This window comes from Primulina eburnea, chromosome 3, assembly GCF_022965805.1.
Source record: "Primulina eburnea isolate SZY01 chromosome 3, ASM2296580v1, whole genome shotgun sequence".
Classification (NCBI taxonomy): Eukaryota; Viridiplantae; Streptophyta; class Magnoliopsida; order Lamiales; family Gesneriaceae; genus Primulina; species Primulina eburnea.
Genome location: NC_133103.1, coordinates 23,649,812 through 23,721,900, shown reverse-complemented (window position 1 = coordinate 23,721,900; position 72,089 = coordinate 23,649,812). Strand labels below are relative to the sequence as shown.

At 38.0% G+C, this 72,089-nt stretch overlaps 2 protein-coding genes, 1 long non-coding RNA gene and 1 other non-coding gene across 6 annotated transcripts; 1 reads left to right on the top strand and 3 right to left on the bottom strand.

The window, feature by feature from the left end:
* Window positions 1-3,172: 3,172 nt before the first annotated feature.
* Window positions 3,173-3,276, bottom strand: LOC140828759 (small nucleolar RNA R71). The gene has a single exon (XR_012117325.1). It is a non-coding gene; the product is annotated as a small nucleolar RNA R71 (small nucleolar RNA).
* A 25,907-nt stretch (window positions 3,277-29,183) lies between these two features.
* LOC140827398 (uncharacterized) lies at window positions 29,184-45,699 on the bottom strand. Of its 3 annotated transcripts, none has more exons than XM_073190059.1 (6): window positions 45,391-45,699; window positions 41,568-41,762; window positions 41,262-41,378; window positions 40,980-41,129; window positions 29,948-30,006; window positions 29,184-29,442 (listed from the first exon to the last, which is right to left on the bottom strand). In XM_073190059.1, the coding sequence occupies exons 1-6, from the start codon at window positions 45,535-45,537 to the stop codon at window positions 29,307-29,309; spliced, it is 804 nt and encodes a 267-aa protein (XP_073046160.1). In that variant the 5' UTR covers window positions 45,538-45,699; the 3' UTR covers window positions 29,184-29,306. The 3 variants fall into 3 exon arrangements, with proteins under 3 accessions (XP_073046160.1, XP_073046162.1, XP_073046161.1); XM_073190061.1 differs by having other exon boundaries at window positions 41,568-41,767; window positions 45,391-45,530; XM_073190060.1 differs by having other exon boundaries at window positions 41,568-41,790; window positions 45,391-45,516.
* LOC140827400 (uncharacterized) lies at window positions 41,784-45,359 on the top strand. The gene is made up of 2 exons (XR_012116970.1): window positions 41,784-43,331; window positions 43,362-45,359. It is a non-coding gene; the product is annotated as an uncharacterized lncRNA (long non-coding RNA).
* Window positions 45,700-50,213: 4,514 nt separating the features above from the next.
* On the bottom strand, window positions 50,214-55,886 carry LOC140827393 (uncharacterized). The gene is made up of 2 exons (XM_073190055.1): window positions 54,850-55,886; window positions 50,214-50,352 (listed from the first exon to the last, which is right to left on the bottom strand). Exon 1 carries the CDS (start codon window positions 55,808-55,810, stop codon window positions 54,965-54,967), a length of 846 nt encoding a protein of 281 aa, XP_073046156.1. The 5' UTR covers window positions 55,811-55,886; the 3' UTR covers window positions 50,214-50,352; window positions 54,850-54,964.
* Between the last annotated feature and the right edge of the window lie 16,203 nt (window positions 55,887-72,089).

Genomic DNA, 72,089 nt, shown 5'->3' with positions numbered 1-72,089 from the left:
TTCTTGTACCATAACTGATTTGACAAAGTGAATATATTTCCCTTTGCACATTTTCAATTATGGCTTTGTATCACTGATAGAAGGTTCATCTTGGTTGCTAAAGCCTGAACCAGTTTTATCGGTAACTGATTTTTGCATATCATGCATTTCAGCTTGTGCAACTGATGATTTATTCCATGCCTGAATAAGCTCAGTTTGCTTTGAATTCTCAAGCGTTAAATGCTGAATTGTAGATTGATTCTTGATTCTTTTAGCATTCAGCTCAAAAATCTCCCGTTTAAGACTCAACAGTTCAACTGATTCATCAGTTACAGTTTTGTTGTCTTTGGGCTCAGTTTGGTTTTCTTTGGCCTTTTCAAATGAGAGAGCAAGCTTGTGATACTCATTAACCAAGACATGTAATGTAGAAATAAGTTCTTCACGTGTAAAGTCAGTTGAATTGAAATTGAATACATGTTCACTGGTTGATTTCAGTTCCGTGTCATTAGCCATCAGACATTTCACTTCTTCGTCATTGCTGGAGCGAGCTCTCAATTTCTGATTCATCGCTGTCAGTTTCTGCCCATTTGGATTTGTTTTCCTCGGCTAGAAGAACTTTGTGTTTCTTTCTGAATGATTTCTTATCATCCTTAGCTCTTCCTGTGCTCAAATGATTTCTTTCCCTTTTCAGCTGAGCATTGACTATCCTTCTTTGGCTTAGGACAATCAGCAATAAATTGTCCAGTTTTGCCAAAGTTGTAGCAAGCATTAGGTTCTTCCTTAGTGTTATTCCTATGATATTGTCTTTGGAAAGGACCTTGATTTCTTCTCATTAATCTTCCAAATTTTTTGACAAATAATGATATTGCGTCATTACTTAACTGATCAACAGTTTTCTCAACTGAACCAGTTGGTTCAAGTTTGACAGCACTAAGAGCAGTTGTAGCTGCTGGTGTGGAAGGTTCTCCTTCTCTTGTTTGTAACTCAAACTCATAGGCCTTTAGATCGGCAAATAAATCATGTAGTTCGACCTTATTCAGGTACTTTGATTCTCTCATGGTCATGGTTTTAACATCCCACTCCTTGGGAAGACCTCAGATCACCTTCAGCAAGACTTCTTTGTTTGAATACACTTTTTGATATATGTGGATTTTACGTGTTTTTCTTATTAAGTGATAGCTCATTGTGTTGCATTTATCGTTTAGATTGCATGAATTTTGTGTTATTTTGGCACAATTTATGTTTTCTTGTTGCTCATAAGACCATTGGTTGAAAATGCAGGTGAGTTGTGAATAAACTGAAAATAAAAGGAAATATTCGAGAGTCATCCGCCCGGGCGCACATTTATATCCGCCTGGGCGCCTGCAAGGTGTGAGAAAAAAAGATTTGTGCGAGAGTCATCCGCCCGGACGGAAACTTATGTCCGCCCGGGTACGTCAAAGAAAAATTGAAATACCAGATTTGCGCAAGCCATCCGCCCGGGCAGAAACTTATGTCCTCCCGGGCGCGTTTGATTTTTGGAAAGATTTTCTGCTGATATTTTTTTCAAAATTGAAAAAGGAGGCTGATAGGGGATCTTCGGGAGATTGAGGGATCATTCAGCAGCCAAGGAGCCAAGTTGGAGAGAAATGCTTGGAGAAAGTGCTTGGATTGAATATTTGAATTTGCGGGCACTGTTCTTCGAGTTTTTCGTCAAATCTAGTATTTCTAATTTAGTTTTTAACCTTTAAACATTGTTGTGTTTATTTTTACTATGAATTCGAGTAGCTAAACTAAAATATTTGTTCGGATTTAAGGGGATCCTACCCCGAAACTGATTCAGTTAATTCGTATTTCAATTGTTGGTTTGTTCTTGATTATGCTCTTGTTTTCATTATAATTATTAAAGCATAGCTAACTTTAATAATAATCTTATATTGCGAGTGAGTTCGAGAGAATAGCTTGTGATAGGATCGAGTAGTATATTCCGTGGATCAACAATTTACGTAGACATATGAAATTGGATATGCGCCGATAGTCATAGTCCGGTAGGGCGAAAACTAGAGGATTTCATAGATCGAAATGCGATTCACTCGTAATAAATAATTAAATACATTTAATTACTTCAATGAGTATAATTAGTTTGGAATAGCTCGAGAGGGCTTATTCAATTGAATAAGAAATCCTGTCGGAAGCATACAATCACTATCGAATGAACTAATAAATTAAAAAGGGGTAGGTGAACTGAAATTTGTAACAAATTCATTTCTCATTGAATTTTAATCAACCAGTCTAGATATTATATCTCATTATTTAATTCTTGAATCTTTTTATTTGCATGGTTATTTGAGCATAGTACTAAAAAGCAATCAATCAAATTTCGTTGCTAAAGATTTAACAACTGAAAAAATAATTGTTAAATATAGTCTTCAGTGGAACGATACTCGTACTGTCGTACATTAGACTATTACTTGACATCGTGCACTTGCAATTAATTTTCGAGCATACTAAACCATATTTTTATTGAGGATTCCTCAGTGCAACTTTTGCTCGATCAAGTTTTTGGCACCGTTATCGGTGACTGTTAATTCACAATTTTATTTTTAGTTATTTTCTTTAGCATTGTTTCATTTTTTATTGAGTTAACACTCCATATTCTATTACAGATATCCTTTCCAGTGCATGCCAAAGTCACTTGACGTGAAGCTTGAGCAATTTGACCCTGAAATTCAAAGAACTTTCCGCAGGAGAAGACATTAGCAGAGACTGAAGGAATTGATGGAGAGGCACGAGCACGAGCATGAGGAGGAACACCATGAAGATGGGCATGTTGAGATGCCACGTCGCATACCGATGCTAGAGTATGCCCGGCCTTCTTTGGATGGAGCACGCCCTAGAATTGTGAGGCCTATTTTGCGGGAAAACCACTTTGAAATCAAGCCAGCTATAATTCAGACGATTCAGAATACAGTCCAGTTTGGAGGATCTGCAGTAGATGACCCAAACACGCACATCGCAGATTTTCTTGAAATTTGTGATACTTTTAAATTTAATGGAGTTTCTGATGATGCTGTTAGGTTGCGTTTATTTCCTTTCTCCTTATGTGACAAAGCTAAAGCATGGTTAAATTGTTTGCTTGTAGGTTCGATCACCACATGAGAGGACATGGCGAAGGCATTTCTCATTAAATACTTTCCTCCATCCAAGACTATAAAGTTGCGGCAGACATCACCACATTTGCTCAATCGAGCAGGAGTCTTTATATGAGGCATGTGAATGCTTCAAAGATCTATTACGAAGATGCCCTCATCACGAACTGCCATTTGGGTTAGTCGTTCAAACCTTTTATTATGGCTTGCTTACTCCTTATCGTACTATGATAGATGTTGCTGCTTGTGGGAACCTGTTGAGAAAAAATGCTGAGGAAGGATATGAGTTGTTGGAGGAGATGGCTGCTAGCAGCTATCATCCTCAATCTGAAAGGAACAACCAGCGGAGAAGTGAAGGAGTCCACCAGGTAATTGACCTTTCTGCTATTACTGTAAACCTTGATGTTTTGAACAATAAATTGGACGGCTTGAATATGGTTGGCACAACTATGCGTCTTCAAGAGATATTCTGTGATAAGTGTGGAGGTGAACACTTTGTGAAGGACTGTCAAGATGACAATCCATTCTATGTGCAAAACAAGGCACTGGTAAATCAAGTGGGAGTCCAAAACCGTCCAAAGAATGATCCGTATTCGAACAAATATAATCCTGGATGGAGGCAACATCCCAGCTTCTCATGGGGTGGTCAAAACAGTCAGAATATACCACAGGGAGGACAACCATATGGGAAGCAACCAATGTACAGATCTAACCCTCCTAGAGAAGAGAAGTCCAATTTGGAGCATATGATGTCTAAGTTCATCTCATCTACCGAAACTAGACTCCAAAACCAAGATGCATCGATAAAGGGTCTAGAAAATCAAATTGGACAGTTAGCAAAGATGATAGCAAGTAAGAGCCGGGCACCTTGCCAAGTAACACAGAGACCAATCCAAAAGAGCAAGTAAAGGCCATCGAGTTGAAGAGTGGAAAATTTTAGAGTCTAGAGGGAAGGAAAAAAGTCAGATATCGGATGAACAGACTGAGACATCCAAAGGTAAATATTTTAACTCTACACCAGCACCCACTGCACAATCAAAAATTGTCATACCTCATCCTTTTCCCCTGCAGCATTGAAAAAATCAAAACTTGATGCGCAATTCAGTAAGTTCCTTGAGGTGTTTAAAAAATTGCATATCAATATTCCTTTTGCCGTTGCTTTGATGCAAATGCCTGGTTATACTAAATTTTTGAAGGATATCTTAGCAAAAAAGAGAAAATTAGAGGATCAAATGACGGTAAATCTAACTGAAAATTGCTCCGCTTTGGTGCAAAGCAAAATCCCACCGAAGCTTAAAGACCCCGGGAGTTTTTGTATTCCTTGCATGATTGGTGATATTGTTTTTCATAAAGTTTTGTGTGATATTGATGCGAGTATTAATCTTATGCATTTGTCTGTATTTAGGGAACTTAGGTTGGGAGAACCTAAGCCAACGAGGATGTCTTTTCAGCTAGTAGACAGATCTATCAAGTATCCACGGGGAGTTATTGACGATGCGCTGGTGAAAGTGGACAAATTTATTTTTCCTGCAGATTTCATCGTGCTCAACATGGAGAAGGATATGGAAATGCCTTTGATTTTGGGGAGACCGTTCCTTGCAACTGGCAAGGCCCTAATTGATGTGCAAGAAGGGAAGTTGAGATTGAGAGTAGGAGAAAATGTGATTACTTTTGATGTTTTTAATGCACTTAAGCACACACTGCATTCTGATAGTTGTTATAGAATTGATGCTTTTGATGCTCTTGTATCTAACTATGTGCATGATGCTCTTAGAGACTTTTTGGAAGCAACTCTCACTACTGAATTGAGAGAAGATGAATTGGATGCAGAGAAAGCCGAACTAGTGACATACCTCAATGCCAACCAGCCATGGAAGAGGCCAATAAGGATGAGATTAGAGGACTTGGGGGATCAAAGAGACTTGATCCCTCAGAAGTCAAGCCTAGAGGAGCCACCAACTCTGGAGCTCAAGCCATTACCTCCATATCTGAACTACATCTATTTGGGTGAGAATAATAAACTTCCTGTTATTATTTCTTCTTATTTGATAGATGTGATGGGGGAAAAACTGCTGAAAGTCTTGAAAGCGCACAAGAGTGCATTTGCATGGAAGGTGGCAGATATCAAAGGGATCAATCCATCAGTCTGCATGCACAAGATATTGAAGGAAGACAAGTACTCACCTCTTGTGCAACCTCAGAGAAGATTGAATCCAAAGATGCAAGAGGTAGTAAAAGCAGAAACTATCAAACTCCTTGATGTAGGTATTATCTATCATATATCTGATAGTGCATGGGTAAGTCCTGTTCAATGTGTGCCGAAAAAGGTGGGATTACTGTTATCACTAATGAAAAAAATGAACTAATACCCACTAGGACAATTACGGGATGGCATGTGTGCATTGATTATAGGAAATAAAATAATGCTACCCGTAAAGATCACTTTCCACTGCCCTTCGTTGATCAAATGCTTGAGAGGTTAGAGGTTGGATGGGTATTCAGGGTATAACCAAAACATGATTGCGCCCGAGGACCAAGAGAAAACCACTTTCACTTGTCCTTATGGCACTTTTGCTTTTAGACGGATGCCCTTTGGTTTGTGTAATGCCCCTGCCACTTTTTAGCGATGGATGACCGTTATATTTCATGACATGATAGAAACTTTTCTTGAGATATTTATGGATGACTTCTCGATATTTGGCTCTTCTTTTGATGATTGTTTGCAGAATTTCAAAGTGGTGTTGATGAGATGCGAGGAGACAAATTTGGTGCTGAATTGGGGAAAGTGTCATTTTATGGTACAAGAAGGAATAGTATTGGGGCACAAAATATCAGAGCATGGAATAGAGGTGGATAAGGCAAAATTCTAAGTTATCAAGAACTTACCACCTCTGACATCCATAAAGGGAGTTAGAATTTTTCTAGGCTACGCAGGTTTTTATCGACGTTTTATCAAATATTTTTCTAAAATTTCCAAACCTCTATATTCCTTCCTTATGAAAGATGTGCCTTTTGATTTTAATTCTGAATGTTTACAGGCATACGAGGATTTGAAGGAGCGCTTGGTGACAGCTCCTGTCTTAGTGGCACCAGATTGGGATCTACCCTTCGAGGTCATGTGCGATGCCAGTGATACTACGGTGGGGGCTGTGCTTGGCCAGTGGCAAAACAAGGTATTTCATACAATTTACTACGCAAGTAAGACCTTAGATAAGGCTCAATTGAATTATGCAACAACTGAAAAGGAGTTACTTGCAGTAGTATTTGCGCTTGACAAATTTCATTCATATCTTGTTTTGTCCAAAGTCATTATTTACACAGACCACTCTGCACTGAAATATTTACTTGCTAAGAAAGATGCAAAGCCACGACTACTTAGGTGGATTTTATTGTTACAAGAATTTGATCTAGAAATAAGGGATAAGAAGGGTGTCGAGAATGTGGTAGCGGATCACTTGTCTAGATTGGAGTTGATTAGTACTGACTGTATAGATCATGCCATTAAGGAGTGGTTTCTTGATGAGCAGCTATTTGAGGTGAAACACTGTTTTGGTATGCAAACTTCACTAACTTTCTTGTCACAGGCACACCACCACTCAATCTATCATTTCACCAACAAAAGAAATTCTTTTCCGACGTGGAACATTATTTTTGGGAGGAACCATTTTTGTTTAAGATTTGTGCAGATTCCATGATAAGAAGATGTGTTGCAGAGGAAGATTTTGGTCAAATTATCAGCCATTTCCATGACCGTGAGATAGGTGGTCATTTTGGACCAATAAAGACTGCATCTAAGGTACTTGAATGTGGATTTTATTGGTCAACCCATTTAAAGATGCTCGTTCTTATGTGCTTGCCTGTGATAAATGCCAACGGACATGTAACATCTCTAACCGTCATGAAATGCCATTAAATAATATTCTTGAGTGTGAGGTTTTTGATGTGTGGGGGATAGACTTCATGGGACCGTTTCCTATCTCGTTCACGAAAAAGTATATTTTTGTGGCGGTCGACTATGTGTCTAAGTGGGTAGAGGCAGAAGCATATGCCACTAATGATGCTCAAGTGGTCTTGAAATTTTTAAAGAAAAATATTTTTAACAGGTTTGGGATACCAAGAGCAATCATTAGTGATGGTGACACCCATTTTTGCAACAAACTCTTTGAAAAACTTTTGAGAAAATATGGTGTCACACATAAGATATCTACTCCCTATCACCCCCAAACGAGTGGTCAAGTGGAAGTGTCTAACCGAGAGATCAAGCGGATTTTAGAAAAATGTGTAGGTGTCAGTCGAAAAGATTGGTCTGTAAGGTTAGATGATGCTCTTTGGGCATATAGGACTGCGTTCAAAACACCTATAGGCACTACACCATATATGCTATTGTTTGGTAAAGCATGTCATCTACCTATAGAGTTATAGCATCGGGCATATTGGGCAACGAAAGCACTAAACTTTAACTTTACTGATGCAGGTGAACGGCGTCTTCTTCAACTGGATCAGTTGGAGGAATTCCAGAATCTGGCGTATGATCTCTCACTGTCATACAAAGAAAAGACAAAGAAGGCTCATGATAGGCGGATCATCGAAAGAGAATTCAAAGAAGGTGAAAATGTCATGCTCTACAACTCCCGGTTGCGATTGTTTCCCGGAAAATTGAAGTCGCGATGGTCTCGTCCATTCGTGATTTCCAAAGTATACCCATCGGAGCTGTTGAACTGCAGGATGGAAAGGATGGGACGTTTACGGTCAATGCCCAACGACTGAAGCACTACATGGGTGGCACAATTGCGCCAAAACTTGGAATCACCTGGTTCCAGGACAATCTGAACTGAAACTGACCGACAGTCCAGCTCTCGACTATAAATTGAGATCTATCTCTCTTCCCTACTTAATTCGATTTTACTGCTTTAGTTTATTTGTTAAGTTTAAATATTAAAAAAAAAAATTGGTCAGCGCACGAGGTCCGCCCGGGCGGAAACTTACATCTGCCCGGGCGTGGCCCTATTTAAAAAAAAATTCGAAAAGCCGTGAAGCACCCGCCTGGGCGGAAACTTATCTCCGGCCCGGCGCGCCCTTTGGTTTGAAAAATATTAAAAAGCCGCAACACATCCGCCTGGGCAGAAACTTATGTCCGCTCGGGCGAGTCGCAGAAGTTTTTAAAAATGCAGATTTCTTTTCTCTTCCCTAATTCAAACCCTACCCTCCTCCCTTCAATTTTCGCCTCCTACTCTCTCAATCTCGCTCATATCACTTCTCTTATACCAATTTCAGGTAAAGTTAAGTGTCACAATCTTGACCAAGCATCAATAAGTGATTTTTCCGGCCACAACTACACATTTCCGACCACTATTGAATTTCTCCGGCCACCACTGAATTATCCGACCGCCACTTCAGAATTTCCAATGAGGCATTCCTCCGACAACCCACCATCCGCTCCAGGCTTCTTGTTCTTCACAAAGAATCCACGATGCCGCCTAAAAAAGCTCGGGTAATCCATGGTGCTTCTTCGTCTTCATCGCATCTTTCCCACTTATTTGTGAATGATGCCGCCTGAGAACGCTTTGAAAATTTGAAAATACATCGTGCTCCTCTTCGTGAGCGTGGTTTCCAACTGGTGGTCCAAATTGATATAATTAATCAGATTGCTAATCGAGGATGGACAAAATTTTTTGCCCAACCGCAAGCCGCGGTGGCATCGGTAGTAAGGCAATTTTATGCCAATGCGGCTGAGCGGAGCGATAATAAAGCATATGTGAGAGGAAAGCTGGTGGATTTTAGTTCTGTGGAGATAAATAGGGTGCTTGACACACCCGCTGTGTATGATTCGGTGTATATGGCATGGACAGCGAACCCGACTTAGCCTTGATGATGCGTAGGATCTGCTATCCGGGGTTTCCGTGGAAGACTCCTGGATCATACACTTGTTTTGCCGAGAAATATTTGTTAGTCCCGGCTGTGATGTGGTATGCATTTTTGGCCATATGATTGATGCTATTCGGGCACACTAGCGAAGTACAGAGGGAGAGGGGAGTGTTGCTCTATGCACGTATGACAGATATGCCTATTATTGCGGGGAAAGTTATTCATTCACAAATCCAGCTGAGTATCCACAATCTGAATGTGGCATTATTCTTTCCCCATATTATCATCGAGCTATGTGCGGGCGCTGGGGTCGTTTTTCAGGATGATGATGAATGGTTGCCCCCGACCAAAGCCCTTGATGATGCTAGCTGGCTACGAAGACAGCGGTGCGGCGGAAGGCCTTTCCTCAGTTTGGCCCTATATGAGACTATTTGACTTTCGATCCACCGCCACAGCAACCCCCACCACCGGCCCCCAGACCTCGACGTCGCCTTCTTTAGGACGGGATGGACGAGTTTGCTGCATTCGCTGACCATCAGTTACAGTGGTAGGCTGTGAGTCAGACATATCATGCCGCCACTGATGCCATGCTGCGTCTGTCCCTAAGCCACAATGATATTGACCCGGCCCTTCTGACACCACCTATGCCAGCTTTCTCGCCGCCGTTTCAGTTTAACTATGCTGATGCACTAGAGCCGGAAGCTGGCATCATTACCCCGGAGGAGCACGAGGAAGATGATCATTGAGAGGGGAGTCACTTTTGTCCCTTCTTTTTATTTCTTGCATTTCGTTTAGATCATTTTATTTATTGTTATTTCTGTTGCATGCTTAGGTCATATTGCATCTATTTTGTTATGCACTATCTGTCTCTTTTTCTATCGTCTGTTGCATTGGGGAGACTACTCGACTTTAGTATTGGGGGGGTGGATGGGTGTTGTTTCGTGTGTTCATTTTTAGTGTTTTGTTGGTTATATTTGTTGGCATTTAGTTTTAGTCTTTTTGCATTGGTGTGTGTGTCAGCCGACAGTGTTCGAAGTAGTACTTTAGCCAAGGATGATTAAAAAGTGATGAGACATGCCCTATATGTCGTGTAATCTCACTCCTTAAGCACATACTGTGGTAAAGGCATGAAGTTTTATTTAAAACGTTGAATTCTCTTTGTACAAATGTTAGAACTAGAAGCAAGCATGATAAGATGGTGAGAATTTAAAACTAAAGTGGGGAACGAAGATGTTTGAATGTGTAAATTGAACTTGACTATATTCTCTTGAATCGAGGTATCTATCACCAGCGTTAAAAAAAGAGAACGATGGAGATGTAAGTTGTGGGGGAGTCGAATAAAGGAATGAAATCCTATTCCTAGCTAAAGTTGGAGATGTAAGGTGCTGGGGAGCCGAATAAATGAATGAAATCCTATTTCTTGGCTAAAAAAAAGTAAAACACATGGTTTTGAATCTGAAATGAAGGGTTCTAATCTAGTCCTTTCATTTATGTATTCCAATTCAGTGATTAAAAAAAAGATAAAAAAAAGAAAGAGAGAAAGCACTGCTGGTAATTACTGAGCGCAAAGGAATAAAGGAGAGTAAGATCTACACTAATAGGCTGAATAACTCTCTGACAATGGTTGAAAATGGATCCCTCTGTCATTTATGATGCTAGGACTAACGACACACACACACATGTTCAGGTTTTATTTGAAACAATGTCTAGACCAAGGGAAGTGCGAAGAGTTATGCTTTTACATTGATCGATAAGGGAATATGTTGAGTTTCGCTGATGCTACTTGATGACTATGAAGTCACTGTCGAGCTACTTTGTGTCATGTTCCATTTTGTTTTGTCATCTGTTTTGCTCGAGGGCGAGCAAAAGGTTAGTATTGGGGGGTTGATATATGTGGATTTTACGTGTTTTTTTTAATTATGTGATAGCTCATTATGTTGCATTTATCGTTTAGATTGCATGCATTTTGTGTTATTTTGGCATAATTTATGTTTTCCTGTTGCTCATAAGACCATTGGTTGAAAATGCAGGTGAGTTATGAATAAACTGAAAATAAAGGGAAAAATTCGATAGTCATCCGCCCAGGCGCATATTTATATCCGCCCGAGCGCCTGCAAGGTGTGAGAAAAAAATATTTGTGCGAGAGTCATCCGCCGAGGTGGAAACTTGTGTCTGCCCGGGCGCGTCAAAGACAAATTGAAATACCATATTTGCGCAAGCCATCGGCCCATGCGGAAACTTATGTCCACCCGGGCGCGTTTGATTTTTGGAAAGATTTTCTGTCGATCATTTTTTACAAAATTGAAAAAGAAGGCCGATAGGGGAACATTTTCGGGAGATTGAGGGATCATTCAGCAGCCAAGGAGCCAAGTTAGAGAGAAAAGCTTGGAGAAGTGCTTGGATTGAAGATTCGAAGATATCCGGGCACCGTTCTTCGTGTTTTTCGTCAAATCTAGTATTTTTAATTTAGTTTTTATCCTTTAAACATTGTTGTGTTTATTTTTACTATGAATTCGAGTAGCTAAACTAAAATATTTGTTGGGATTTAAGGGGATCATAAACCAAAACTGATTCAATTAATTCGTATTTCAATTGTTGGTTTGTTCTTGATTATGCTATTGTTTCATTATAATTATTAAAGCGTAGCTAACTTTAATAATAATCTTATATTGCGAGGGAGTTCGAGAGAATAGCTTGTGATAGGAGCGAGTAGCATAGTCCGTGGATCTACAATTTACATAGACATATATGAAATTGGATACGCGCCGATAGGACGAAAATTAGAGGATTTCATATATCGATATGTGATTCATTCATGATAAATAATTAAAGACACTTAATTACTTCACTGAGTAAAATTAGTTTGGCATAGCTCGAGAGGGCGTGTTCAATTGAATAGGAAATCCTGTTGGAAGCATACAATCACTATCGAACGAATTAATAAAAAAAAGGGTAGGTGAACTGAAATTCCCAAAAAATTCATTTCTCATTGAATTTTAATCAACCAGTCTAGATATTATATCTCATTATTTAATTCTTGAATATTTTTATTTACATGATTATTTGAGCATAGTAGTAATAAACAATCAATCAAATTTCGTTGCTAAAGATTTAACAACTGAAAAAAATAATTGTTAAATACAGTCTTCAGTGAAACGATACTCGTACTCTCGTACATTATACTATTATTTGACATCGTGCACTTGCGATTAATTTTCGAGCACAATAAACCATATTTTTATTGAGGATTCCACAATACAAGTTTTGCTCGATCACTTTTCCAAGTGCATTCAGTTCATTTATGATGCTGCCGACTGTCTCGCATATTCATCCATAGATTCTCCAGTCTTCATTTTAATATTATCTAACTTCTGAACAACAGCTGAGAGTTTATTTTCTTTGGTTTGCGCATTACTTTCGCAGAGCTTGATTAACTTCTGCCATATTTCTTTTGCAGTCTTGCACATCTTTATCTTGTATAAAAATATTTTATCCAGCGTTTTGTACAAGATGTCTTTAGCCACATTGTCTAAATTGGATTTTCTTTTGTTTTCTGCTGTCCACTCATCTCGTGGTTTCTCTATATGGTGGGGAGCTCCTTCAGTTATGGCAACTACTTTATTTGCCTTTAATATCTTCATTGGTTCGTCTGTTATGATGTACCATATGTCATCGTCTTGTGCAGCAAAATGAGCATGCATCCTTATCTTCCAATCATCAAAATCTTCTCTGGAGAACATTGGAATTTTATTGAATGAAAACATGGTACACAAATGTAAGGATGAAAATATTTCCAAACAAGATTCAACTCGCTTTGATACCAATTGTTAGGATCGGTTGGATGTGAAAAAGTGTTTAGAAGGAGGATTGAATAAATACTTAATAGTTTTCACAACTTTTTCGAATAATGATTCAGTTTAGTGATAAACTGAATTCAGGTTGTTAACTAATTAAAGTGCGGAAATAAACTGAATGACAAATAGAATAAAACTGAAATTAAGGGACACAAGATTTGTAGATGTTCAGAGATTTCAAACACTCCTACGTCAACCCTTCTATCTCGATTTACTAAAAGACTTTGATCTATACAAAGATTTGTACAAACCAACTTCAGTTTGGACTTAACAAAGACAAAACTGAAACTCTTAGATTCAATACAATTTATCAGTACTCAACTGATATGTAAATTTCTTAGCACAACTGATCTCTACAAGATCGAACAATATAACAATAAGTGTTTGTGCCTTTAAGCTCAAGAAAGCTATGAATGTGTATGCTAAGCGTGAGTTTTTGCTGCTGGAAGCTGCTGTGCTCAACTGCTCTGGGTTCAGCAACAACTGAGAGATTATGGAGTTGACGCTAAAGTATCGCCCATATTCTATGACAATACAAGCACGATTGCTATTACCTACAATCCAGTTCTTCACTCGAGGACCAAGCATATAGATGTCATGCATCACTTCATCAGAGATCATGCCTTGAAGAAGGACATACGACTAGAATATGTCTCAACTGACCAGCAAGCAGCTGATATCTTCACCAAACCATTGCTTGAGACTAAGTTTTCTCACTTTCGCAATATACTTGGATTAATTTATTTATCCTAATCAGTTTTACTATTGATATATCAGTTGTTAATTATTTTTGTGTCATCTATCAGTACTATTGTCATTTACTGTTCATTCAGTTCGTCTTTTATCCGTTTGAATTTCAACTGATGTCAGTTAATCATTTGTTAGTTATTATGTTCAGTTCATGAATCACTTATCAATTGATGAGATTAATTCTTGCTGGAAAATAAAAGACAAAGATAAACTAAAATAAACATGTTATTCAGTTGAAGAAATTTTTACGGATTACATCGAAAAACTATTCCTCAACAAAAGACCTCCACTGTAATGCCTGGGATTTGTTTATATGTTAATTGGAGATTATTGATTGATGAATTGATATGATTATGAAGGATCGCTCCGAGACTTGATTTGAGGTTGTATGAGAAATTTGATGTGCGAGGACAGAACACCTCACAGATGTGCGCGACATGATGCGCGCATATGCGCGAGATGGGCAGAAGCCTCACGCATATGCGCGAAGAGTGTGCGCGCATATGCGCGAGTGGTTCGGATATGTTAGTTGATAAGTGCAATTTATTGTACTTTTATTACTTGTTTTTAACTTGAAATTTTGTGATTTTTTAGCAGATTTTATGTGATTTGTTGTTGTTGTTTTTCTTGTTGTAGTTTTGAAGCTTAGAATGAGAGTTTGGAGTAGTAAAGTGTTGAATTGGAAAGTGCAAAAGATCAAAATTACAGAAGCTGCAGCGCACCCGCGCTTATACATACACCGCACCTGTGGTAAAGCACTGCACCTGCGCTAAAACATGCACCGCACCTGCGCGCGCTCACCAGAACCAACACCGCACCCGCGGTGTCCTATTGACTGCACCCGCGCTCCTTGTAAGGCATAATCCAGAAAATCTGTATTTTGGTGTGCTGCGCATGGAAGTCCAATATTTTGGTGTGCTACGGAATGAGGCTTGTCTGGACTATAAATTACATCATTTACTTACCTTCTAGGGTATTGGGGAGCCAAGGGAAGAGTGGTGGCTGCTGCTAGAAGATTGAAGACTCAAATTTCATCAAGTTCTTTTGGGAAATCTGCTGCACAACTCCGGGGACGGAATCAGCACTTCAAACTCTTGTTCTAAGTTCTTCTTTCTTTTATTTTTCATTTGATATGTCTTGTTTTAGAACTATGTTTTGTTGTTTTACTTATGTTATTATGAACTAATTTGTGTTTCTAAAGAAAAGATGGAATAAAACTAGAAACCATGTGTTAGAATCTATGAGCTAATCTATTTAAGTTCTTCATATTGTTCATTTGTATTGTTCTAATCTTAATGCTTTCAATTTATTGACCATAATTTGAATGATTTATATGTTTACAATTTATCACTCGGAAGAGGAAATTATAAAAAAGAAAAGAGAAAAATACATCAATGGTATTTATAGAGTTCAGGAGTTCCTATAATGCTATCGAAGCCCATAGAGAATCTAGTGATGTGATATTTAATTGTAGACTGTTGATGGGAACGTTGCAATCTATTTTTAGATAACTAATATTTACTTAACACTCGGGAGATGGAGTAGATAATTATAGGATTCTTGGCTAATGAATAAGAAGGATTTTTATAACATAGTTACAAGAAATTACACATGGTGGACAGTTGCGTGAAATCGGACCTCTAGATCTTTTATTCCATTGTTATTTGTTACAATTTTGTGTTACATTTAAATCCCTTTTCAATTTAATTATTCTTGCAACTAAATATTTTAATTGAATTTTCTAAATAAAGTCGGGACTATTTTAATCACAAGCACTAATGTACATTTATATACATACTCCTCGTGGGATCGACACTTGTACTCAAAAATACATTTGCCTATAATTTGACGTCGTGCGCTTGCGAGCAATCAAGAAAACACGTAACACTAGTGCATGTCCAGAGAACCTCGCGCATATGTGCGGATGAAGGGCACGTATATGCACGAGCTGCCGAGGAGATTATTGCCGAGACCAGTAGGTCTCGCGTATATGTGCCAAGGAAAGTCGCGCATATGCGCGAGACGTGTGCATAGATTAAGCCACTTGCCCTCACCATGCATTTATATATATAAGGTTTCATTCCTTCATAATTCAGAAAGAAGAAATCGAGAAAAACTTCAGAAAATTTATAGAAAATTCGTACGCCTTTTATTTTAGGAATTTGAGGTTTACGAAAGATCCGTCCGTCACAATTTCAATCCGACTTCAGTACGGTATTCCTATCGACACCACTTCAACTGGACGTAAGTTTTATTACGTTTTGATGTGACTTGAAAATATGATATTGAAGGAATCGGATATGATTCATATATGGTGTTTCTGATATGTTAAACATCGTATAATTGAAACCGAACAGAGAAACATATACCATATGAAATTGTTATGAATTTCAGAATAGATATGATTGAGATTTGATATCAGATTTGTGATGTTATCAATTGGAGTTGCAGGAATTGATATCTATTGATTTGTATTGCTGGGTATATTGATATTGTGCAGTTATGCCGTTGAAACAGAATTTGATTGAGTTCTGATTATATCTAGTATTGATTAAGTGGCGTATTGATATTATATTTCTTGATATTGTCATTGCCAGATTGAGTATTGATGGGCTTCGAATTCGAGACTTCGACAAAGCCAGAATTCAACGAATGAAATGTATAAATCGATGTTAACCTGGAAATCGACCCGAGTCAGATTGGACTTGAATTTCCCATAAAACCACATACTTTACTTTATTGCATTGATGTTTGCAATTGATTGAAATTGATATGCTTAGTCTATTGATTTATAGCAAAGCGTGTATTGAGTTATAGGCGGAGATGCCTAGTCATTGGCAGGATATGCCAAGACACTGGATGTTTGGTTTATAGCGATGTTTGCTTAGGAGCAGATCGGCTCCTATCGCTGAGATTCGATATATGAGACAATGTCCAGAAACCGGGATCCCTAAATTAGAGATGAGTCGAGTCTGAGATGACGAGTCACGAGTTTATTTACAGTTTTATATCAACTCATGCTTTCAGACTTGATACATGTTATTGATGACTGTTTATGCTTTTATATATGTTTTTATGTGATTGCATTTATTCATTGTTTATACTGTGATTATATTCTCACCGGAGTTATCCGGCTGTTGTCGTGTTTGTATGTGTGCATGACAACAGCTGGGACAGGATCATGGTCAAGAAGAGGATGAGAGAGGACAAGTTAGCGTGGAGATCCGGATCAGAAGTAGAATAGGATTCAACACTTGTTATATAGTAGTTGAACCCTAGTTTGATGTTATTGTATCAAGTACAAGACTTGTACGTTTACTTTTGTTATGTATATCAGATGGATTACATTACGTATCCACATTTGTATTTTAAAAAAAAAAATTATGTCCCACATTACTTAATTGTTACATTTGATATTATTAATGATTAAGAAATGAATTAGCGTCCGGGTCCCCACATCCACTTGTTCAACCAACGGTTTAAATTACCGGTGGAAGTCTTAAGGAAGCTATCAGAGTCAGCTACGCTCTAGGATCCTCCTTTCCTTGTAGAGAATCAGCTGGTAGACATTGTCTTAGTCGAAGATGTCCACCGTATCAGCAACGTGCAAGCGTTACCGATATTTCTCCAGTTTTGCCATTATTGTGGGAGTGGTAGCCATTCCACACTCCTGAAGAAACTAAAGTCCTTGTGGCTCCTCCTAGAATCGAAGGATTTTATGGAAAACTTCATCTTCCATATCAGTTTTTCTCTTTTCCAGAGCTATGTTCATGAAATCTTCAGCCATATCTGGAGTCCTTGAGCTACTTGCACCTGCCATTCTAGTTGTTGAATATTATTTGCTGATATGTTTGCGACTAACTGAGCTACTCTTATTTATAGCCCAGGGTCAAGGAAGATGAAAGGACAAAGTCATTACGGAAGACGATTAACCTTCTAAGCATAAGATTTAATTTTATTCATCTTGCTTAAATTCCCTTAATCTTTATATGCATTTATTAAGGGGGAATATTGGTTTAAAATGTTAACTGAGAAGATAACAGTTAGTAAATCTTCAACTGAAAAAACACAGTTTCACAACTAATCGTTCAGCTGATTATTTCCCTAATCTTCTCACATAAGTTAACAAATTAATAATTTTTTTATTCCGAATTTAGTGACGTGACTTATTATCAACCATTAAATGCTATCTTTCAACCAATGACAGGTTGAAACGTGGACCCTTTTAATCCATGCATTTTTCAACACACGATTTTACCACACGAACACACGTCCTTTATTCAAAAATTTACTGGACTGACACGTGTCCAATAATTCGAACAGTCACGTGCATTAGTACTTTACCCGCTTCATTTCAGTTCTTCTTTACACTTACCTAAAAATTCTCAGAGCAAAAGCAAATTCAAGCTTTCTTTTTCGTAGGAAATCATTCAGTTCTAATGGCAAATCAAATTCCCGCTAATATGTTGAATGCTATGTCTATCAATTTTGGTTCAGTTCTATCAGTCGGAGAAGCCGATGTCAAAAACGTATTTCTGAAGCTAGAATCAACTGGGCTGAGGACATTTTTGGGGCATTCTTCGCAGGAGATCTATCCAAAGGAACTTCTTGACTTCTACTCTAATGGAAATATCAATTCTGATGGAAGCATCATCTCTACTGTCAATGGTCAGTTGTTGACCATCTCTGAGGATTCTTTTGGAAATGTTCTTGTTGCCTTCTGTGGGCTGGCACACCTTGCTGAAGTCAAAGCATCTGATGTCGAAGAGATGCAAACTCTACTCTCTGCTGATGGACGGAAAATAAGGTTTCTGATCAAAAGAAGGAAAGTTCAGTTGCTGGCTGATATAGTAGCCAAGGGGCTATTGGCGAAGGCATGATCTTTTGCTGCAATTACCTTAGAAAAATTCCAAGCATCACTGTTATCATGGCTGGACAAAGACTTAACTGGAAACACCTTATCTTCAACATCTTGAAGAATATGTTTCAATCCACCAAGAAGTCCAAAGGATTTGCAGTTAAGCTGAGTTATTTGATGAAAGTCAAAGGGTAGGTGGCTGATGATTCAGAGAGATCATCAAAATTCAAAGTTTTCAATGCCAAAAATGTTCAGCCACCAAAAAATAAACTGGACATCTCTCCTGATCAATTTGTGAAGATCAAGAAGGAGATTGGGACGCAGCAAGATGTTCCCAAATCAGCAAAGGAAGAAATTTGTCTCAACTGAAAATCATCAAGCGAAAACTGATCGTCAGTGGATCAGATTATGAAGAAACACCCTTTCAAGAAGATCATCACTGCTGCTGGTAAAAAGAAGGAATCAGCAAGATGGTCAGCTCCTTTAATCAATATCAAACAACCTACAATTCTTGCTCCTGCTCGTCCAAAAGGAATCATAATTCAGGAATGAGTGGACATTACTCACTCAGGACTGAACGTTCCACATATTCTTTCTGATGAGAAAGAAAAGGGCAAGTTGATCGAAGAGCCCAGGCCATCAAATGCCATTCAGACTCATATTGACCTTATATGGGAACAGGTCAACGCCTTTGTTGAATCAAAACTAAAAGTTTATGATGGTTGGATGAGGTTCAGAACTCACACCTTTGCCAAGCAGTTGAAAAAGAAGTCCAAACTGAATACATTCATCAAGTTGTAAGCAACTGTTCTCAGAATGGTCAAGGCTGCTACAATAGTTCAGGCATTGGGGAGACAGAACTATTTCTTTGATCAATTCAGAGCCAAGAAGTTGGGCCAACTGATTGAAAAGCTGAAAAGCAACTACATTCCCACAAGTCCAACTGCTTATAATGATCGCGCTGTGCTCACTCAGCTTGGCAACTATCTTATTGCTCTGCAAACACAGATAAAGTTTTGGGAAATGGATCAGGAATTAGTCAATTATGAAGACTTTTCCGAAGATGAAGAAGGTGAAACACCAACTCAGAACAAAAGCCATCCCCAGAACAAGCTGCTGCTACATCAGTAGAGCCAATTCAGGATGTGCCCCCATCTACTTCTTCTGCTGATCCTCAGCTTTACTCAGACGCTGACTTAACACTTGCCAATATCAATGAGATCATTCAGTCAGTCGCCCGAGAATTTCAAACAAATGTGTTTTCAACAGAATCAGTTGATCTCTCAACTGAACAAGCAGCTACAGATGCTCAAACTGATGTGCCAATTCAATCAACTGTTGAGCCAATTCTAAAAAATGTTGTCACTGAGGAGGCTCAGTCTCTTGTTAACGAACCACAACAAGTTTCAGTTAACCAACCATCAGTATCACCAATCACTGACCATCAAACTGAAACTACCGCAGATCCGCAACTTGATCAGCAGGACAGTCCATCTGCTGCTCCTAATCAAGCTTCTTCTCCTCCTATCCAACCAGAAGTCAGTGTGCAAGACGTGCCAGAGCTGACACATGAGGAAACAAAGGTTTCTGACTGGACTTTGGTGATATTTGATCAATCTACCAAGGAACAGGAACCAGGGCCGTTTGGACCAGTATCTCCTCATCCATCATCAGATATGGATTTGGTCCTTGAAGAAATTCAGGACATTCAACTCAACATGTCCAAAATAATGCAAGAAATAAAGGAGATTCAAAGCACTCAGCTTTCTCATTCTCTGAAGTTGAACTCCTCCAGTGAATTCAATTCAGGCAAACTGAAATCTATTCAAAGAGCTGTGACTTCCATCTCCTTTGCAATCGAGGAGCTTAAAAAGAACATAGGCCTAGCTGAAAGTCTTTCTCTTACTCAAGACTCAATCCGCAAGAGAGTTGAATCCATGGAGCTATCTGTCTCAAAGAAAATCGATTTGCTGCAGACTACTGTATTGACTACTGTTAAAGACATTGCAGTTGATGTTAGGATTTTATCTCTCAAGGTCGATGTGCATGACAAAAAGGGGGAAGCAGCTAGGTTGATGAAAGAATAAGAGAGGATACTACTGAAGAGAAATTTTTGTCAGTTATTAGTTGAAGATTTTTTTCTTTGTAAGAACCTGTACATTAGAAATTATTTTATCTACAATGATTCAAAGCATTCTTTTACTTCAACTGATCAGTTTATTATATTTTGAGTTTTGTCAATCACCAAAAAGGGGTAAATTGTTGGAAATTAAATTTCAGTGATTTGACAAACTAAGCTTCGAACTTACTGGAAAAGTCTACGAGTTACAACTGATAGTTGTCATTAGCTGAAGATTAATGCATACCAGCTAAATATTATACACGTCATCAGTTGAAGCAGAATCTAACTGACTGATCAGTTGAGAATTGACCAGTTGAAACAATTGGTTATGAGTTTTCCAGCAAAGTATCTTTCAGTTGATCTCTTAGTTGTACACATCATCAGTTGAGAACGACAACTGACAAATTGTACAATAGACTACAACTAATAGTGGAACACCGCATTTCAGAGATTGCAGTGTATGATTGTCAGAGAATATCGACGTGGCAATCAACGGATATAAATATTCAAATGTTATTTAATATTACCGTTGAGAGGGAAGCCTATAAATAGGTGAAGAAGGCAGCAGAGAAAATAACATGCGATCTACTATTCTAATCAAGTTTGCTGTTACTCTGCTTAAATCACCACTCGTATTTAGATATCAAGAGCTCACTCTTATCAGATTTATCAGTAGCAATCAAGGCTACATTTACGAGCTTGTTAGCACTTTGAAATCTTTGTCAGATTTATTAAGTTTTGTTATATTCAGTCACACCGTAAAAGTTATTGTGAACTAAGAGTTTCAGTTTGGCAGTGTTAAGTCCAAACTGAAGTGGGTCAGTACAACGTGTGTATTCGATCAAAGTCTTTTAGTGAAAATCCTATCTTCGTGATAGAAAGGGTGACGTAGGAGTTATTCTATTCTCCGAACATCCAGAAACATATGATTTGCTTTTTATTTCAGTTACTATCATTTATTCTATCTCTCAGTCAGTTTATTTCCGCAACTATTTTTTCAGTTAAACTGATTGTTATCGACTGACGAGATACCGAGTGTCAGTTTGTCATTAAACTGAACCCTATATTCGAAAAGAATTTATTATCAGTGAGTGTTTATTCAACCCCCCTTCTAAAAACTTATCACCTTTTAACCGATCCTTTCATATTTTCGTGTAACTTATCAGCTCCAACTGATCATCCACTTGACTATCTAGTTCAATTAGCTTAGTTCAATTGTCTTTGATTATATACGCACTAATCTTCAGTTCCAGCAACTAACAGTTTACGAATTTTTAGACCTATTACCTTCAGTCTTCTTGATCAGTTGTTCAATATTTTCATGCTCAATTTATCAAACTCCGAAATTAAGTTTCCAACATTTTTAGTGATCGGTTTTGAGCATGCTAGGTTGTAGGGTGCACATGACTTGTTTCGTTTGGCTAGGGTGGTCCAGTAGGGCCTAGGGAGGATGTCTAGTGGTCGGGACATGGTCTAGTACAGCCGTGGTCAAAGATGGCTCTAGGAAAGGAAAATATTTTGAAGGATGTGAATTTACTGTGATAAATATGATATGATAAAATTGGGATATCGTGAGGGAAAAAGCCCAGCGGGAGCCCATGGGGGGGCATGTACAATGGTGAGCTAAGACTGATCAGTCGACTACATGATGATACGATTACAGCTAGTCACTTTCAATGATCAAACTTCACCTTAAAATGATTTACGATGATGAAAAGCTTTACGATTTAAGGATTTATGATTTATTTATGCTTACAAATTTATGTTAGCTTATTTTAATTAAGAGTATGATTTTAATGCATGTGCTTGTAGATGTATTATTTTCTACATATTGTTAGAACGTGCTAAGTCATTAAACTCATTAGGTTTGGATGGTTGCAGGTGAGAATGATTTTGAGGGAGGTGCTGACGTTTGAGTGTATCGAGTCCGACAATACACTTCCGATAGACATTTATTTTTCGCACTTACTTAGGATTTAAAGTTTAAAGTAAAAGATTTTGAGGATTCTTTTTTAAAGATTTTATCCTTTATTTTGCAGTGTAGTTTTGGATTATTTTAAAAGTGGACATATGATTTTGGTGGTTAACGATTTATGAATGTTTACACATTGCATAGTATTTAAAAGTTTTACGTAAAGATTTTGAGGATTATTTATTAGAGATTTTATGCTTTATTTTGAAGTCTAGTTTGGGTTATTTTGAAGGTTGACATATGATTTTTGGTGGTTGAAGGTTTATGAATTTTTGTGCATTTAAGATTTTAAATGTTTAGTTATTTTAAAATGAATGTTTCGAGTTTTATGATTTAAAAAAAATTATTAGAATTTTAAAGTTAATAAGTAAGGGACGTTTCAGTCAATTGAGCGATAACTGTTGTCTTTCTATTCAAAGCATTTGCGACAGTCAATTGAGCGATAATTGTTGTCTTTCTATTCAAAGTGTTTGCTACCACATTAGCCTTTCTCGGATGGTAGTTAAGATCCTAGTCGTAATCTTTCACCTTCTCTAACCATGTTCACTGCCTCATATTCAACTCTTTCTTGATGAAGAAGTAATTCAAGCTTTTATTATAAATGAAAATCTTGCACTTCTCCCCATATAAATAATGTCACCGGACTTTCTGAGCAATACTACTGCTGAAGCTCAAGGTCATGAGTTGGGTAATTTTTCTTATGAACATTCAACTGTCTAAATGCCTATGCTATCACTCGATCATTCTGCATCAGGATTGTGACAAAACCAAACTTTGAAGCGTTTGTATAGAGAACATACTCTCCTTGCCCTGATGGTATCGATAAAACTGGCGCTGAAATCAAAGTTTGCTTCAATTTCTCAAAACTATCTTGGCATTCCGATCCCCAAATAAACTTCGCATTCTTCTTTGTCAAGGAGGTCAAGGGTACCGCAATAGAGGAGAAACCTTGAGTGAACTTCCGGTAGTAGCCTACTAGACCCAAGAAACTACGGATCTCAATCACGCTTTTAGGTACTGTCCACTCTCTAACTGCCTCGACCTTGCTTGGATCGACCTCAACTCTATCTCTAGAAATAATGTGGCCTAAGAACGCCAATATCTCGAGCCAAAACTCGCACTTGCTGAACTTAGCGAAAAGCTTTCTGTCTTGCAATAACTATAGAGTCGTTCTCAAGTGATGACTGTGCTCTTCTCTACTCCTCGAGTAAATCAGAATATCATCTATAATGACTATGATAAACTGATCCAGATACGGCTAAAATATGCGATTCATGAGATCCATGAAAATCGCTGGTACATTGGTCAACCCGAATGGTATCATCATAAACTCGTAGTGGGCATATCGAGTCCTGAAATCCGTCTTATGAAAATCTGACTCCTCCACCTTCAGCTGATGGTATCCTGAACGAATATCTATCTTCGAGAAAATCAAAGCTCCCTGCAACTGATCAAAGAAGTCTTCGATTCTAGGCAAGGGATACTTATTCTTGATGGTGACTCTTCTCAGCTCTTTATAATTAATGCAGAGTCGCATACTACCATCATTCTTCTTCATAAATAATACCGATGCGCCACACGGACAACAACTCGAGCAAATAAAACTCTGGTCTGGCAACTCCTGAATTTGATCTTTCAGCTCTTTCATCTCAGCTGGTGCTAGACGGTAAGGTGCCTTAGAAATTGGCATTGTACCCGACAACAATTTAGTAAAAAATTCCACCTCTCGGTCTAATGAAATGCCAGAAACATTCTCAGGAAAAACGCTAGGAAAGTCTCTGACAACCTCAAAATCCTCTAGCTTCTGACTATCCGGAACAGGTAATGAACTAACACTCGCTAGAAAAGCTTGGCAGTCTCGTCTCATAAGTTTCCCCGCGCATATGCAGGAGATAATGTGTGGCATTTGCTTGTTCCTTGCTGCTTCAAAGAAAAAAGATTTCCCATTGGACGGTCGAATAGATATTGACCTCTGCTGGAAATCTATCAAAGCTCCATTCAAAGATAGTCAATCCATGCCAAGAATGATGTCGAATTCAGGCATCAGGAGTATGATGAGATCTTCCTGGACGACATTCATCTGCAAACGAAGCTCCAGATTCCTCACAATGCTGGTGGTAACCATCTGATCACCAGAAGGAATAGAAACTCTAAAGTCCAAATCAAAATCCTCGGGTATAATCTTTAATCGTTTGACAAACGTCTCAGATATAAATGAGCGTGTAGCTCTTGAATCTAGCAATGCATAGGTAACTACACTTGAAATAAATATCCTTCCCAAATTTCTCGAAAATTACCACACTTTACCCTTAATAAATCTTGAAAATGAACAATTTACCTGAAATAAGTTCTCGAAAATTGCATTTCAGCCCTTTAAAGTTTCTAAATTCTTTCGTTTTGGCCCTTGAAATTTCGAAATTGACACCTTGCCCCAAAAAATTTCAAATTTAATCGATTCAGGCCATAAATTTTCTAAATTCATTGTTTTGATCCCTGAAATTCTGGAAATTACGGAAACAACCCTGATTTTCTAGAATTCGCAAAACTGCTCCTGAAATTCTCAAACTTTGTAATTTAGTTCCTGAGTTTTCGAAAATCCCATATTTTTACTTGGAACTTTCGGTCATCTCAATTTTAGTCCCTGGACTTCTTAAAATTACATATTATCGCTGAATTTCTCAGCCTTGTGCAGTTAAACCCTTGAGCTCTCGGTTTTTGCATTTTAGTCCCTATAATTCTCGATTTATGCAATATACATCCCATAATTATTAAATTGGTTCAATTCATTCCTTTACATCCTTAAAGATTATATTTTATGCTCAATTTCTATAATTTTCAATGTCATCCCATAAATCCAACTAAAGTAGATCATGCAATCTACTTTCTTCTAAGTTCCTTGCTACCTCAAATGAATCCTACTAATCAACTCTGCCTTCTCAGCATGCATGACATAATCTCTGCCAACATTTGGTCCTTTCTTGTTTGGGCAATCAATGGCCTTGTGCCTTTCCTCCTTGCAAATGAAACACTTAAATGATCCCCTCATGTGTTTGCCGTAGCGAGGACGGTTGCATTCCTTGCACAGTGGCTTCTCTTCGGATTTTTGGGCTCCAAAGCGTCGTTGCTTCTGCTGCCCTTGAGCTCTGGGAGGTCCCGTAAAATGCCTCTTGTTTGGCTAAGAGTTCTACTGATTCTGCTGCCTCTTGCGCTGCATTTCCAAATCAATTTCCTTCAAGGTCTATCAGCTTGGAAAGCACAAACAATGGCAACTGCATAATCAGCCGATCTCATCAACATCACATCTCGGCGAATAGTCGGTCAAAGGCCATTTATGAAATATCTCAATTTTTCTGCAGAATCTCTAGCAATGAGGGACACGAAATGACAACCCTATCAAGCTTCTTTATAAACTAAGCCACAGACATTTCTCCCTGACGGAGACTCATAAACTCCATCTTTAAGCTTCCTCTGACGTCAGCTGTAAAATACTTCTCGTAGAAAATGTCCTTGAATCGCCTCCAAGTAAGGGTGGCTAGTAGAAAATGTCCTTGAATCACCTCCAAGTAAGGGTGGCTAGATTGACACCCTGCTCAGCTCTTTTCCACCAAAGACGCGACAAGCGTCATCTCGCAACATATAAGTAGCACGCCTAACTCGATCAGCATCCCCCATATTCAGATAGCGGAAATGCACCTCAAGGGACCTGATCCAACCCTCAGCCACAAATGGGTCGGTGGTACCTGAAAACTCCTTCGGACCCAACCTCCTGAACTGATCATACATATCATGTAAGTCTCGGATCCTGCTGAGACTACTGCTCAAAGAAGCGTGTCACCCTCCAACACTCTAGTAGCAGCATCCCCATTAGGAGGTGGGGGTGCAATCTCTTGACGACCCTCATGAGTATCAGCCTATCTATCAGTACTAAGTGCACGTTTAGGAGGAATTATATCTGAACATATTCCAAATTTTAACGTAATCAACATGCAATTAAATCTAAGCATCTAACCATTTAGCTTATGTGAACCATTTATCGATCAACTTAAACATGAATACCAGTTAACTTCAAAAAGCATTTAAACATGTAACGTAAGCATATAAATTATGTAAACATGCAGGTTTCATCACTAAAATCATTTGAAGCATTTAAACTTACATAGTTGATGCTTGTTGGCTGAGCTTCTTTTGAGGGAACAGAGAAACATCGAGATATTAAGTGGATTAAGGAACCAAATTATAAAAACCATAAATTGTATTACCTAACCTTACTTAACTCTCTTAGTTAATGCATCAATAAGTCCACTCTCTTTCACCAAATAAAAAAATTCAGACACCTTTTATTTTAATTAAATTTCAAATGTGCCATATATTTTTTGACCCGTGAGAATTGTTATTTGCAATTTTTTTTGGGAGTGGAAATAGAACGATATGAATTCAAAATTTCAGTTATTTAAAAAAATAATATTTACACAATAAAAATTAATAAGCTCTCTCACAATATTTATTTATTGTTTCTATTCCATAACTTATCTTCAGTTGTTTTTATATCAAGTGATGTTTTGACATTATTTATAATCATATATTATTTTTGATGCGATCCTTCAAGCCACGAAAAGCAAACTCGCTCAAAACGAAGTCACGCTCTCGATTCGATGAAATAAAGAAACGGTTGTGTTGTCCCGATCTTTTTGACACAAGTAAGGTTGCAATATTCACCTCTAAATTACGAAGAATTTAGCAATAAATATTAACGAGATAAACAATCGAAATTCAAGGGAACCTTCAAAGAACTCGTCTTTGACAATCCGAGTGAAAAACAATCGACAAACACCACAAAGTATTAAAATTTGATAAGTTTGATTTGAGAAACACAAAAAGATATATACAAAGCCACACTTTGAAGTTGAGAGAAAAACTCTATCAATATGATTAAAATCAAAATAATGGGTTTACAATGATAAATTTTCGTCCATATATTGTTACAATATCAGAAAGATATGAAAATCTAATTACCTAGACAAAAGCGGTAATGTTTTACCGCTCGGGCGCGGATGGTTCTGGAGTTCACTTCTCGCACAGTAGGTTTGGCGCTCGGGCGGTAATATTTTACCGCTTCGGAACGCCTTCATGTTCATTTAACACTTCCACAATGATCTTATGGCCCTCAAGCTCATTTCCATGTATCATGAACCCTTCAAGGCTTGGAACCTTGCTTGCAAGCTCTTCTCGATTGCTCATGAGTCCAAGCAATGCTTCCGTGAACATCTTTCCAATCCTTTGAACGCTACGCCCGGCTAGATTCATATCAATTTTAGTTAAAAATAATTATTTCACTCTCTTATATTCATTTAAATAATAAAAAAATAATGTATGCACAATTTCTCAAAAAAAATATTATTATATTAAAATTAAAAGAGCGAGTATAAGCATAAAATTAATATTGACATTCAAAAATTTATCCAAAAGAAATCATTTGTTAAAAGATTAATTATAAAGCATTTTTTTTATAGTTATATAGTATATGTTTCACTAATATGCAATTTACTTTTAAAAATCAAATTAATGTTTGAGTTCTTGACAATGTATTTAGAAAATAGTCTTCTTATACAGTTTCACAGATTTATACCCGATCTATATTCATCATAAAAAATATTGTTTTGGTATAAAAAATAATATATTTCATGAGTTGGGTCGGGTCGTATACAGATCCGTGTGGCAAAATTGACCAATGAGATAATCTCACAAGAGTTTTTGTATCAAGAGACACGGCTAGTGCTTGTAAATGTGGAACTATGGGGTACAAATGAATCTAGGTGACCTCAGAGTTTTTAAATAACTAAAAAAATATTCGATTTATATAAAATCTACCAAACTTGAACTTATTCAAACTTTTTTAAACTCAAATTATTTTGTTCAAGGGTTTCCGATTCACTCACGAGTTTAATATTTTATTAATATAATTATATATTAAATAACTATATTTCAATCGATTCATGTTTTTGATTTTTAGTAATATGTCAAATAACCCACAAATATGCTCAAATATTTGAGCCAAATTCAAACTCGATATCAAGTTTCAGTCAAATTTGAGAAAAAAATATCTAACTCTTCTAGTTTGTATAGAACTTGAATTTGTGCTCGAACCTTAATTTTTTATTATGTTCGACTTGATTTGATTACACCTGGGAGAGAACGTGCCTTAATTGTTAAGGCATGACACTCTACCACAAAATTACATTGGCCTGCCATTTTTATTCACCATGCTGCAAATCAACTCTTTTAGCCAATTTTATCCTAAAAAACTGAAATAACTTCTCCAAACTTCATTTTCTCAAAGATTTTCTACCTATAATCATCGAAGATTCGAAGTAGCTTCAAGCAATTTAGGAGTCATTTGAAATCCATCAGTATAACTATATAACTAATGAAAGTGCATAAACTCGTAGGGAGTGAAATTGAAATTCAAAATAAATTAATTTATTCAAACAATCATATTAAAAAGTATTTATTTATTCAAACCCATATAAAATTTATGTATTTAAAATACATTATTTCAATTTTTTTACCTAAATGGATTAACAGCCATTAGCAAATAAAACCAGAACAGAAGAGTTCATGCAAATAAAACCAAGTTTACATGCAAGTAACACAAAACTCAAAAGGCACATCATTCACTTGAGATAAAAATCAAGGCATTCTAATAAATTAACTGTATCATTGTCAAATAATAACGAAAAATAAATGAACAATTCAAAAGAAGAGGACTGGTGCTAGGTGGTCAATCAAGGTAAAAAAGAGTAACGATCTTGCGCATATTTTTCGCTTCTTGACAAGTTTCCATGAGCAATCTACTGTCATGAAAGGCAAAACATATGATTTGTTGTACTTGCGAGATGATGTCCATGTTGCACAGCCTGCATAGACAAACACAAAATAAACCAATACAAAAAAAGTTAAAGGTGGTCCGAACCAGGATATCTACGAATGTCATCTTATATAAGACCAAGGGGACTAGATTCAATTTTCTTGACTAGTGAGTGTTATTTAAGCCTCAATCCAGTGACGCTAAAGTAAACAAATAAAAGAGTGTTACTCAACAGCAACGACTCTAGAAAAGGATGATAAGTAGAAGCTCCAGATATGTTTAACCGAGAGAACACAAGGTATGTGCTTTAGCCTGATTAGTAGCACAACTGTTCCACTTGAATCGAACATATGACATTAAGCTAATTTATCAAACTTGATTTCAAATGATGCTCCTTTAAAACTTCAGCTTCATATTGAAATAAGAAACAGCAGAATGAGGAAGCATGTTTGATAATTTCAAATGATGCTCCTTTAAAACTTCAGCTTCATATTGAAATAAGAAACAGCAGAATGGGAAATAAACATGCTTCCTCAAAAGAAAAACTTGCATACCTGCTGGCCTCTATCAATGGAAGATGATCATTGTGTGGTTTCTCTATCACATTTTGAACCTGGAAATCCACAAATCACTGCATAAATATAATCCCTTGTATATGTTTTTCTATACTATCTTTCTAGGCACATCAACACATGATAGGGTGAGAGAATTGAGACAGATGACAATATGTTAAGAGCACTATATTGATATATTTAAACAGTGGGAAGATAGAATAGTAAGATATCGTTTCGAAAATCCTACTCTTGTCCCAGAGAGCATGATTAAATCAGAGCTCAAAACATAGCATCCAAAAGTCAGATGTGCTTATTTAATTATATTATTTTCCTTTACAGCATAGATGAAGCGTAATCTACTGATGGATTTTTTCCTTCGCTTATTATATGGTAAAAAAAATTAAAAACAGCGAATGTACATGGTATCACATTAAAAATAAAGGAAAGAAGAAAGTTATGCAGCATGAAAGAAAGGGAAAGCGGATGACATAAGCACCCACGGATAGACACAAGTCAAAACCTCAACCCTAGTGCAATCCTAGTTAACACAATCAACTAAAAATAAAATATTTCAGGTCTCCCAGTAACTATTCTCCTCTACCATGTTCATTGAAACCTCAACCCTAGTGCAATCCTAGCTAACACAATCATCTAAAAATAAAATATTTCAGGTGGCCCAGTAAATATTATCCTCTACCATCTTCACCAGCACCAACTTCTTTCTGACCCAGCTTTCTCATACCTGAGACAAAAATCTACATCTAGAACAAATCTAGAATCAAATATGTCCCAGCATTAGTCAAGCTCACAGTGAGCTTAAATTTGATGTTGGCACAGCTGAATCTTAAAATTCCTGTTTTAGAGCTCACAAGAACCAACATTTATGAAGAAAATTACACCACAGATCAGGGCAAGTGCCTGTGTTTTCTTAATAATTATATTTACTCATGCCCTCCATTTACTGTCCCATTACAATCTGGGACCTAATTTGGATTCAGAGTGGAGGTTGATTAATCATTGGATACTCACTATAAAAATAATGATTGTCAATTGATGTCACCACATCATTATTTAAGTGTTTTTTTGTGGTAAATTTGCCTTCAAACATATAACTTGCCTTTAAACATATAACAAGTTAAATGATTAAAAGTGGAAATGGAAAGGTCAAGTATAAGTATATTGCTTTTAACTTGTAATTTAACAAATTGTCTTTTATGACATTTGAATTTTTAGCCGCATCATCTTTGAGTTGTGCCCTGGATACGTCTCGTAACTCATATCTCTTTATCTTAAAGTCATGAGTTTTCTATGTGTTTTCTGTTCTATCGGGGGATATTAATTTCCCGGACAAGTTTTGTACATGTATTTTCTATTTTCTTTGACGACAATCATGTGCAACTTATGTCCTTCAGTTTTCCTTAGCTTTGTTTCCATTTAACAGATGTTAAAAACCTTCAAGATTCTAAAATTTAAAATGTCTCATGAAGAATAGAAAATAGTCAACTAAATATGCAAAATACAACAGCAAACACTAATGTTTAAGTAGCTTTTGTTGCCCCCTCAAGTCAGACGCCGCCCATAAGATGATTGGGTCCTTAATGGTTCAAATTTACTTATATAATATAGATCATTTTCAGCTTGGTTCAGTTGCAACACAAATCAACATGCAGCATCTCTCATCGCATCAACCACATTCCACCATGTCCGTTAGTCTTCAAAGTTCAATGGCTCAAAACTTGAACGATGGCTTAGGATTCACTAGAGATGATATCAAAGAATGGATTATTTCCTAAAACGGAGCTCCTACTCCAGGAGTGGTCAGGCAATAACATTCAAAACACTAGCAACAGGACAGCAAAATTGTGTGGCTTGAAAATAACATTAACATGCATTAGGGGTCCTTTACCATGTGTTTTCATAGGTCTAAACATGTACTAATTTGTATTTATCTCAGTATGCTACCGACTTTCCAAGTACATAGAATAAGAATTCACTATTGAAAATACTAATAAAAATGAACTGTAAGAAGCCACATAGGAATGCAGTGACCTATTATTTCTCCGGCATTGTTCACAGATAAAACACAATAGATGAGTTGTTATAACTTTATTGTCTCCTCTTTGCAAGATAGTTGTCCATACTTCATCAAGAAAGCTGTAGAACCCGTACATCAGTCTACGTATAAGCCATGCATAATTCTAGTATTTTAAATTAAATTGACTTCATTGCATGATTACTTAAATTCTTTTCTTTGAAGTTGATTATTTTAGCCAGCAGTTTAATTTTTTATTCTTTTCAGTTAATTCAGTGAGGCCGGACTGGAGTGGAGTTTAGAAATAAAATTTAAGATTCAGAAAATATTTCCAGAATTTAATTTAGCTAGCAAGTAAGTTAATTTAAGTTAAAAAGGAGATTTAGGGAATTATTTAAGTTACTTGAGGTGAGTAGAAAATAAGTCACTTAAGTTCCATGCTTGAAAGATTAATTCACTAAATTAATTAAATGATTAGTGAGGCTTTTAAGGGTTATAAATTTACTAGTTAGATAATAATTTCCCCTCCTTTTAATAGATGAATTTTTGGCCCCTTAGATGACTAAGCATTATCTTGCCAACTCAACACCTTTGACCTTTCTTTGTATTTAATTAGTAGAATAATCTCTTCATTCTTTTCTGGCACCATTTAATTAATGATCAATCTTATCCAAGCCTTGTTGGACATGCAAGAATCGGCCATCACCCTCTAGAAACATCCCCCAACTCATTTGATATCAAACCATAATTCAAAATTCAAATTTGAGAAGACTTGGTCTTGGATCTTCCTTATATCTTGCACCCACTTCCCTCACTCTCCTAACCATCTTTTCCCCTCTCTCCTTTTCGAAAATTCAGAGTGAATTCAGACTCATTTTCAGAGGTAAAAATCGTGAGGTGCATAGCCAAAAAGAAGAGAGAAAAATCGAGAGCAAGGTAAGGTAGAAAAGGAAGCCACTCCGTCTCCTACGACGCCGTCTCGTCTCTTCTTTTCGTTTCTATTTCAAACGATAACAAGGCATGTCTAGATTCTTTCTAAACCTCAATCAAGTCATATTATCATTTATTTTTCAGTACATGATCATGTTTATTCAAGCAAAAATGGAGATCCCTGTCAAAACTTTTGAAAACAACACATGCAAAATTTTTGATATTCCTTGGCAAGCTTCACGTTTTCCTTGGTTTGTGAGTTTCAGGTGATTGGTTCGACTCCAGGCTCCCAAGGCGACATCAATACACGTAATAGGATGCATTAGGATCAGATTGGTCCGTTCGTTCAAGGCCCTGGTTGCTGGAAATTCAGAAATGGACAGAAACTTCTCATTTGGTCCATTTGAGTTTCGAATTTCAGCTTGTTGGCAAGGAGGGATTGAATTCGATCTTGGCTGCCCTAGGGCTCATAGCCATGGTTGGATCACTCCCCTAGCATGACTAAGACGTGACTAAGCCGCCCTTTTGGTGGCTTGGTCCATGGCTCCTCGGTTTTTAATAAAAACATCACAACAGCCCCCTATACCCTTCGGCCCTTCGGTTATTTCAGCATATGCATTTCGGTTTTGGTTGCTTGGTATGGATCTTGGTTGGCCTATGGTCCTTAGCCACGGTTCATACCATGCCCCTAGATGTTTAGATCGTGCCATGGTCAATCAAATGGCCACTGGAACGACGCAAGACATCGATCAAAGCTAAACACTACACACGCATGCACGTTGGTTCTCGGTTGGAGTTTCGGTTTTGTTTCTGGTATGGTTCGAATTGTGGCTGGCCAAAAGCCCTTAGCCATGGTTCAAATCATTCCTTGGGATGTTGGTAAGGGTCTCTCGTCGGTGGTTCACGCCCCAATGACAGATAGACTCGAAACCAACACAAGACAAGAGAGTGTGCAGCTGCTGGAAATTACAGCAGGTTGCGGTGTCGTTTAGAAGGCTCGTTTGAGTTCTTGGTTGGCTTTTAGCCCATGGCCTTGGATTGGACAGTGCCTCATTGAGTTAGGAAGGTCATGTTTTCGACCGTTCATCATTCGGATCAGTTTTGAGGTCGTACGAGAATTTACGGTGCGATGTGCCAAATTGACTCTCGAAAGAGCGTTTCATGTTTTGGCCTCCATTCACCTAGATTTCGACCCTCATCATTTTTGGAGCATAAATTCATAATTTTAAGTGTATTTTAATCATGACGTCACGTTGGTTCAGTGTTGGTTCGGGTTGGTTCAAAGTCATGATTAAAATACGAGGTCGTTAGACGTAATTGTCGCATTTTCAGAATTTAATTGCATAAGTTTGCCCAAGAAAATCCATTGCATATTTTCATGGCATATTTAGGTTGCAGCGAGCCTGGGGGACGATCCAATCCAATCCAGTTGGTAAAATTACAGGATTTTTCATTATGCCAGTTAAATTATATTACGTGCATGAAAACAGAAAATGATTATTTTTGAGATTTATGCGATATGGCTTGTGGTTCATTCACTATGTGGGAGTGTTATTTTATACGGTCGCCAGTGACCGATCAGTTCACTATGGTACCACCCGGTCTCCAGTGACCGGCCAGATCAGTTCAGTTTCAGCCTCCCCGGTAGCCAGTTACCGATCAGTTTCAGCTTAGTGCAGTGGCCACAGGCGTAAAACATAATCTCAACAGAAAATTTTACCAGTTATTTCAGTACAGGGCTCCAAGGAGCAAATATTTTTACTGTGATTTTCAGTTCAGTTATGAACGTAATATAATTGCTCAGTACAGATTATTTTTCAGCATGCCTCATGACATGATATTTTATCCCATGCATATTTTACTTCAGATTTTACTCGTTACCTGCGATATATGCATGCTGAGTGTTTAGGCTCAATAGACTTGATTGTTGTAGTTACTGATGAGGCCAGGGCCGAGGGCGGGGACCAGTGAGCCAGCTTGGGTCGGCAGTAGTGGCACCCGAGGACCTCAGTGCAGCAATTGTTATTTTATTCCGCAAACAAATTTTTATCAGTCGTTGGATATTATTTTTAAATTGTGATTTTTTTTGCAAACTTTATTTTCTTCCGCTGCGATATTTTAAACATTGAACTTGATTCATCAGTCGATTTTATGAATGAGACCATTTAAGTTCTTTTAAAAAGAAAAATTTTAATTTTTCCGCAAATTTTCAAGCAAGTATTTTCGGGCCTCTACAATTGGTATCAGAGCGGTGGTTCTGTATAGGGTTACACTACTACTGACCGCGAGAAGCTCACGAAGCCACGTCTTCGGTCTGTAAGTTTTACATTTCAGTATTTTATTTAAAGCACGAATTATTTTGACAGCATGCTTCCATGAAATAATTTCGACCAGATTTACAGTATTTCAGTGTTCATTTCAAATAAATTATGGAATTATGCATGTTAGTTACGTATGGGTTATGTTGGAACAGTATGCCTCCTAGACGCCTTGTTTAGCGCGCGAGGGATGATGAGCGCCGTCATGAGGACGGTGAGCATCAGAGGTAGGAGGGAAATGAACCTCCACCCCCACCGGACATAAATAAGAATTTTGCTATTGGGCATTAGGAGAGGTCGTAAATTATTTGACTATATTAATTTTTGGGTTAGTAGTACTGATGTTCTACTTATGGGCCATAAGTTAAACTTAAAAATTATGAATGCTTTTGAGACTTGTAGAATTTCTAAAAAATTATTAGTGGTTCTTGATTGCTAGTCGGTAAATTTTTGAGGATTTCATATAAGCAATAGCGATTCGAAGACTACGACAATCTTTAGGATTATAAATGTACAATTTGAGGATTTTAAGTATCTATGGAAATGTAAGATTAATTATGAGAATTTATTTAGGATGCATGCTCTACATAGTTGGATTTAAGGATTGAATTGCAGGAATTGAGAATTTTAAGGACCTAATTGTAATAACCAATGATTTGAGGACATAGGTTCAAAAATAAAATTCTAAGGGACTATTTTTGAATTTACCAAATTTTGGGATTTAATTTTGAGTTCGAGAATTTAAAAGTTTAATGAGGTAAAGATGGAAAATTTTATGGGGACAATGATGCAAATTTCGAAGAGTTGTAGGGCTAAAATGTAAATTTGGAGAACTGTAAGGGCCAGATTGCAAGTTTCGAAATTTTAAGGATTAAATGCGAACTTTTGAGGAACACTTGGGATTTTAAGTATTTATAGAAATGTAAGACGTGTTATGGGAATTAATTTTGGGTTTAATAAACTTAAGGCTATTGAACCTTATGATGCGGGAAATCTAATTGGGAATACTGAGGACTCATGGGTAATTGTGTAACTTTCGAGATTTAGAAATAATAAAAAAAAATTGATGATATTCAAGGAAAGTAAGAATTAATTTTACAATTTTAAGAAATTTGAGAACTTATTTAGTAGTAAGTGAGAATTGAACGGTTTAAATGGTAGGAATTTTCGGTTATTTAGGCTCGAAGGAAATATAGAATATTTAGATATTTGGATTATAATGTTTCTTAGGCGTAAAAATTTAAGCGTTAGTGAAATAACGTTGTGACAAATTAAGAATTTATCGTGATGATGATTTAAGGTAAAATTGATCAGTTAGTTAAGTTATAAGTATAAACATCGAGATAACGAATTGTTGGGAACTTAAGTTAGAGGTGTCGTAAGTTTTAGTCATGATCTTAACAGTTAGGACTATACTTTTTTGTTTGAATTTGATCTTTCTAGGAAGTTGGGTATGATTGATGGTTAGGTTACTCGATAGATGCAAGTAAGAATTGAGGTAGACATCTTGTCTTGAGAAATTTTTGCAAGTCATTGAGAAACTTGAGAATAAGTGAATATGTGTGTTGGGATTATGTTATCTAATACTATTTGGGTCGCGTAAGTTTGAAGTTTAAGTTTATGAAATAGGTGTTCGTACGAAAATTTTGGGTGAGATAAAAACCAAAAGAAGCGAGTTGTGTTCATCATAGGTTATCAATGAACGAATATTAAGATTTTTATCGAGTAAGAAATCTGAAACTTTGATATGGGGATTATAGAACTCTATGGGGTATAAATGAGGTTGATTCATTAGAGTTATTCTAAGGCTACCATGGGATGACTTAATAAGTTTTTACGTTGATACGTAAGAATGTGACACTTGTTCCAATGAGGAGAGTCCAAGGATCTTAGGCTAATTTTGTTATAGGATTGAGATAAGGTTAACTTTTAAGTGTATTAACGAGGATAGAAGTCGGTCAGTAAATTTTGGGGGCTAAGGTTTCCTAAGTTGAACTGTCTAAATGCTAATATAATAAGTCGATGAATATTACGAGTATAGTATAAGAAAGTAAGGTGCGATAAGTTTAGACATCCATCTCTAGTATGAGAAACTGCGGGATAAGTCAAAATTCGGGGCTATAGTTGAATAGAACTAAGTCACCATAAGTTGTTTTAAGTTGCGATTCACAAACGAGGACTTTGGTAGACAAATTTATTTAGGATTGAGGAGACGTAAGGACAGCTTAATATTTATCTTATCAGAGTAGCGCATCGGAAGCGTGGATTATTCAGATTCTATAATTAAGAATCTAAACTTTTTGTTTATCAATGATAAGCGAATTTCGAGGACGAAATTTCTTTTAAGGGGGGAAGAATTGTAGAACCCGTACATCAGTCTACGTATAAGCCATGCATAATTCTAGTATTTTAAATTAAATTGACTTCATTGCATGATTATTTAAATTCTTTTCTTTGAAGTTAATTATTTCAGCCAGCAGTTTAATTTTTTATTCTTTTCAGTTAATTCAGTGAGGCCGGACTGGAGTGGAGTTTAGAAATAAAATTTAAGATTCAGAAAATATTTCCAGAATTTAATTTAGCTAGCAAGTAAGTTAATTTAAGTTAAAAAGGAGATTTAGGGAATTATTTAAGTTACTTGAGGTGAGTAGAAAATAAGTCACTTAAGTTCCATGGTTGAAAGATTAATTCACTAAATTAATTAAATGATTAGTGAGGCTTTTAAGGGTTATAAATTTACTAGTTAGATAATAATTTCCCCTCCTTTTAATAGATGAATTTTTGGCCCCTTAGATGACTAAGCATTATCTTGCCAACTCAACACCTTTGACCTTTCTTTGTATTTAATTAGTAGAATAATCTCTTCATTCTTTTCTAGCACCATTTAATTAATGATCAATCTTATCCAAGCCTTGTTGGACATGCAAGAATCGGCCATCACCCTCTAGAAACATCCCCCAACTCATTTGATATCAAACCATAATTCAAAATTCAAAATTCAAATTTGAGAAGACTTGGTCTTGGATCTTCCTTATATCTTGCACCCACTTCCCTCACTCTCCTAACCATCTTTTCCCCCCTCTCCTTTTCGAAAATTCAGAGTGAATTCAGACTCATTTTCAGAGGTAAAAATCGTGAGGTGCATAGCCAAAAAGAAGAGAGAAAAATCGAGAGCAAAGTAAGGTAGAAAAGGAAGCCACTCCGTCTCCTCCGCGCCGTCTCGTCTCTTCTTTTCGTTTCTATTTCAAACGATAACAAGGCATGTCTAGATTCTTTCTAAACCTCAATCAAGTCATATTATCATTTATTTTTCAGTACATGATCATGTTTATTCAAGCAAAAATGGAGATCCCTGTCAAAACTTTTGAAAACAACACATGCAGAATTTTTGATATTCCTTGGCAAGCTTCACGTTTTCCTTGGTTTGTGAGTTTCAGGTGATTGGTTCAACTCCAGGCTCCCAAGGCGACATCAATACACGTAATAGGATGCATTAGGATCAGATTGGTCCGTTCGTTCAAGGCCCTGGTTGCTGGAAATTCAGAAATGGACAGAAACTTCTCATTTGGTCCATTTGAGTTTCGAATTTCAGCTTGTTGGCAAGGAGGGATTGAATTCGATCTTGGCTGCCCTAGGGCTCATAGCCATGGTTGGATCACTCCCCTAGCATGACTAAGACGTGACTAAGCCGCCCTTTTGGTGGCTTGGTCCATGGCTCCTCGGTTTTTAATAAAAACATCACAACAGCCCCCTATACCCTTCGGCCCTTCGGTTATTTCAGCATATGCATTTCGGTTTTGGTTGCTTGGTATGGATCTTGGTTGGCCTATGGCCCTTAGCCACGGTTCATACCATGCCCCTAGATGTTTAGATCGTGCCATGGTCAATCAAATGGCCACTGGAACGACGCAAGACATCGATCAAAGCTAAACACTACACACGCATGCACGTTGGTTCTCGGTTGGAGTTTCGGTTTTGTTTCTGGTATGGTTCGAATTGTGGCTGGCCAAAAGCCCTTAGCCATGGTTCAAATCATTCCTTGGGATGTTGGTAAGGGTCTCTCGTCGGTGGTTCACGCCCCAATGACAGATAGACTCGAAACCAACACAAGACAAGAGAGTGTGCAGCTGCTGGAAATTACAGCAGGTTGCGGTGTCGTTTAGAAGGCTCGTTTGAGTTCTTGGTTGGCTTTTAGCCCATGGCCTTGGATTGGACAGTGCCTCATTGAGTTAGGAAGGTCATGTTTTCGACCGTTCATCATTCGGATCAGTTTTGAGGTCGTACGAGAATTTACGGTGCGATGTGCCAAATTGACTCTCGAAAGAGCGTTTCATGTTTTGGCCTCCATTCACCTAGATTTCGACCCTCATCATTTTTGGAGCATAAATTCATAATTTTAAGTGTATTTTAATCATGACGTCACGTTGGTTCAGTGTTGGTTCGGGTTGGTTCAAAGTCATGATTAAAATACGAGGTCGTTAGACGTAATTGTCGCATTTTCAGAATTTAATTGCATAAGTTTGCCCAAGAAAATCCATTGCATATTTTCATGGCATATTTAGGTTGCAGCGAGCCTGGGGGACGATCCAATCCAATCCAGTTGGTAAAATTACAGGATTTTTCATTATGCCAGTTAAATTATATTACGTGCATGAAAACAAAAAATGATTATTTTTGAGATTTATGCGATATGGCTTGTGGTTCATTCACTATGTGGGAGTGTTATTTTAGACGGTCGCCAGTGACCGATCAGTTCACTATGGTACCACCCGGTCTCCAGTGACCGGCCAGATCAGTTCAGTTTCAGCCTCCCCGGTAGCCAGTTACCGATCAGTTTCAGCTTAGTGCAGTGGCCACAAGCGTAAAACATAATCTCAACAGAAAATTTTACCAGTTATTTCAGTACAGGGCTCCAAGGAGCAAATATTTTTACTGTGATTTTCAGTTCAGTTATGAACGTAATATAATTGCTCAGTACAGATTATTTTTCAGCATGCCTCATGACATGATATTTTATCCCATGCATATTTTACTTCAGATTTTACTCGTTACCTGCGATATATGCATGCTGAGTCTTTAGGCTCACTAGACTTGATTGTTGTAGGTACTGATGAGGCCAGGGCCGAGGGCGGGGACCAGTGAGCCAGCTTGGGTCGGCAGTAGTGGCACCCGAGGACCTCAGTGCAGCAGTTGTTATTTTATTCCGCAAACAAATTTTTATCAGTCGTTGGATATTATTTTTAAATTGTGATTTTTTTTTGCAAACTTTATTTTCTTCCGCTGCGATATTTTAAACATTGAACTTGATTCATCAGTCGATTTTATGAATGAGACCATTTAAGTTCTTTTAAAAAGAAAAATTTTAATTTTTCCGCAAATTTTCAAGCAAGTATTTTCGGGCCTTTACAAAAGCTGTATATTTTGAACAGCAATGCATATGAAACTTTAGCCAGAGAAAACCTTCTTGTCTGATTTTCCAGGTCTCCTTTCCAATTTTAAATTTTAAGATATTAAAAGGCCCAGCAAGAAACTACATTTCTTCCGATTAAAGTTCAACGTCCTAGCATAGTTAGAAACTATGAACAGTTTCTCCCACAGTGCAGAACATAGAAAAACAAGCGAAAGGTAGAAGGTTAACTGCAAGAAATAAATGCAGATTCAGCTATATAAATAGCTGAGACAATAAAATTGATAATTTCTGGGGCACTTTAATATTATAATTAAATGACATAGCGCAATCCTCAATTCTTACCTTAGAAAGTAACTCTTGACTTTCTGGGGGTTGCTTTTTTAAACTCTGTGGCAGTATGACAGTGAGCAGCTCTGGTTTTTCAGCACGAAGAGCTCCTCTGATTACAGCAGCATTAGTACCTGAGGCTCCCGATGTATAAATATGGTTTTTCTGCAAAGAAGAAAATGATTTCGAGACAAGAATTCAAATAGAAAATCATGGAAATGTATGAGGTGTGAGCATCATAAAGTAAAAGAATCACCATTTTAAGTGATAACCCAGATTAGTTATTGCGAGTAATACCGTTATAACCAATGCATAGCTTAGAATCTCAATAAGTTCTTGGTGCATGAAACCCATATTCCTTGTCCCAAAAAATCCAATTGCTCTAGGTCCTTGTTGTTGAATTGCTAGCAACTCCTGTTAAAGGAAGTAAGTGCTAAAATAATTCGCCGTTCAACAACGATTCTAACTCACAGTAGGAATTAAAATATAGCCAGAAACATAAATACAAAAGCTAAAAACAATTAGTTGCATAAAAATAACCATCCAATTTATCATTACAAGGATTTATCAATTTAACATAGGCATGGTACACGATCAACAAACCTGTAGGTAGTCCACATCAGGAACAGGCTTATACTCGGATACCAAAACAGCTCCAGACCCTTCAACAAGAGATTGGGCTTGGGTTGGAATCTGAGTTGATATTTCATCATCGGAACCACCCATCTGTATCTCACTCTTCTTGCCATCCCTCAGATTACAAATTTGTTGTTGTCTTTTGCCATGTCTGCAAAGCCACTATACTAGCACATAGAAAACAGAGGCCCTGGTAGTAAATCATTAGTGAAAACGAATTGACATGTGGAAATCACAAGTTTATTGTAAGAATGAGAGGCAGAATAAATAGCATCTGTGATCAAGCTTGTTATCCACTACAGTCCAGGACAGGTCAATCTACATAACCTAATTGGACAATTTATACACAAGCTCTATTCCTTCTAGCTGTTTATTATTTCCATTTATTTTCTTTTACACGCAAAAGTTTGGACAGAAATAGGTAATGCGTACAAACTGCTGCACATCTTCCTTGAATACAGCTTGAAAAGAACATGGCAATGCAGTGTTAGGATATTGCAGCAGATATTGCCAATGCTAGAACAACTAACATCGAATGCTTTGAATTTACTTGAATGATACTTGAAAATTCTAGCAACAAATAGCTACCATGGTGATAAGGATACCATATCATCAAAAGAAATTTACAGTGTGTGAGCTCATCATTCAAGCTTTTTCTCTATCGAAATTATTACAATCTTGATTCAGCCAACACAAAGTAATTCTCTCCCTTCTAGTATGTCTAGTACACTATCTCAACCAATTATATATTCTTTCTCGGAGTTTTATTATTTAAAAACTAAACTCATGATTGCTGCAGGTAACATACTTTCGTTAAATTTCCATGCCAGGAAAAGGTGATTTAGTTTTGGCAATTGGGCCACTGCTCTATTTGTTATTTAGCAACTTTATTACTTCTTGGCACGAAACTTTGTTATTTCACATTTTCGACCAGCTATGTTTGACAAGCACGGTACAAAAACGAATGCAAAGCTCAGACTGACGAATGGTAATTCATATGAATTGTTTAGGATAATGAAACAACCGAAGATTCTCCTCTCATCTCACAGGACACAGTTAGGAACATTTTCCTCGTTTATAGCTCGAACTTGACTTCAGAGGTCCATAAATAACCATTTTAAGAATGTGACATTACATTATTGTTGATACTTCTGCAATTATTGATTAGGAGGAAGAAACTGTACTGAAACACAGTTGGCATTGTAATCTCCAAACAAAAACGCACTAATTACTTACATCTCAAAAAGATTAACAAGCACGCCAATACTTGATCTTCTTGTTCACTTTATAAATGCAAACATCTATTCAATTAGACACTAAAATAATAATTATAACAAAATTAACAATAAAAATGTTCCAAGAATAACAAACTTCAGCCTATCTCGTACTTTTCCATTCAACAAATAATTCTCTTGTGTTAATTTCAATATCTTCCTTCCCTAATATATCATTCAGGTGCACTTTTAAAACAGGATAATCACAAATGTATCAACAACTTGGCATTCAGGTGCACTTCTAAAACAGGATAATCACTAATGTATCAACAACTTGGAGTATGGGCGAAGCTACTCTGATTTTAGGGTTCAAATAAGCCCCCTCAATACCATGTTCACAGATCATGTTTTATTTTTGTAAAGTTTACACAGATTTGAATGAATATAAATTATGTACATTTATAATTTGGTTTTGTTGTGTATTTAGCTCATCTGGAAATAATGTCAAAAATATTATGTAGTTAACGGATACATCAGCGGGAATTAGATTGATTACCAATTTACTCGTATATTACAGTACACATAGACGATCCGTATGCCTCATATATTACATTACACGTGTAATGTGTGAGCGTCAGCGGCTAGTGTTTATAATGAACCCTTTCGAGAAATAATAACTTCTGCGAATAAAAAAATATTAAGGCTGGAACAAATTTACATCGTCGCATGCACATATCTTACATAAATAAGTTGGGTCATGCTGTAATTGTAAAACACTATGATTCATTTGGTAGTTAATAAATTAAACCATTATGCATGCACTCTAGGGTTGCACTAAGTTAAAAGATAAATAAGGTTTAAAATAGAATTGGAGAATTAATTGAATGTTCAGTGTAAATGATTGAACGCGGAAGTATATTATGTTACAAAGTGAAAAAAAACATTATCCCATTTCTAATTATTTTCGGAATTTGTTCTCTTTCATTCTTGGTACCCTTTTTATTTATTCTGTTTGTCCTCTCTTTCAACTTTTTTCCTTTCCTTCTTCATTTCTACCAATTCTGCCACATTATTTTAAGGAACTTCTCCAACCTTCTTTCTCCATAGGATTACCACCTTTGCTTTCGTCATAGCACCCAAGCATCTAACTCTCTTTCTCCTCTTCTTCCACCACCCTCTTATTCCTCCTGTGACGACGTTACTCCAACTTAACCTGTCACTTTTTGTAATCTGAATCACTCAATCTTGTTCAAATCTGCTTCATCTCTCGGGAACCATGCAAATTGACGGTACTTACGGTCACACCCTGCCCTTAATTTTTTTACCCAAATACTTTTCTCCACTTCCCTGTCCTCTTTCCTGGTCAAATAAAATCACGGTGTGGGGGGTTTTTGCAAATCAATAGATATGCAGAGTGGAGAAGAATCGGGGGATACCATTATTGATAAGAGATTGGTCCATAAGGAAAGAAGGGCTGAAATTAATTTTTAAATGAAAAAATGTTGTGATGATAATGAGGAGGCTAGGGGCGGAAGTGACATTTATTTACAATGATACAGATTTGTGTCTAATCCTTTTTTCACAGCCTGATGGATTTATCATATAGAGATGATTATAATGGCCCTGTTACATTGTGTTGTGTCCAATCAAAGTACACCAAACACTTGATTAAGCCACAAAAATTAATCTATCCAGTGATAATCCTTAAAATCTCACTTAACCTAAAACAAATTCACCAAATGTTTCACTATATCCCCAACAAAGCGTACTCTCTTAAGCACTTAAACATTAGTCACATAAGTAATGAATTGATGCTTATACTTAATATTCACTTGAAAAATTATAATTAAATATTTATTTGATTCATATACAGGTTCTGTCTAAAAAATCAATTCCCTTACTACATGTTAGAATCCCAAGCTATAAAAACGGTAACAAAACATATTTGGCAACAAATCATGGAATTTTCGCTAGTTGTATCAAATCAGATATCACTAGATAGATGATTTCTTGACTATTTATTTGAAGAATGACAATTGTTGTTTTTTTCACGAAGTAAAATTAGTTGAAATTTTTTACCACACCCTTAACCATTGATTCATGGCTCCATCTCTGCAAAATGTTGAGAAACTTCAGGCCTTTCGAAGAACCTTAAATAACACAAGCAAAACACCTATAGCAGCAAGAGTATGGGGGAAGTTGGCCACATAATACACATAACGGGTCAGAACCCAGCTCTAAAGAAAAAACTGGCAACAAATTCATGAATTTCCAAATCGAAGGAACATATCCATTTTGTAATGCCGTCACGGTTTATCGCCGGCGGCAGAAGGGTAATTATATTTTGCAGCAACAGTTCGTCAAACCTCAAATGGATTCAAGAGCACCAAAAAAGAGGACCGTATGCCAAAATCCATTATTGAAGAACATGAATTCCAAAAAAAATACACCAAATTAACAATGCCCATTTCGAACAGGTCCCTCACGTATCATAAACAAACACACTAAAGCCCATAAACATCAAAAGGTAATAATAAGACGAAAATAAAGGCAATAGGGAACAGGAAAAAAAGAACCTTGTTTTTCTGGTAACACGAGCATGGCGACGAAGCAAATCTTCTGAGATTATGCGAAGAAAAAGAAAGGGAATCGAAGTGGCTCAAAGTACTGATATTACTGTTTGGAAGAGGCAACTGGAGGAGCCTGAAAGAGGAAGTTGTCATGTCTAACTTTTCGTCTCAATTCACAAATTAAGATTTTGGCTCAGTAATTTCTCTGCAGCTATTTTCAGTAATCGTAATAATATGGAAATCAGGCGAGGACGAAGAGTGTGTGATTGGGTGGCTGAGACAATCTTCTGCTGGGCATACTTTCTTGCAAAGCCCCTTTTTATATTTTTATTATTATTATATTATATACACACAAATGTTGAGAATGGGATATCTTGAAAAGGGTGTAACCTTTTTTTTGTTATTTTAACATTTCCGTTTTGTTTCATTTTTTGTGTTCAAACAATTGGGTATAAATTAGGTGCTCAGTTTCAACTCTTTTAGGTTTTATGAGCGAAAATTTTGAAATTAATGGATTTCGATTAGTTTTTTTGTTTATAATTAAACAATATATCACATCTTAAATCTATATATGTTATAAAAAAAATTCTTATTGTAGATCATTATCTTGTTTAGTTAGATTTGTGATAAAGATAAATGTGAAAAGATAATATTTGTAAAGATTTGTATGTTATATGTTTTTCCTATAAACAGAATGATTATGTTCAATGAAAATTGCACTTGACTATTGACTCATTTTCTCTTTTCTTTTATGAAATATTTGTACTCATCTTTCTTTCTTTTATGATTTATAACGAACTATTAGCACGATGATGTAAGCACGATGATGTAAACAACTGAGTCATCGATCAAAAAAGAAAATAATTGTAAATCCAATGAATTAATATCATTGCCTATGTTAAATACTGAGATTATGGTAGTCGACGCACGACCGTGACAGTGAATTGAGCTGTGAACATTCACATACTTCTCATCCACTGTCACCAATTTTCAATTTCATGTTTCATCGCATGTTATTTTTAAGGTCCAAAATACGAAAACGTAACCTAAATACATGCAAATCTACGGAAAATGGAAAACTAAATAGTTTTAATTGCATAATTGAATATGATGTGCATGGTTGCAAGTATAAAATGTATTTTCTACACGAATGCATGAAAACAGTGTTTTAAAGGTTATTCGAGAAGCAATCGAGGAATGGAGACCGGGGACCATAAAAAAGAAAAATATTTTTAGTAAATAATTATTTTTAATTGTTTAATATATGGCCTAATTTAATTGACATTTCTGAAAATAATGAGTTTTGATGTGTTTTACACGCCAAGTCGTTTTTTCAACCAGTATTCGATTTTCGATTAAAATATGAATTTTTCAAGAATTTGACTAATATTTTCACGAACTTCCCTAAGCAAAATATTTTAAATATGCATTAATGGGCTTAATGAGCCTAATATACCATGTTAATTAGCTCAAGCTCCCATCACTTGGTTTGATTATTATTTGAAATGATCAGTTAAAAGGTGATAAGTGTTTAGAAGGGGGGTTGAATAAACACTCACGTATTATATATATTTTTCGAAGATTGAGTTCAATTTAGCGACAAACTGACACTCGGAATCTCGTCAGTCGATAACAATCAGTTTAACTGAAAAAAACAGTTGCGAAAGTAAACTGACTGAGAGATAGAATAACTGACTGAAAATAATAACTGAAATAAAATGCACACAGTTTGTTTCTGGATGTTCGGAGAATAGAATAACTCCTACGTCACCCCTTCTATCACGAAAATATGATATCCACTCAAAGACTTTGATCGAATACAAGAGTTGTACTAACCTACTTCAGTTTGGACTTAACATTGCCAAAACTGAAACTCTTAGTTCACAAAAACTTACCGTGCGTGACTGAATTTAACACAACTGAATGAATCTAGGTTTATTTCATCCAATCCATGTGGGCATTGCCCCCATGATAGGATGGATGACCAAGATTTGTCCATGCATATATAGGACTCACTTTTTTTTTGAAATTGTATGTGTCGCAAGATCTTGCCCGTTGAAATGAAGTGAGGGTAGTGCCTACATAGGTAGGATCTCATCTACCATGATTGCTACTGATAAATCTGATAAGAGCGATCTTTTGATATTTGAATACAAGTAGTGATTTTAGCAGCGTAACAACAAGTTTGAATAGAATAGTTGTTCGTTCTTTTTTTTTCTATTTCAGCTACCCTCTTCCCCTATTTATAGGCTTCTCTTCCAACGGTAACAATAAATATAATTTGAATCCATATATACGTTGATTGCCACGTAAATATTCTCTGACATTCGTACAATGTAGATTCTGAAATGTGGCGTTCCACTCCGAGTTGCAGTCTGCTTTGTACTATTGTCGGTTGAATGTCCTTTTCAACTGATGACATGTTGCAATAGCTTGTGTGCTATCTACTGAATATATCGACTGATTGGTTTTATGACTGATCAGTCAGTTGACTTGAAAATTCAGTTTCGTTCAACTCAGTTTCCAACTGATCAGTCAGTTGTAAATTCAGTTTAGCTGGTATCAATTTCCTTTAATATTATGCACATTAATCTTCAGTTAGGAAACTGATAGTTGATTTGCGAAGCCTGGTTACTTGATCAGTTAGTCCAATAAATTTGATGCTTAGTTTTTCGAATCATTGAAATTTAGTTTCCAACAATTTCCTCCTTTTTGGTGATTGACAAAACTTGGAACTTAATAAACTGATCAGCTGAAGTAAAGTGAATACTTTAAAACATTGTAGATAACATAATTTTTCTAGTGTACGGATTCGTACAAAGAAAAAAAATACCCTTCAACTAATAACTGACAACAGTTTTTCTTCAGTTCTGATCCTCTCCTATTCTTTCATCAATCTAGCTGCTTCTCCCTTTTTGTCAAGCACATCGACTTTTCAAGATAAAATCCTAACATCAGCTGCAATATATTTGACAGCAGACAATACAATGATTTGCAGCAAGTCGATTTTCTTTGAAACAGATGTCTCCATATATTCTACTCGTTTGCTGATTGAGTCTTGAGTTAGGGAGAGACTCTCAGTTAAGACTCTGTTCTTTTTAAGTTCATCGATCGTAAAGGAGATAGAGGTCACAACAGTTTGAATTGACTTCATTTTCCCTGAATTGAATTACTTGAGGAGTTCAACTTCAGAGAATGAGCAAGTTGAGTGTTTTGAATTTCCTTGATTTCTTTCATTATCTTCGACATGTTGTTCTGAATGTCCTGAATCTCTTCAAGTACTAAGTCCATTTCTGAGGATGAATGAGGAGAAACAGGTTCAGATGGCCCTGGTTCTTGTTCCTTGGTAGTTTGATCAAAAACCACCAAAGTCCTGTCAGAAACTTCCGTTTCAGCATGTATCAGCTCTTGTAGATTCTGGAGAGGAGAAGAGATAGTAGGAGGATCCAATGAAAAAGATGGTACTTCAGTTTGTTGAACTATTGGTACTTCAGTTTGCATATTTTCAGTTGAAACTGAGTTCAGTTGAGCCTCGTCTGTATAACTAAGAACTGCCTGTTCAGTCACAGCCACCGACTGAACTGGTTCATTAAATGCTTCAAAATTAGCCATTTCTGCTTGTTCTTCAGTAGCTTCAGTTTGAACATCTGCTAGTTTTTCAGTTGATGAAACATCTTCAGTTGTTCTGACTGTTTCAAGTTGAATGTCAGTCGTAAATGACTCGATGACCTCATCTAGATTTGCCAATGTCAATTCAGCTTCAGAGTAAAGCTGTGGATTATCAGTATGAGGTGCAGAAATTGGTGATGTTGGAGCAACTGAAGTTGAAGGAACAGTTGCTTTTTGAGAAGAAGTAGCAACGTCATGAGGAGATTCTTGAACTGGATCTTCAGTTGAGAAATCTTGAGTGGCTGCTGGGATGATCAAATCTTGATCCATTTCCCAATGTTTGATCTCTATTTTTAGTCTGATAAGATCCGTTTCACGTTGAGAATACACTGCTTTAATGCGATTGGACTGCTTGGATCAAAGTTTTGCCACAGCTTATCAACCAACTTTTGTAGTCTCTGTACTCTCATAAGATCGAAGAAATACTTCTTCCTTTCAAGAACTTGAGTAATGGTCGATGTCTTTACTGTCTTCATCACCACTTTTTCAAGATCAATAAACCTCCTCAGTTTGGATTTCTTCTGAAGTTCTTTGGCAAAGACATGAGTCCTGAATCTGACCCATTCATCAAAAATTTTGAGCTTCTCTGATGAAAATTCATTAATCTCCTGCCAAATGAGATCAATGTGCATCTGTATGGCATTTGTAGGTCTGGGCTCTTCTTGCATCTTTCCTTTCCTCTTTGGATCAGTCAGGATATGTGGAATGCTCCATCCTGAAGTAGTTGAATCGATACCTTCTCTGATCACTACTTCTTTTGGTCTGGAAAAAGGTAAAGGACTATATCCGGAGATTTTGATCAGTGGAGCCGTAACTCCAACAAGCTTCTTCTTGTCACTAGATTCAGTGACTTTCTTCTGTGGCAGAATCCTGGATAGAGGTAACTGATCCTCAGTTGAGGGTTCAGTTGGGATTGCTTTCAAAGGGACAGCCTTGATGGGCTGTTGAGTTTCTGATACAATCACCCTATAAGTTGGGATAGTGCCAACTATTGCAGTAGGCTTGGTCTTCAAAGTCCGTGGTGTAGCGCCCTTACCCGAGCCACTACTAAATAGACTAATAAACATGCAACATTAAACTTAATACCAACAGTTAAACAGCGGAAACCAAATACTTAATCATCTTACAACCCAAATGAAAACAAACAATAACGACAGTCTTAAACATTAATACAACCATAACAAATACATGATTCTGAACGAGAAAACTATAAACCACAGAAAACCTCCACTGGATCACCACCGAAAACCCAACTGCTCTAGCCACTGCCCTGGTCGTCCGAACCGTCCAACCTAAGACCTGTCCCGTGGAATGGGGTGCCCAAGATGAAAACAAGGACGTGAGCGACAATCGCCCAATACGAGAATGTACGAGTATACAAACTGATATGATGCATGCAAAATGCAATATGCTCGGATATCAAGGATCAAGTCAAGAATCTCATGCTCAGTCTAGAGGCGCCTGAGTGTGTAGTCTCTGATCTGCCCTAGGCATGTTTTGGCTCCCACACTCATCATCAAGACGTGGACCTGCAATGTGCAGGTCATCAGAGCCGCGGGTCCCGTCGGACACTGTAGCTCTCGATGCCCCATCGTCCACAATATAGAATAGGGCTGAGCGGCCCCAACAAACGAGGTATATCTCAAAAGATATCAGGCTCAACATGATATGTCATGCATAATATGCCAAAGCAGTAAAACATGTATCATGCAACAGATAAATATGCAGCATATAAGTGTGTATAATACGCTTGGATATCTCAGTCAGTACATCATGTACCTCACTAAAACAATCTGACAGAAAGCTCTGAACCTAGACAATACCAACATAAAGAAATCACTAACAAACCAGATCAAACATGCTACAAAGATCTCCCTAATGATCCTTAAATCACTATCTAAGGATTTAGGATTATACATGCGTCCGTCGTCAGCCCGCTGATGATGTCTCGATCTCAGTACACTAACCCTCCTCGAGTCGACACTAGCTCCGAAACTTCCCGACACCAAAGTGCCCTAGAAACTGGCTAGAAAACCTAAGGTACAACTAGAACTCTCTCTGAAGAATGCGGTGAAGGAAACAAAAGAATCGGCTTCCATTTATAGGCTGCATCCGGACTATTTCAGAAAATCTGAACCAATCTTATCTGTCACGTGTCAGAATCTCATTGGTCTAGTTGGATTTCTCGAGATAATATAATCCGAAGTAGGTCGGGTTATCCATTTAAAATTCGGTGGATACCAACAGCTTAATCCCGAATTATCAATTCCTTAAAACTTAATTAACAACTCATTAATTATCTCTTAATTAATACTTCATTCAAAACAAATATTCGGGTCATTACATCCTCCCCTCCTTACAAAGATTTCGTCCTCGAAATCGAAATTGAAATACAATACAACTGAATAAAATACAACTCAAAACAAATGAGGATACTCTGAGTGCATACGACTCTCTAACTCCCAAGTCGCTTCTGCAGTACCTCGACGTTGCCATTGCACTAGAACAAGTGGAATGGTCTTGTTTCTGAGCTTTTTCTCTTTCCTACCCAGGATTAAAAGCGGCTGCTCGACATAAGTCAAGTCTTCTTCAAGTGGAACATCTGTCGGACTAAGAACGTGCGACTCATCTTCTACATACCGTCGTAGCAACGATACATGAAAGACATTATGAATGCTGGACAGATACGGCGGTAAAGCCAATCGATACGCCAAATTCCCAACACTTTCCAAGATCTCAAAGGGTCCGATGAATCTTGGGGCTAATTTTCCCTTGAGTCCAAATCTCATCACCCTGCGGAACGGTGAAACTTTAAGGAAAACTTTTTCCCCTGACTGAAACCGTAGAGGTCTACGCTTGGTATTCGCATAACTCGATTGACGATCTTGTGCAGTTTTAATCCTCTTCTTGATCAATTCCACTACGTCAATCGCTTGTTGCACTAATTCAGGTCCTTGCACTTGTCGTTCTCCTACTTCGTCCCAAAACAATGGAGTACGACAACGTCTACCATACAATGCTTCGAACGGAGCCATACCAATGCTACTGTGGTAGCTATTGTTATATGCAAACTCCACAAGCGGCAGATGATCATGCCATGCTGGTCCAAAATCCAAAGCACAAGCACGCAACATGTCCTCGAGTGTCTGAATGGTCCTCTCAGACTGACCATCGGTCTCTGGATGATAGGAAGTACTCAGACTCAAAGTCGTTCCCAACGCTTTTTGAAAACTTCCCCAGAACCTTGAGGTAAAGCGTGGATCTCTATCACTGACTATACTTGTTGGCACACCATGATATTTAAGAATCTCTTGGATGTATAGTCTTGCCATGCGATCGAAAATATATTCCCGACTATACGGAATGAAATGTGCTGACTTAGTCAGTCGGTCCACAACAACCCAAATTGCATCACAATTCTTAGAAGACAGCGGCAAGTGGGTGACAAAATCCATCGTTACATGCTCCCACTTCCACTCAGGGATAGGAAGATTCTGAAGTAATCCTCCTGGTCGTCGATGTTCAGCTTTCACTTGCTGACAAACCAAACACTTGGCTACAAACTGGTAAACACTTCTCTTCATACCTTTCCACCAAAACTTGGTCTTCAAATCCTTATACATTTTCATGCTTCCAGGGTGGATACTCAACTTACTCCTATGAGCTTGAGATAAAATCTCGTCTCTCAATTTAGAATCTTCTGGAACTACGATTCTTCCTGACAGACACAAGGTTCTATCTGTTTGGAACGCAATGCCAGATGTGTTGTCTCCGTTAGCTAACCTTGCTAATTTTTCCACCTTCGGATCAGAAAACTGAGCTTCTCTGATTTTGGCATACAACATCGGTTCAGATAAAATGCTCGTTACTCGAATGTGTTCCATTCCTTTCTTATGACGGAAGTGAAATCCCATAGAACAACAATCTTGGATTACACTTGATATGAAACTTGTCTGAAGTGCAGATAATCTCACCTTGCGACTAAGAGCATCAGCTGTAAGATTCGCTGATCCTGGATGATACTTGATTTCGCAATCATAATCCTTTAAAAAATCCATCCATCTTCTTTGACGCATATTCAAATCTGCTTGAGTGAAGATATACTTCAAACTCTTGTGATCTGTAAAGATCTCAAATCTCTCTCCATAGAGATAATGTCGCCAAATCTTCAAAGAAAACACAATCGCTGTCAATTCCAGATCATGAACTGGATAATTCTCTTCATGCTTCTTCAACTGTCTGGATGCATATGCAATCACATGACCATTCTGAGTTAAAACACACCGAAGTCCTTGAAGTGATGCGTCAGTGTACACAATGTACCCTCCTGATCCAGATGGCAGAGCTAAAACTGGTGCAGTTGTCAAACGTTGACGCAGTTCATTGAAACTATTTTCACAATCATGAGTCCATTCGAACTGCACATTCTTACAGGTCAGTTGAGTCAATGGTTTGGCAATCTGAGAAAATCCTGAAATGAATCTCCGGTAATAACCTGCCAAACCCAGAAAACTTCTTATCTCTTGAGCTGATTCCGGTCGTGCCCAACTCAATACTGCTTCGATCTTGCTAGGATCCACTGATATCCCATCTTTGGATATAACATGTCCCAAGAAAACAACTCTGTCGAGCCAAAACTTGCACTTGTTCAACTTAGCATACAGTTGGTGATTCCTTAAGGTTAGCAACACAATCCTTAAATGTTGTGCATGCTCTTCAAGGCTACGAGAGTATACCAATATGTCATCAATAAAGACAATGACAAACTTGTCAAGATACTCCTGGAATACTCGGTTCATCAAATCCATAAATACTGCTGGAGCATTCGTCAAACCAAACGGCATCACTAGAAACTCGTAATGTCCATACCTTGTTTGAAATGCAGTCTTAGGGATATCACGTTGATGAACTCGAAGTTGATGATATCCAGACCGTAAATCGATCTTCGAGTACACTGAAGTCCCTTGCAGTTGATCAAACAAATCATCAATCCGTGGTAACGGATATTTATTCTTGACTGTTACTCGGTTCAACTGCCGATAATCTATGCAAAGCCGCATAGACCCATCCTTCTTTTTAACGAACAACACTGGTGCTCCCCAAGGAGACACACTGGGTCTGATGTACCCTCTGTCAAGAAGATCTTGTAACTGTTGTTTCAACTCTTTCATCTCTGTTGGTGCCAATCTATAAGGCGCTCTGGAGATAGGTGCGGTTCCTGGTACCAACTCTATCTCCGCTTCCACTTCCCTCTCTGGAGGAAATCCAGGAATTTCATCGGGCAAAACATCAGGAAATTCATCGACAACTGGAATGTTCTTCACGTCGATTACATCCTTTGATACGTCAACAGCATAAATGAGGTATCCTTCTCCTCCTTTTGCTAAAGCTCGTTGTGCCTTTACAGCAGACACTACTGGCATTGGAGGTCGAGCTCCCTCACCAAAGAAGAACCAATTCTCGTCTCCTTCTGGACGAAACTGAACGAGACGTTGATAACAATCTACCGTCGCTCTATACTTAGTCAATAGGTCGATTCCCATAATACAATCGAAATCTTCCATGCCAATATCATCAAATTGGCAGACAAGTAATTTCCCTCAAACTCTAGCAAACAGTCTACTACAAGTCGCTTAGCTAAAACCTCTTGTCCCATCGGTGTAGACACCGACAACAAAACATCTAATGACACGTAGGGTAGTTTATGCTTCTTAACAAACGTTGATGCTATGAATGAATGCGATGCCCCAGTGTCAATCAATACATATGCAGGAATACCACATAAAAGAAAATTACCTGCAATGACTCTCTCGTTATGCTCCTCAGCTTGCTCTTGGTTTAAGGCAAACACTTGCCCCTGAACTCGTGGGCGTTGCTGAGATCCTTGTGACATTCCTCCACGACGAGAACCTTAAGCAGGAAAACCTTTCTGTTGAACAGTGGCCTCAGACTGTTTTCCACTATAAGACCCTGTCATAGATCCTCCGCCTCCACTCTGATTCTCCAAATTAGCGCAATCCCTCTTCATGTGACCAAAACCACCACAATTGAAACATGCACCTATTGCTCTTCGACAATTCTCTGTCGGGTGATTACCTCCGCAGTGGCCACATTGCATCTTTTTCCTGCCAAAGCTGTGCACCCCTCCAGAACCGGAAGAAGAAGAAGATACAGACTTCTTGAAAGACTGAACCCTTGGTCCCAACGAACTAGAAATTTTGCTAGCTTGCATAGCCTTCCTCCTAGCAATACTGATCTCGGCTTGACAACAACGATTCACTAATCCTTCGTACGAAGTAGGATCATCACAGACAGAAACCCGATAAAAAATCTCCTGGTTCAAACCATTCAAAAAGTGAGAATATTTTGCTGCAGAATTCTCACTGATGTGAGGAGCATACGGCAACAGATCCGTAAAACGCTTCTGATAATCCTCAATGTTCGAATATCCTTGCTTAATGGTCAACAGTTCCATCTCCTTCGCCTGGCGAAGAGCTGGCGGAAAGTGATGATTGATGAAGGCCTGACGGAAATGTTCCCAACGAATCCACCCATGCTGCTGAACTAGAATGGCAGAAACAGGTTTCCACCATTTCCGAGCTTTTCCTTGGATCATGAAATCAGCTACCTCCATCTTCTCTTCCTCGTCATAGTGCAACACTCGAAAACACTGCTCCATGATATCGACCCAAGCTTCAGCAACATCAGCATTCTCGTCTCCGGTCAACGGTGGAGGTCCAATCTTCATGAAATCCATAATGTTGACACAGTTCCTACGTCTCCTTTCATCATGATCTCGGTGACGCCTTCAGTCACGATCTCTACGACGATGTTCTCGGCCAGCCTCATCGTCGTCATAACGGCCATGTACCACACTACCGTGACTGCTTCCATCTCCTGACATCTGAAAGGAAACTAAAATCAACTTCTAAATCCTCAAAACATAATTACTAATGTTCCAAAAAATCTTTGCATGCTCTGATACCACCAAATGTAGCGCCCTTATCCGAGCCACTACTAAACAAACTAATAAACATGCAACATTAAACTTAATACCAACAGTTAAACAGTGGAAACCAAATACTTAATCATCTTACAACCCAAATGAAAACAAAACAATAACGACAGTCTTAAACATTAAAACAACCATAACAAATACATGATTCTGAACGAGAAAACTATAAACCACAGAAAACCTCCACTGGATCACCACCGAAAACCCAACTGCTCTAGCCACTGTCCTGGTCGTCCGAACCGTCCAACCTAAGACCTGCCCCGTGGAATGGGGTGCCCAAGATGAAAACAAGGACGTGAGCGACAATCGCCCAATATGAGAATGTACGAGTATACAAACTGATATGATGCATGCAAAATGCAATATGCTCGGATATCAAGGATCAAGTCAAGAATCTCATGCTCAGTCTAGAGGCGCCTGAGTGTGTAGTCTCTGATCTGCCCTAGGCATGTTTTGGCTCCCACACTCATCATCAAGACGTGGACCTGCAATGTGCAGGTCATCAGAGCCCGCGGGTCCCGTCGGACACTGTAGCTCTCGATGCCCCATCGTCCACAATACAGAATAGGGCTGAGCGGCCCCAACAAACGAGGTATATCTCAAAAGATATCAGGCTCAACATGATATGTCATGCATAATATGCCAAAGCAGTAAAACATGTATCATGCAACAGATAAATATGCAGCATATAAGTGTGTATACTACGCTTGGATATCTCAGTCAGTACATCACGTAACTCACTAAAACAATCTGACAGAAAGCTCTGAACCTAGACAATACCAACATAAAGAAATTACTAACAAACCAGATCAAACATGATACAAAGATCTCCCTAATGATCCTTAAATCACTATCTAAGGATTTAGGATTATACATGCGTCCGTCGTCAGCCCGCTGATGATGTCTCGATCTCAGTACACCGACCCTCCTCGAGTCGACACTAGCTCCGAAACTTCCCGACACCAAAGTTCCCTAGAAACTGGCTAGAAAACCTAAGGTACAACTAGAACTCTCTCTGAAGAATGCGGTGAAGGAAAAAAAAGAATCGGCTTCCATTTATAGGCTGCATCCGGACTATTTCAGAAAATCTGAACCAATCTTATCTGCCACGTGTCAGAATCTCATTGGTCTAGTTGGATTTCTCGAGATAATGTAATCCGAAGTAGGTCGGGTTATCCATTTAAAATTCGGTGGATACCAACAGCTTAATCCCGAATTATCAATTCCTTAAAACTTAATTAACAACTCATTAATTATCTCTTAATTAATACTTCATTCAAAACAAATATTCGGGTCATTACATCCTCCCCTCCTTACAAAGATTTCGTCCTCGAAATCGAAATTGAAGTACAATACAACTGAATAAAATACAACTCAAAACAAATGAGGATACTCTGAGCGCATACGACTCTCTAACTCCCAAGTCGCTTCTGCAGTACCTCGACGTTGCCATTGCACTAGAACAAGTGGAATGGTCTTGTACTGGACCCCTACATTTTGACTCGAAGCTTGCCAAACATCTGAAAACATATTTAAAAGTATTTCTTAGACGTAAACTCGAGCTCATTACGAAACATAAACGATTCATGTTAAAACTTGGATCGGGGTCCGATTTTAACCCGAATCAACCCGAAACATTACCAAATTTTTTCGAAAATTAAAACATAACTTGATACACGTATGAACAGCCCTTAAATCATCTAGAGCAACCTACTAAAACTTTCGAACACAATGCCACATGCTGCTGAAATTTTTGCACCTTACATTTTCGAAAACCCTAATTCTCCAAACTTGAAAATTATCGGCCCTAGGCTCTACCGGCTCGGACCAGACTTGAAACAAACCTTCCTAGCCCACCTTAGGACCCTACTGGACCAACCTGACCTAAGCTCACAACCCCATCTATGCAGCAACACGCCAACAGCCGGGAAACATCCCAAAACATTCACCCGCGGCACACTTCGACTCACACGCACTCGACCGGTTTCTCCACAAACTCCAGCCATGTTCGAGCCACCTTAGGACATGGCTAAGACCCACCAGGGTCTGGTCCAGGGCTAGAGACCACCCTTGCACAGTTGGCGTACCCAAAACTTCTGATTTAGCCACCCCCGCCTCAAGCAAACATGATGTAACCTTCAACCTATGAACAAACCTGACCCTCTACATGCTCCAGACTTTTGACACCATATATTACACGTGAACAACCCCTTAGTAACCAAACTCAGCAGTCCCTTGCACAAGAATCATAAAACGTGAGCATGAGTCAAGTAAAAGGCAATTTTTTCATGTCAAACTCGTATAAAAATGCAAACACAAGGTAGATCATAAAATTTTCATGCAAATACATAAACTTCAGCATACTTATGACATGTATGAGGAGAAAACAAAAATACAAGCGTGTCTTGATGATAATAAGCTCACAAAGTCGAAGAAACGCGTCGGGGAAGCATCGGAGGAGCGGGGAGGGAACTTGGTTGAGAAAATAAGGAGGAATTTTGATGGTGGGTGATTGCTGCTGCAAAACTGAGAGGGAGAGGCAGCTGATGGGGAGGGAGGAGCGGCCACTATGAGGGAATAAGGTTAGGGTTTGCTAGGGTAGGTTTTAAATAGATAATACATGCACTAATGGGCTTAATGAAAATTTTAAAATGATTAATAGGGATTTTGAGCTCATTAAGCTTTAAAGAAAACCCAAAAAGCCCAAAAATTCTCTCGAAAAATATTTCGTGTTGGTACGTTTTTTAAAATATTGCCCGAGCCCTCAAAAAGTCCTCTGAATCGTTAAAATTTGCGTACTGTTTAAAAAATATAACCTGGCGGGTAAAAATACCCAACCAAGGTCCATTTAAAAAAATCATATTTAAAACACCTCATATTAAATTATTAAAAATAATTATTCAATAAAAAATATTTTTCCTGAATATCCTCGGTCTCCGTTCCTCGTTCGAGCGCGAAATGCAACTAAAACCCTAATGCATGAAACTTTAAAGCAATCGTGAATAAATCCTACCATGTAATAATTATGCAAAAAATCATTGAACAAGTAATTTAAATAAAAACCCTATATTGCATGCATTCAAGTTACGTACTTTAAATTTCATGGACCTTACAGTTGGGGCTCGGGTGGTGGCTCGGGCTTAGAGTCCTTGTTGAACTAGAGTCCTAGGAAGCAAGTCACGGCCGCGACTCATGCTGATACTAAAGGCATGGGCTAGGGGCTGGTTAAGTGGGTCAGGTCTAGTCCATCGGTCCCTAGGTGGTCTGGTCAGGGGCTGGCTCGAGGGTGGCTCGAAGAAAATGTGAAGATGGTTCGAGGGGTTCATGCTAGAGTTCGGTTATAGAGTTTAAATGACTAAGGGTTCGAACCATGATCCAAGGGGTCGAATCATGGTTCCCTCAAAATATTTTTCATTTTCTTTTTAAAAGCATAAAATATCCTAACTTTCTGAAAATAACATTTTAACAGTAAAAATTGCACAGTTTTACCATAAATCATAATTATCATATTTTCATAAAAATCATCATTTTAAATCATAAAATATCATTTAACATGCGTTATGATCTTTCAGGAAGCTGCCAAGCTTTTACAAAATTACCCAAGTGTAAAATGATCGTTTCGCCCTTAGACGTAAAAATTTTCTATTTTGACTTTTTCTTATTTTTAATGACATGAGCTTATCCCAAATAATTATTTAAGCTTAAATCTAATTTTTCATAAATTTATTAGCTTGAAATCGAAGCTTTTCATTTAATTCCCTAATTAATAATTCGTGAGGCGTTTAAATCTCGAATAAATTCAAACTTGAATATTTTTTTTCCAAAACTTTAAACATAGACTTTTTATTACTTAAACTACCCTTGTGGGCCATGATCCACCCTTATGGACCCATGGTTCCAATTTTTTATTCATTAAATCTCGAATTTGACCCATTAACAAGACCACCGAGCCACGGTCGAGCCACCTCAAGCCAGACCCTAGCCAACCCACCTAGGTACCATCCTGACCAGCTCTGACCCTTAGAACTAGACCCTGCATGCCTCAAGATCCCTGAAACCAGGACACAAAGCTGCATGCAAGAGCTTCTCACGCCTATGACTCCTAGTGACCCTAGGACTCTCCTACTCGAGCCACCACCGAGCCCACTTGACCCTCATTTTCCCTGAACCACGCCCAAACCCAACCAAGCCCAGCCCAAGCTTCTGCACCAACAAGCAACACGAGTTGCACTATCACGTTTTTCTCGAGCCCACGTCGAGCCACCCTGCCCAGCCCCATGACCCGACCCCTGACCATCCTCTCTAGACCCTATTGGACCTAGCCTAACCCTATTGGACCTACCAGGACTCTTCCTAACCCTGACCCACGTCCAGCCCAGGCCACAACCCAAGCCCTGGCCAAGCCGTGAGCCCCCATGCACAAAGTCGAGCCACTTGAATCATGTGATCTCTTCCAAACCCTCGGTCTCTCTCTCTTTGATTTCCCTTCGGTTTCCAGTATGTATTTATTCACGTTTATGACTCTTTTCCATCCCTTAAACACATATTATTGGCAACGTGTCCGTTGGATACATAACGTTTTTCATATAAGCGTAAAATCATCATTTTTTGAAAATAATCTTTCTACCAGAAAAATACTCAAACATCTATATTTTTCATGCATAAACAATTAAAACATGCATATTATGATTTGTATGATGCTTCAAAAAGTTTAGAAAACGTGTCTTTGCGTTTAAAACGCTCGAATATGTGATCGTCAGCGAGGAAGGACGAACGAGCGACGAAGAATCCTAGCTTTTCTCTTCTCCTTATTTTCGAAAATTCTAGTGTGTGCAAGTGTGTGTTTGGCTGGTTTAAGGTGTGAATTATGGGATGAAAAACACTTGGTTTACTTATTTATAATTTTTAATTAACATGTTAATGTGCTTGATTTTTTTGCTTGCAAGCTTAGGAGGAATTGAGCCTACTCAATTAAGTTAAATGGGGCCAAATAACAGTTATTTAATTAAATAATAAAAGTTTATAAAAAGTACTTTTCAAAAATAATGCATTTGATATTTTAAATTTCCGAAAACCGACTGCTCGGGTAAAATCGAGATCGTCTCGTAAAATAATTCGAACTCTAATATTTTTAGAAAAATTAAATAAATTTTAACCATATTAAGAAGCTTTGAAAATATTTAGTGAAAAATATATATTCTTGTCTTGGTCGTCCTCGGTTTTCTTTCCCCATCCAATTATCGAATATTCGGGTAAAACCCTTCAATTTAATGAAAACGTGCCATATAATCATGCAATCATACCTTAAATCATTTAATAAATATTATGCAAGCATTTAAAATCAATTAAATAAAACAATTAAGCAATTCAAATAATTTGCATGCATGTGGTTTACGTAGGTTTGGTTTTTCGGACGTTACAACTAGTTTCCGCAATATAAATTAAGTTTATGATTTAAGTTTAAGTTAAAGATTTTACGACTTTTATGTTGATTTTGAATGGTTTTTGAAAGGATGTTAAATTTAGTTTTATTTTGAAATATTGCTAAGTTTAGGATTGATAAACGATTGACAATTTTATGCTTGAATTTATTTCCTTTATATTTTCAAATAATAGTTGGTTGGTTTATTTTTAAACGGTGTAAAATTATTTTTAAATATAATTATATATGTATATTTTCGGCCGAATGTAGCATCGGAGGGAAAAAAATTGCTAGTACTTTTTAAAGAAAAACGAGTAGTGGACGTTTCAGTTGGTATCAGAGCAATGTTCCTGCAAAGGGTTATGTCACCGCCAGTTCCGGGAAGCTAAGTCGTCAAGCCTCAAATTTATAAGTTTAAATGCTTTATATGATTTTATTGATAAACACGTGCATGGTATCATGAATTATATGTTTAAGATGTATGTTTATTAAAGTTTAATGATATTCATGTTTAAAGCTTAAAGATAAATGAAATTTAAATGCTGCATGATTAGAAAACTTAGATTTAAATACATGTAGGTTACGTTTATAATTTGGAAAACATTAAGATATAATGCCTCCTAGACGCGCACCTAGTACCGATAGGCAAGCCGAGAATGTCGATGATCAGGGAATGTACCCCCACCTCATAAACCACGGTACCGGGCGGTGGGGACATCAGCGACAACATTACCTGTCCACCGAGCCTTGGCCTCAGCTCATCATATCTCATGCCATCGTATACATATACCTCATCAGTCACAACAAAGTCTCATCTTTCAAAAATATCATCATATTCATCACTTAATAAAAATATGCTTATACGTAGCGTTTTCCTTAAAACCAAGCATGCACCGTATTTATCATAATTTTTTAAAAATCATAAACGTGATGTATAAAAATTTAAAACATGATAAAATGAGCTCAGGGCGCTGCCATTACCAAAATCTCACCCGGGTGCAAAATGACCACTTTGCCCCTGGAAACCCAAAAATTACCGTTTTTCCCCTTACCTCTAAAATTACCCGAAGCTTACCAAACTCCTTAAAATAACCCAAAACAAATTTAGAAGCATTGCTAGACGTAAACTCGAGCACATTTCATAACTTAACCGATTCGTTTTTAAATCTTGGACCGAGGTCTCGGTTTTAACCCGAATCGAATCGAAACTCAAAAAATTTTTCCCCAACTTTTTACCATATCTTAAAAACACTTAAAAGTCCTAAAACCCAACAATTAAGGCCCCTAAACTCACGAAAACCTTCCACTTACAGTTGCTGGAAAAAGCTGCAACTTCCCTTCTCAAACCTAAAAGGGCACCACTCGCACTCTAGCACCCCTAGGCTCGTACCAACCACGAATCAAGCCATCTATGACCTAGAATAGACCCTAAGGAGCGTACCAGCACCACGGACCTAACGCCATGCACAAGAGAAATCACGATCCTACGCTATCACCCCAAGAATGCCAACTGGCGGCCCCTTCTCGTAGCCCACGCTCGATCTATCCCGGGGGCGGCACCAGCAGCATTCAGGAATTCCTCAGCCATGGCTCAGACCCCACATGGTCTGGTCCAGGCCTTGGTTCAGCCCCTGCACCACCAGCCCCGACCCCGCGCCCACTACCTTCCCCAACACCATAGCCACCTAGCATACCCCTCTCGGTCCTCAACCTAGTATTATCCTTGATCAGTTCCAGCTTAGTGACAATGTCCCTCTCAGCCCTCACACCCTACAGCAACACCTCAAGGCAGCACCCTTGCAAACACCTCAAGAAACCGTGAGTAGCAATACAAAAAGAAAGCAAAAATCACATGCAAATCGAAAATATTTCATGCATGAACTGGATCGAGAATTTCTCATAATAATTAGCATACATCAGTATGTATATGGCGTATACGATGCAAAAAAAAAAGTACATGGCATGCTTGATGATTTTTGTGTTCATAAATGCTCGAAGGAAATGCACACCCGAGACGTGGAGTAGATCTTGAGTTTGAAGAAAAAGAAACAACTGAATAACCTTGTTGTTGCACTCACGAGGAGGCTGATGAGTGGAGGGGGTGGGCGGCTGAGTGGAGAGTCGATTATGTTTAGGTTAAATGAGTTTTAGTGTTAATTAGTATTATTTAAATAGTTAGAAACTAAATTAATGGGGCCTAATTACTAATTAAAAGTTTAAAAATGATTTTAGGCCTAACAAGCTTAAAAGTATGCTCAATAAGTCCAAACACACTCTCGAAAAATATTTCGTGTTGAAAGGTTTTTGAAAATATTAGTAGAACCCTCAAAAAGTCCACCGATTCAATAAAATTTACGTACCGTTAAAAAATATGCTCTGACGGGTAAAAATACCCAACAGAGCCCATTTCTTGAAAAATACCTTTAAAAAATCTTATAATAATTAATAAAATTAGTCATGTAATAAAAACAATTTTCCTAAAAATTCTCCGGTCTCTGTTCCTCGTTCGAGCGCGAAATGCACCTAGAAACCCTAATGCATGAACTTTTAAAATTTCATGAATTAAATCCTATCATGCCTGAATTATGCAATAAATGCACAAAAATAATTAAATACATAATTTAAATAAAATCCTAGATTGAATGCATTCAGTTTACATGAATTAAATTTCTGAACCTTACAACTACCCCCCCCCCCCCCCCACCCCCCCCCCCCCCCCCCCCCCCCCCCCCCCCCCGAAATAAAATTTCGTCCTCAAAATTTCAAACGTACCAAATAACTCCGGGTAGCAACTCCTCATCCCAGTCTCGGTTCTCCTCGGATCCCTATCTGACACGATGGACACTGGAATTCCGTGCAGTCTGACTATCTCTCTCATGTACAGCTCTGCGTACTGAGTCATGGTGAATGTCTTCTTGATTGGTAAGAAATGAGCTGATTTACTGAGCCGATCAAAAATCACCCAGATATCATTGAATCTTCCATTGGTCCTCAGAAGCCCTGTCACAAAGTCCATAGTAATGTTCTTCCATTTCCACTCGGGAATAGGGAGTGGTCTCAGCTTCCTTGCAGGTCTCTGATGTTCTGCCATAACCTGTTGACAAGTCAAACACTCGGAGACGAATAGCAGAATATCCTGCTTCATTCCCGGCCACCAATACAGAGTCTGTAGATCCTTATACATCTTCGTACTCCCTGGATGGATGGAGTACGAGGTGCTGTGGGCCTCGTTCAAGATATCTGCTCGAAGGGAATCACTATCAAGAACCCATAGGCGGTCTCTATCTCTGACTATGTCGTCCACAACTGTATACAGTCTCTGGCCCTTAGCCTCATCCCTCTATCTCCACTTCTGTAACCGCCCTTCAGAAGTCTGCTTTGTCGAGATTCTGTCTCTTAGAGTCGGCTGTATTGTCAGAGTAGCAAGATTCGGGCCTCACCCCTGGCATAAACTGCAAGCTCAAATCTCTAAATCTCAGCTTGAAGCGGTCTCTGCACTGACAGATGAGCGATCACTGCGTGTTTTCTGCTCAAAGCGTCTGCAACCATATTAGCCTTACCCAGATGGTAGCTAATGTCACAATCATAGTCCTTCACCAGCTCAAGCCACCTCCTCATTCGCATATTCAGTTCCTTCTATGTGAAGAAGTACTTCAGGCTCTTATGATCTGTAAAAATCCTGCACTTCTCCCCATACAGATAGTGTCTCCAAATCATTAGGACAAATACCAGTGCTGCTAGCTTGAGGTCATGAGTCGGATAGTTCTTCTCATGGACCTTCAGCTATCTGGACGCGTAGGCTATCACTCTGTCCTGCTGCATCAGAATTGCGTCCAGACCAAGTTTCGATGCATCTGGATAGACCAAAATCTCTCCTTGCCCGGATGGCATAGCAAGCACTGGTTCTTTGGTCAAAGCCTGCTTCAGTCTGTCAAAGCTCTCCTGACACTCCGGTCCCCAGATAAAATTGTCATTCTTCTTCGTCAATGCGGTCATAGGCACCGCAATAGAAGAGAAGCCCTGGATGAACTTCCTGTAATAGCCTGCAAATCCCAAGAAACTACGGATCTATGTCACGCTCTTCGGAACTAGCCAATCTATGAATGCCTCTACTTTGCTGGGGTCGACCTCTATGCCATCTTGAGATATAATGTGGCCCAGGAATGCCACCCTGTCAAGCCAAAACTCACACTTGCTGAACTTGGCATACACTCGTCGATCCTGTAGAGTCTGAAATACTGTCCTCAGATGCTGACTGTGCTCCTCCATGCTCTTCAAATATATTAGAATATCATCAATGAATACTATGACGAACTGATCCAAGTATGGCTGAAACACGCGATTCATGAGATCCATGAAGATCGCTGGCGCGTTCGTCAGGCCGAAGGGCATCACCAAGAACTCGTAGTTCCCGTAACGCATCCGGAAGGCTGTCTTATGCACATCAGACTTTCTCATTTTCAGCTGATGATACCCGGATCGGAGGTCTATCTTGGAGAACACTGATGCTCCCTGAAGTTGATCAAACAATTCCTCGATCCTCGATAAGGATACATATTCTTAACTGTGACCCTGTTCAGCTCTCTGTTGTTAGGATCGGTTGATAGGTTGAAATGTGTTTAGAAGGGATGGGGGTTGAATAAACATTCATGAATTTTATAGCATTTTTGAATGAATTGTCAGTTCTGTAATAAACTGAAACTAGGAATCTTGTCAGTCAATACCAATTAGTTTAACTGACAACAGTTGCGGAAATAAACAAATTGAAAAATAGAATAAATAACTGAAGTAATAACACAAAGATTTATGGATGTTCGGAGATTTGAATTACTCCTACGCCACTCCTTCTATCAAAAGGATAGGATATGCACTAAAAGACATTGATCGATACAAAACTTGTACAGACCACTTCAGTTTGAACTTAATACTATCAAAACTGAAACTCTTAGTTTACTAAATATCTCACAGTTCTTCAACTGAAATTAGCTCAACTGATCTAGTTAAGATCAAATAAACAATAAAATGGTTTGTGCTTGTAAGCTCGAAAGGTAGCCTCAAATGCTACAAATAACTCTGATAAGTGTGAACTTTTTGATTCTTGAGTGATAAATTCAGCAGGGTAACAACAAGCTTGTGAGAATAGATAGATCAATTGTTTTTCTCAACTGCTCTTCTCACCTATTTATAGGCTTATCTTCAACGGTAACATTAAATATTATTTGAATATTTATATCCGTTGATTTCCACGTCAATATTTTTTTGACAATCATACATTGTAATATCTGAAATGCGGCGTTCCACTACGAGTTGCAGTCTGCTTGTATTGTTGTTGGTTGAATGTCATTTTCAAAAACTGATGACGTGTACAGTGGAATGATCAGCTGATTTGCTGGTAAGCTCACAACTGAATATGCTAACTGATCAGTCAGTTTTCTTCGTAAGCTCAGTTCAGCTGGTTTCAGTTGCCTTCGATAAACTGCGCATTAATCTTGAGTTAGGCACCTGTCAGTTGATTTAAGTAGTTCAGTTACTTCAAACTACTTGATCAGTTAGTCCAATAAATTAATCACTTTAGTTTGTCAAACCACCGAAATTAAGTTTCCAACATCTGTAATCAATGCACAGTCGCATGCTGCCATCATTTTTCTTAACAAAAATAACTGGTGCGCCCGAAGGAGAAAAACTAGGACGAATGAAACCCTTGTCCAACAGATCCTGAATCTGATCCTTGAGCTCCTTTGTAACGACCCATTACAGGCCCAGTGGACCGCCCATACGGCCCACTGCCCCAATCGACCCAAGGCTATCCCGATCTTGTGACTTGGCCCGTAGGCCCAGTGGGCTTGCCCACCCTGTGGTGTCACGCACGGGCTTTCCATAGGCGTCGTATGGGTTACTCATAGTTAACCGCTTCGTTTTTAAAACTTGGACCGGGGTCCCGGTTTTAACCCGTATCGAACCGAAACTTAACAAATTATTCCCAAATATTTACCATATATTAAAAACACTTAACAATTCCTAAAACCCAACAATTCAGGCCCCTAAAATCATGAAAATCAGCACCCTACAGTTGCTGGAAAAATCTGCAACTTCCATTTTCAAACCTGAAAGGGCACCACTCGTACTTTAGCACCCCTAGGCTCGCACCAACTCACACCAATCGTGAATCAAGCCATCTAGGACCTAGACCAGACCCTAAGCAGCGTACCAGCACCATGGACCCAGCCCCATGCAAAAGAGAAATCGCGATCCCACGCTAGCACCCCAAGAATGCCAACTCGCGGCCCCTCCTCCTAGCCCACGCTCGATCTGTCCTAGGGGCAGCAACAACAGCAATCAAGCCTTCCTCTGCCACGGCTCAAACCCCACATGGTCTGGTCCAGGCCTTGGTTCGGCTCCTGCACCACCAGCCCCAACCCTGTGCCCACTACATTCCCCAACACCTTAGCCACCTAGCATACCCCTCTCGGTCCTCATCCTAATACTGTCCTCCATCAGTTACAGCTCAGCGACAAAATACCTCTTAGCCCTCACACCCTACAGCAACTCCTCAGGAAAACCCTCTTGCAAACACCCCAAGAAACCGTGAGTAGCAATACAAAAAGAAAGCAAAAATCTCATGCAGATAAAAAATCTTTCATGCATGAACTGGATTGAGAATTTTGCATAATAATTAGCACACATCAGTATGCATATGGCGCATACGATGCAAAACAAAAGTACGTGACATGCCTGATGATTTTTGTGTGCACAAATGCTCGAAGGAAATGCACACCCGAGACGTGGAGTAGATCTTGAGTTTGAAGAAAAAGGAACAACTGAATAACCTTGCTGTTGCACTCACGAGGAGGCTGGTGAGTGGAAGGGGTGGGCGGCTGAGTGGAGAGTGAATGATGTTTAGGTTAAATGAGTTTTAGGGTTAATTAGTATTATTTAAATAATTAGAAACTAAATTAATGGGCCCTAATTGCTAATTAAAACTTTAAAAAGTATTTTAGGCCCAAAAAGCTTAAAAGTAGGCCAAATAAGTCCAAACACAATCTCGAAAAATATTTCGTGTTGGAAAGTTTTTGAAAATATTAGCCGAACCCTCAAAAGGTCTCTAGATTCGATAAAATTTACGTACCGTTAAATATTATGCTCTGGCGGGTAAAAATGCCCAACAGAGTTCATTTCTTAAAAAATACCTTTAAAAAATCTTATAATAATTAATAAAATTATTCTTGTAACAAAAATAATTTTCCTGAAAATTCTCCGGTCTTTGTTCCTCGCTCGAGCGTGAAATGCATCTAGAAACCCTAATGCATGAAATTTTAAAACTTCGTGAATTAAATCATATCATGCGTGAATTATGCAATAAATGCACAAAAATAATTAAATACATGATTTAAATAAAATCATAGATTGTATGTATTCAGATTATGTGAATTAAATTCTTGGACCTTACATCAGCACTCTAGTAATGACTATTACAATTACTACAACTGTAAGTCAGTTCAGAAGAGATATCAGGTGAACAATCTGTTGAAAAAGTTTGACAATCATACTGTTTCATCCACACACCACACACCTAACACACATAAGTCGGGGAAAATAATTTGGAACACGGCTACTGGAAAGTCAGTTAGACTGATCCAAGTCTGGGTTCCTAAAGGACTATTAAGTTTAGGACCCAAATTGATGTGGGTACCAAGATTATTTATTGTGTGTGATTGCAGGTGACAGGTACAACAAAAGAGTCAATTTGATACTTGAATAGTGGATGCTCGAGACACATGACCGGGGATATTGAATTGCTATCCCAACTGATCAAATATTCTGGTCCAAACATCAGTTTTGGAGACAACTCTAAAGGTAGAAATGTGGGTTAAAGTAAGCTTATTCAAGTAAACATTATTATTAATTATGTCTTATTCGTTGATAATTTGAAGTATAACTTGATTAGCATCAGTCAGTTATGCGACAATAATTTCTCTGTTCAGTTCAACAAACACACGTACACAGTTAAGAGCTCAACTGATCAAATAATCATAACTTGAAATAGATGTGGTAACACTTATAAAGTGAGTTGAACTACTCAACCTAATGCACCAGTATGTTTTGTAGCTTCAAAATCTTCTAAAAACAGGTTGTGCCATAAAAGGTTGAACCACTTAAATTTTAAGTCAATTGCTCATCTGAGTAACCATGATTTTGCAACTGGTCTGCCTAAAATAGATTTTTCAAAAGATAAAATTTGCTCAACATGTCAGTTTGGTAAACAAGTAAGTTCTTCTTTCAAAAATAAGGGTAGTGTAGAGCCCAAAATTGGTACACGTAAAACCCATGTATTTATTTAATTGTTAAACCATTTAGTTAAGTTTAAAATGAGTTTTAGTGGTGCATTATTTATGAATTTGTATTATTTTAAATTATTTATGTTTATGTGATGCACGTTAAAATGTTTTCTTGAGTTTCGTGTTTCAGGCGATTATTCGATGCGAGATCGAGGAGAAGAAACCGGTGACGATTTAAGCGATTTTAAATTGTGGTATTTTACTATAAATCAGAAAGTGACATTTTAAATGATTTATAAATTTTTAGTATTTTTAAAGCCTAATTTATTTATTATGTGATTTTAAGTTTTTAAAACTTTTAAAGTTTATCACATGTGTATTTTATTTAAAATTTAGGGAGGCTAGTTGGTTAGTGGGGAATTAGTGTTTTATTTTAGCATACTATTGTTTATTAGTATTTTAATATCCTAATTAAACCCTTAATTCCATCCCCACTAACTCACACACACGTTACACTTACACACAAACGCACGCACACAAACACATTTACATACACCACACATGATAGACAAATACACACACATTTCATTGCATTCCATTTCATTTCTTGTGAGAGAGAAGGCTACGGTTCTTAGAGTTTTCAGCAGTCACCATTGCCTTGGTTTTATATAGAAAATTCACGTAAATTTCTTCAAGAAAATCGTGCTACGTTTCGTCCCGGATCGACCCTCGCATCCTTCCCGCTTTGGTATCGTCGTTTCAGTAGTTTTAAAGATCAAGGCATGTATATTCAGAATACATTTTTGCATCGATCTCGTCATATTATATGTTTTGATGATTATTATGCATGAAAATCTATGTATGTTCTGCAAAGGTTTGAGCAAAAACATTTGAAATGTTTTTGGATCAAAATTTTTAGATCTCAAAACATGTCTGCTGTCATTTCGATTACTGTGAAAATTCGGTCGAGTTTCTGGAAATGTTTACATCATATAAAACATAGTACTTTTTGATACCTTCAATTTGACAATAAATTCGTAATATTTGGACAAGCAATGAGTGATTTATGATCGGTTTTGTGGGATTTCTCAAACTGCGATTTTATGAAAGTGTGTTCTTGACGTGTTCTTGAAGTTTATTTTTGCAGGCTTTGTTGGGAACTGTTGGGTGATCGTTGTTGCATTTCGGTATATTAAGTATGATGTTTGGATGACATTTGGTGTTTCGTTTCGTGTCGTTAGGCATTTGGTTGCATTAGAAGTCGTAGGAAACATTTTGGGGTCAAACATTCGTGTTCATGGGTAGTGTTGCATGGTATGATTTGCGTCGTTGTTTTGGGGCGTCGTGTGAGCTTGAATAAATTCAATAGCGTCCAAGGATGAGTCTTGTTGCATCGGTTTGAGTAGTTTGAGTGTGAATTTTAAATTTACATCAAAATGTGTTCTTTTGGTTATTTGTGCACAGGGTCAGCACCGCAGCGCTCACCAGGGACCGTCGTAGCGCCTGTTCTTCGTAGGTCTAACTCCGCGGCGCTGCCCTTGTGGCGCCGCCATGCTAGACATTCAGCCTTGCTAGCGCCGTGACGCTAAGCGCTAGTGCTACAACGCAACACTGGTCAGCGCCTAGGCGCTTGTCAATGACTTTTAAACCACTATTTTTAGGTCCATGTCTTCCATGTTTGGGAAAAGTTCACACTTCATATATAGATTGTTTTGGGGTTCTATGTTATGTTTTAATACGACGATTAAACGAGGTCAAGTCCCGAGTGATTTAGAACGTCATAAATAAATTTTCAATCCGGGTGGTGAGCATGACTTTTACATCTCAGTTATGAAAATTAAGTGCATGTTATCGTATTAATATGTGAAGCAATGGCCTCAAGCGAGATCTAACGAATCCCTCAACGCCATGTAAGTATGTTTGACGTGCAAAAGAATTTTTTTTTAATGTTTTTGAGGTATGCTAAACGTCTTGTGACCAACTATGAACGGGTTTGGAAGCCGGTGAACGTGGCCGGGACCTCTCCAGCTCAGTAAAGCATGACCGGGTTTAAATTAGGATTGGAAAGCGATAAAGCATGAACATGGACAAATCCACCCGGTAAAGCATGTTTGTGGATCTCATGTATGTGGTAGTGGATTTTCCCTGCCAGTCCTGTACTATGTTTTAGTCTGATCAAGCGTATTTATGTATGGGTCACTTGCTTTGAAACATATCTCTACGCAAAATGATGAATTTTATGCATATTCAAAGTATGTATGATGCAGTATGTTTATGAAAAGTTTCATGATGATGGCACGTCTATGTTTATGTTATTACGTTC

Excerpts from the sequence above, each read along its gene's own strand:
- LOC140827393 (XM_073190055.1), bottom strand. The coding sequence starts at position 55,810 with ATGGATTTCATGAAGATTGGACCTCCACCGTTGACCGGAGACGAGAAT.
- LOC140827398 (XM_073190059.1), bottom strand. The coding sequence starts at position 45,537 with ATGACAACTTCCTCTTTCAGGCTCCTCCAGTTGCCTCTTCCAAACAGT. Across the intron at positions 41,379-41,567 it reads CTGATGTGGACTACCTACAG|GAGTTGCTAGCAATTCAACA; the intron begins GTTTGTTGATCG and ends TTCCTTTAACAG. Across the intron at positions 30,007-40,979 it reads GTCAAGAGTTACTTTCTAAG|GTTCAAAATGTGATAGAGAA; the intron begins GTAAGAATTGAG and ends GTGGATTTCCAG.